The following is a 72,089-nucleotide window of genomic DNA, read 5'->3' as shown; positions in this document are numbered from 1 at the left end:
CCTTTGTAGTAAGTATAATGAAATGGATTAACAATACTCATATTTATTGGAGAATAATAACATGATGTGTTTAGAACTATGGATGAAAAAGGCATCTGTTATGGCAGATAAGGATATGCGAGAGAAGACTAATCAAACAATAATACAAAAAAATGATACAAGTAATAAAAATGTTTTTAGCCCCTTTAGTTTTATATACAGTTCAGGTATGTTTTTATCAAAAAGAGTAGAAGTTTGGGACAATATTTAATGAACAGCAGTTATTTAATTTTGTGACACAAATTGTCATTTCTCTGTTTCTTGGCTTTTTCTAGTTCTGTCTCCAGATTTCCTTGCAGAAGATTGAATAAGCCAGGGGCTTAGTTGTTTGGTAGTTGTTTATTATTTAATCCTCACTTTACACTTACTTTTGTTCTGCTTTTATATTAAGAAATTCCAGGATCATATATCTTGTGGCAGAAGTTGTTTACCTGGTCTCTCTGTGCTGGGAAGCACTCCAGGGAGATCAAACTGTGATCATTTTTTTTTTTGGCTAGAGGGCATAGGAGTCAGGTTTCATGTTTTTTTCTCTCTGTTGTAAATCAAGAGAATTTGTAAGGTCCTGGGCACATTTAAGCAGAGTTCTATAATGCTTTTCAAGTGTTTCAGCTGCATCCAGAGTTATCCTGGCTAAGATAAAAATATTTTCTTGATTTACTGCACTTGTATTGCTACTGTTTTTGAGCATTTTTAAACCATTTATTTAATTTTGTTGCAAAAATTAAGAAATTCCAGGATCATCCATCTTGTAGCAGAAGGCGTTTACATGGTTTCTCTGAGTTGGGAAGCACTCCAGGGAGCTCAAAGTATAGACATTTATTTGCTAGTTGGCATAGGAGTCAGTTTTCAAGTTTTTGCTCTCTGATTTAAATCTGGCAAGACTGCACAGAGCTGCTCACCTTGTAGTAGAGGTTAGCAGTGCCCTGTATAATAGCAAATGCCTGGTTAATAAAATTTTATTAGAAAGCTAGAATTTGGTCAGAAATCTGTTAATAGCATAGCATGGCATGGAATTAAACTTAGAGCAGCTAGCTTACATACTGAATAGCACTACCATATCCTAGCACTATATAACATCTTGCCCTTAACCCTAGAAACTAGTTTGGATATAGAATATCACTACCACATCCTAGCACTATGTAACATTTTGCCCTTAACCCCAGAAACTACCCTTGAAATCCCATTAAAACCCAATCCTTAACCATAAAGAGTATATCATATTACAGGACTGGACAACATAGATATGGAATTTCATAAAGTTTCTATGGCCACCTTGGTGGAATTTGGCATCCTAAGGCAGTGCAACAATTGCCTCATGTTCTCAGAGAACCAGTTAATCATTAAAGAAAATAATGTAGTATATGGGAGATATAAATACACAACTTCCTTGGAGGGAAAAATTTCACATACAGATGAGGGTGGCAAGAATACCCACACTATATCCCTCACACTTACCACTACCACCCACACAGAATATTTTGTACCAAGGGCTTAACTCCAAAGCTGCCTAACGGCAACACTGCTTTTCAGCAATCACTAATACACCAAAAGAAACACCAAACACCTCACATAAGCCTATACCCACTGCTTATAAAGAGAAAGCCCATAAGACAAGCATATACAGCACCTAAAACAAAATAAAACTTCACACCCTTTAAGCCCTTCTCATTCTGCAGAATATAGACATCTGTGTTGTAACAGGGACTTGGTTTAAAGCCATAGAAAGTACTCTGGCCTCACACACATTTAGAACAACAACAGCATAGATTATGGCCAAAGGTGGAGATATGACAATCTGTGTTAGCAACAAATACCTCTAGGTTGGTTAAACAGGATGATAACATGGAGTTCATCCCCATGCGAGTCATCATAGATAAGATCCCACCACCATATCATGGCTAGCTTACAGGCCACCATCTATGCTAACAGAGTCTCAGAACACTTACTTAAACATACTAGAGGCAATCACCATTTAAACCAACACTATATATGGGTGACTACCCCTCTGTAGACTGGGAAACTTACACTACCTCAAGCTCACAGGCATGATGCTTACTGGACTTTATTAATACAAACACCCTGGAACACACAGTACACACTTCAACCAGAGGATCAAACATACTGAATCTGGTACTCAACAAAATGTGAGAGTGTTGCCCCTTCCCGAGCGTCACATCCTCATTAGTGAGATAGGATCACAAAGCTGTCTCCTTTGAAGTAAAACTCAGTCTGGAAAACCCAGCTAAACCAGTAAGAAGTAGGAACTATATTAAAGCAAACTACATCCCATTAAGTAACAGTGTGGCAAAATTCAGGCCTTCTTCTAACCCCAAGACCAAAGCTAAGCAGAATTATTCATAGATTCCCTCTACAAACGTGAATAGCTGCACAGAGGCTGCCCTATGTACCAGACATAAACCCAAAAGAAACACTAAAAAAAAAAAAACACTGGTGAAATCCTCACCTAAACAGGGTATATACAAAAGAAAAAAAACCTAGCAAACATCAGGAAGAACAACTCCCTTAAACATATGTGCTCACTTATACAACTAAAAAATAAGCTAACAGGTCTAAATAAGTCAAACAAGGCTAACTATGATGTCAGGGTAGCCTTACAGGCTAAGGGCAATTGCAGGACATTCTTCAGCCATGTCCAATACCTTAAAGGTAGCACAGCAGTTTGCTGAACTGGTGGTGAATGGTACCACCTTCACCTATCAATTACTGGTTGATAAATTCAGCTCAGACTTCACCTTATTCCCCCAGTCCACCCTGCTCTTCCGGGTGAAGTCTTGTCCAAAATACTTCCAACAACTATTACCAAGGAACAAGTGCTGACAGCACTCACTAAAGCCAAGAACACTGTCTCTATGGGTCTTTACAGCCTCCCCAATTGCCTTCTGAACAGTCTAAAACATGACCTATCAGGACCACTAAAGACACTGTTCAGCTATAGCCATGAAACAGACAAAATTCCAAGTGAATTGAGGAACACAAGTAACAGCCATTCCATTCCACAAGGGCAGACCATCAACTGATCCAGGGAAATACAGACCCATCAGTCCAATGAGTTCAACATGCAAAGCCAGGAAACTGATTATCATGGAAATGATAAACAAGGACATTGACAACCTGCAGACACTGGACTGATCTGAAATTGGCTTTGTTAATGGAAGGTCATGTCTACTTAACTTGGTAGTCTTCTTTAAGAAGGTCACCAAGGTAGTGGATGAGAGTAATACAGTGCGAGCTGTGTATCTTGATCTGACTTAAGGCCTTTGATACAATGCCCCACTCAGGTATTTTAGACAAACTCTCTGAGGTAGGCATAAATCCTACATAACTCATTGGATTGTTGGCTAGCTTTTACACAGGACCCAAGAAGTCCGGATTGGCGAGACCACCTCAAGCAACAAGTCCCCAGCTGAGTACCCCAGGGGTCTGTGCTGGGCCCGCTCCTGTCTGACAGCTACTTCTCAGACGTCAAGGCAAACGTTCAAGGCCTCAGGCTCACCAAGTTCACAGATGACTGCAAATTGGAAGCAAAAAGTATATGCAAGAAAGAAATATTAACCATTAAGATGAGAACACCTAACATCATGCACCTATATATTGCATGGAAAAAACTGGGTGATTTACTTGAAAAATACTAATGATATTTGTATTAATTTTTAACAAAAACCTTGATATGGACAATTGTAAATAGTTTCTATTTTGTTATGATTTAATAATATTTTTGTTTTGAAATATTGTGATTGTTGATAAAAACTGAATTTTTTTAAAGAAAATACAATTTATTTTCCTCATGAAGAGGAATTTTCTTTTAATCAAACCATAGCCCAGATGAATGAGGTCCTTATACAGGAAAAAACAGAGGTTACCCTGAACTGAGGAGATAATATTTTACAAGTAGAAATTCTGCATTCCTCACCCATCTCCCTCCTATCCTGCCGGCATTGCAGGATATATTAACTGCTGCCTATAATCATCCTGATAACCAACTATTAATCCCTAAAAAAGCAGATAAAATGACAGACTATTACAGTTCTATTCATAGGATCATAGGAACATAGGAAGTTACTAGGCGAATGGCCCTAGGGCACATACAAGTCTAGCCAAGTTCTACCCTTATTTCCACCAACTGCTCCTGTCCAAGAGGAACACCGGTGGACCCTCCGGAGTGAATATACAGTTACCCAACCAATCATCCAGATTGCTTTTAAAGAAGGTGCTCTGTTTGACATGAATTGGGAGTCCATTCCAAAGGTGTGGTAACTTCTGGGAGACAAATCTGTCCCTCCAGTAGGTTCTATTAATTTCACATACAAGGTCAAGGTCCTTAGAGTGATTAACCCATGTATCATTTGAATTGTGGATATGCAGCATTTCCAATAAAGCAGGGTTAAAGATTGCCTTATATGCAAGTCATAGATTGCCTGAGTAGTTTGTATGAAACAGAATAAAGTAACAGTGATTTCAGATGATCCACATAGGACAGATGCTGAAGACCGTGAATTTTCCTTATGAGTAGCCCTTGTGGTCTCTCCAATTGCTGTAGGTGCTTGGAAAGGTACATACCAAAATGGGCGTTGTGCTCACTTATTGGCTTGATGATGGAAGAGTACAGAGAGGTTATAACTTCTTTTTTTCTGGATGCATTGTCCTTACTTATGAGATGAGCAATATAGAGTGCCCTTCTTACCACTGTGCAGACATGGTGATCAAAGGTAAGGTTGCAGTCAACCTGTGTGTCCAGGTCTGTCACCACTGAATGCATACTTAGGGTGTGGTTATTGATGTATTAGTTAGCAAGAACATTGCACTTACTGAAAGGGATGATAATACATTTTTTGCATTGAGTTTAAGGCCATGACTTTGGCAGCAATCATTTGTTTGTATAAGACCCTCTTGTAGGATGTTGACATAGTTTGGAGATTCTATGACTGCTCTCAGTTTGGAGTCATCAGCAAACATTGTCAGCCACAGACCTTTAGTTTTAGCTTGTACCTCAGATAAATAGATTCCAAACAGTAGAGGTCCCAGGACTGATCCCTGTGGAACACCACTGGTTACAGGTCTGCTGTTGGAGGTGGATTCCCCTATTTTGACTCTATGGGTTTTATCAGTGTACCAGTTAGTGACTCATCTAATGATATAAGGGTTGATACCTAGCTGGTTGAGTTTGTCAATGATGCCTGAGTGGGGGATAGTGTCAAAAGCCTTGGCTAAGTCTAGCTAGGTCGTATGCACAGATTTCCCCTCAACCAGGGCCTTGGTGACTGTCTCTAAGAAGTCCACCAGGTTTAACAGGCATGATCTCACTTTGACAAATCCAAACTGAGTAGGGTCAAGTGTTTGACATTACCTATATCCATGGCCTTGCAGATAAGGCTAGTCAGGCTAATAGGTCTATACTTTTCGGGGTCACTAGAAGCACCACCTTTGTGCAAGGAGATAATGGTGGTTGTATTCCATTCAGCTGGGACAAAGCTGGTGCTTAGACTATGATTGAAAAGAGTACACAATGATGTTGCTAATTCATGTTGCAGCCCACGTAGGATGCAGCCTGGGATGTTATCAAGTCCCATAGATGCTGTGTTTTGGCCTTAGAGAGGGTGTTTATGACCTGCTCTTTAGAGATAAAAGGTAAATGACAGGTGTTAGGGAAGTCATGGAGTGTGTGTGGTGGGGGTAGGGGACTGAAGTTTTCACAGAACCTGTCAGCTAACAGGTTAGCTATGTCCACAGGATCAGTATATGCGGTATCATTAACTGCCAATTTGGCACAAATCTGGGCCTTTCCTTTTAGGTTACGGATGTAACTAAAGAACACCTTATGGTTGTCCTTAGTTGAGGAAGCTAATATGGATTCATAGTTCGCTTTGGAGGACTTCACAAGAAGTCTTATTTGCTTGTTTAAGTTGAGGAAGGACTGTTTCCAGTTTAGGGCTGACTCCATCTTATTCTTAGACAATAATTTCTTCCTCTTATTGTAAAGCCTGTTAATGGCAGTTGTCCACCAGGCAGGTTTGCTCTTCTTTGGTGAGCTTGTTTTGGTGCTATCAGGTATGGCCGAGTCAATGCAGTTATACAGGTGTTTCTTAAAGCATTGGTGTAGAACTCAGCATAGCTGCCAATTTCATCTGAGGAGGGAGGTGCAGTAAAGCTATTTCTACCATCTTGTAAGAGGTTATAGTCTGCTTTGGAGAAGTTTTTTAGTTTAGTTGCTGCTTGGGGGGAGGTCATGTGTGATAGTTACTTCAAATGAGACTGATGTATGGTCAAACCTCACTAGGAAAGAGTGGGAGTGCTACAGCAGTCCCCCATATTAGTAAGCACCACATCCAGGATGTTGGCACCCCTTGTAGGGGTGTCAACCAGCTGATTCAGGGCATTGGAGTTAACAAAATCAAGGAACCTATGGACAAGTGAATTAGAGCATGAATAATTTACCCAGTCAATGGATGGGCCACAAAAGTCACCCAAAATCATGGTGTTTGGATGTATCTTGATAGACTCAAGATGATCCAAGTAGGCAGAGTGTGTGTCCTGATTCATGGAGAGGGTCCTGTAGCTGGCAATAACTTGAATAGGTGTCCTACCAATAGTTAACTGCACCTGAAGTATCTCCAGGTAATCATACTGTTTGACCAATCTGGAGGTATATATATCTTTAATGAATATTGATGCACAGCCTCCTTTAGTTTTCATGACTTCAATTTGTGTTCTGAATGTGTGGAAGGAGGTGTAACCCAGTATGGCTGGGGTGCTCTCCACAGTCTTGAACCAGGTATCCGTAACTGCACAAATGTCTATGTCTTCCAAGGTGAGGACTGCTTCCAATGAGTGCTGTTTCATGTTAAGACTCCTAGCATTTAGCAGCATAACCTTGAGGGTGTTTTTAGATGAAGTTTTTCTCTCACCTCATCTCTGTGAAAAGATTTATTTGAACACCAAACCTTCACCAGGTTAATGGGAAGGCAAGGTTTTAGACTGTCTAGATAAGGTAACATTCTCTTTGGCTTTGGCTTCCAGAGTTCTCAATTACCTGGCATACATATGAGTGTTTATGCTTTTTATATGGATAGTCTGAAACAACTTACTACTTCTCTGCCTATAAAGGAATGTCCTTTTCTGATTCAGACTATTTCTGCCTTGTCCCAGGTATCCAAACATGCTTTGAAGAGTGTGTATGATTATGCAAATGCTGTGCTTAGTGTCACTGCTACTGCTACAGTGTTGAGAAGGTATGCTGAGGTACATAATCAAGTTTGCTGATAAGGTAACGTCTGGAATCTTAAATTGTTCTTTAGGTAAGCAGTTATTTTCTGGCTGATCTGCTAACTAGATTCAAAAATTTGATTAAAGAATGAAATTGATTCAAGGACTTTCTAAGATTTTCCTTGCCCTACAATACAGATCTTATATGTCTCTTCCTTCACAAATAAGTAAAACCAACTACTTTCTGGCAAACAGTATGCTAAAAAGAGATGACTAGAGGAAAAAAAGAAGCAGGGGTTATTTCAGAATAAAGGATAAAAGTGCTACCCCTAGCCATCATCTTTTCAAATTAGTCCCACAAACTGGTTCTCAACATTGATCTTTGACAAAGATTATATCAGACTCTTGGGTATCAAAAGGAGTGTGGGATAGTTACAGATTGCACCAGATGCATAAAACTCTTTTCAGTGGAATTTCTTCCTATCCTCTGAACCAGTCAGATTTTTTTCTTCAGGTTCCACAGTCTTTATTCACCCAAGGAGTCATCACACCACTGTTTGGAAGTCAAAGAGGCAAATGCTTTTAATCCAGAATGTTTCTCATACCAAAGAAAGAGGTGTCTTGGGGACCAGTACTAGATCTTTCATTTCTAAAGCTGGATGTGTGAAAGTACCAAAATTCAAAATGTTGACCTTTCAGAACTTGTTACCTCTCATTCCTCCCATGAGTTACATTGTAGCACTATACTTGAAAGATACTTATTACTGCATTCCTGTAGTCACAGGCTTGAGAAAATATCTAAGGATCTTTGCTTCTTGGTCACATTATCATTTTTTTGCATTACCCTTTTAATTCTCTACTGCTTTAAGGGTGCTTATGAAATGCCTAACTATAGTCATAGGTTTTTGCACACTAAATGACATAAACATTTTCCCTTATGTAGATGGTTTCCTTATCTATGCAGAGACTTTATCCAGATGTTGAGTCATTAACATGGGTTATGTCTCTTCTGACCATCTGGGTTTCCAGATGTTTCCAGATAAATATTATAAAATCCTCCTTGACTCCATCTCACAGGACTGTATTTCTCGGTTGGCTTCCAGATACTTTTCTTCGAAAGGCCATTATGAGACAAGAGAAGGTGGGTTCTTATCTGGAATCTTTCCTTAATTTCCCTAGTCAGTCTCAGACTTCTGCAAGAGAATTTCCCAAGATTGTAGAGTTTATGGCTTTGGGGATTCTTAAAATTCCCATATCTAGCTTGCATATGAGTAAGATGTAATGGTCTCTATAACCCACGTGGCTCCAACATTTACACCCTGCGGAACATCATATTCCAGGTTTTGGCTTTCTAAAAATAAAAGTGCATTGGTGGAGACAGCAAATTCAGCTGAACCCAGGTCTCCATTTCTCTCCTCAGATCTCAAACCAATCACTCACTACTGATGCTTCAGATTTTGCTTGGGAAGCAGTTTTAATGGGGATAAAGGTACAAGGTCTGTCAAGTTATTCAGACAGACTAAAGTATATCAACATAAAGGAGATGGCTGTGATCCATGTCTTGAAATCATTTTGCCATCTTTGCTCACCAGGACTACTTCAAGTGATTACAGGCAACACCCCATTCATATAGTACATAAGTAAACAGAGAGGTACAAGGTCCTACCCCTATGCATGCTGGCTATGGCACACTGAGAGCTTCAGCTTTCCTTAACTCTCCAAGCATCTTATATTCTTTCAGAGAAAACATAGTGGCAGACAAGCTGAGCATGACCAGGACAGATGATCATCATGAATGGAAACTGTATGAACAGGTCTTCCTAGAACTGATCTGTTTATGGGAAACACCTCAAATACATCTGTTCCACTGCCTTTCAAAATAGGTGACTAAATAAATTTTGCACCAGGAAGCCTTGTAAGCAAGTCTGGAAAACAGATGCATTTTCATTCCTTTGGAAGGGAATGCTTTCTTATGCTTTTCCACCCTTTTCACTGACATACAGGGCAATCTGAAGATTCAGAAGGATTCCCAAAAATCTTTGTGGTTACCCTCTTTTGACCCAGGCAATATTAGTTCTCCCTTCTAATAGAATTGGCCTGGGGCATTTACAACAAGCTTCCTCACAGACACACATATTTTCAGCAAATACAAAAGAAGAAAGGTCTGTTACTAGAAAATCACATATTGCCAACCAGAAGTTATTTTCTAGTTAGTGACAAACCAATCAGCATGGGCCCATTGTGTATTCTGCACCACTTGTGCTCTAATATTTGTATGAACTACTTTGCTCTGGCTTCTCTTATTCCTCTATAAAGGTTCATCCTGTGGCCATTTGTGCATGTCTGCCCATGGATCCTCCTCTTTCTTCTCTGTGTTTGTGACAAAGCAGTTGGTTACACTTGAGACCAAAATAGAACAAAATTATCAGTCCAGGAAGACCTCAACCACTTGATTTATTAACGCCAGTAAATACAAGTACAACGTTTTCATCTGGAACACCTTGACTTCCTCAGATACTCAGAGGTTGAACCAAAACCAGCTTAAATACAATCATTCACATCAATTAAATAATTAAGTAATTAAAAAATTTAAAAACATATGAACAAACTAGAATGTATATATATACGTATATGTATAAACTTCCAAGTAGGAATACACTGAAATCTCATAAATACTAGTTTAAAACTCACAAATAATAAAATTATGTAAGAATACGTAAATATGAAAGAATGTTATTTTATAACCTAGTAAATAATAACATAAACTGATATAAACTGTATAAAACAGAATAAATAGAATACAAATTACAAACAAGGGGAATATTTTATAATAAAAATGTCTATAATTTCCCTGCCTTTAATTTAAGATATGGTGCTATAGAGATAGCATCATTCAAGCCAGGACTCTTGTTGGCTTGAAGCAAAATTTGCCAATAAGTTTCCCTATGTGCTAACTGTATCTCCCAGGGGCCACCCCTGTTGTCCCGGGTCCAGGCTTCAATCACAAAAAGCACAAAAGTTGCCCCTCTGCAAACCAAGAAGTATCTATAAAGGGCATTATTATTATTCTGTTTTTCTATTTCATAATGGTGTTCATATATTCTTTTTTTAAGGGGTCTCTCGGTTTTGCTGACATAAAATGCTTGGCAAGATTGACAAACAACCAGATAAACGACCCCTGAGGTGTTGCAATTGGAATATGCAGTAGCCTTAATCCATCTGTTTCTAGAAGGAAGGAATATTGTATCAGTGTGTGAAATATATTTACACTGAGAACAAGAGCCACACCTATATGTACCCTTACGAAAATTAGAGTACATATTAGTCCTGGGCTCATATTGAAGTAAATTCTTGATATTGTTGCCCTTTCTGAACACTGTTTTAATTGTTTTCCCTTGTAAATTATTTAAATCAGTAAAATTCTGAAAGGATTCTCATTCACATTCAACGATATTCCTAATGAGGCCAGCATTTACACTATATTCCATAATGAAAGCTTTATTAAACCCAGAAGAAGGTTGTTCAAGTTCACCATGGAGGTTGAATGTCTCCACCTGGCCAGTGCCCAGAATAGGTCGAAACTTAGTCGGCCTGCCTTCCTGTACTTCATGTTTTACACTAGATATAAAATCATCGGGGTAACCCCTTTCTTGAAACATAGTAGTGAGGTTATCACATTCAATTTGAAACTGTATATCTTCAGAGGTCATACGTGATACCTGGACAAAATGACCCTTGACAATACTCCTTTTCTGATACCTAGGGTGTGAACTCAAAAAATGAATATATAACTATTGGAAAATGTAGGTTTTCTATAAATACAAGATTGAAAACCAGTATCACCCTTGCTCAGTGTTACATCCAGGTAATTGACCCTTTCTGGGTGTATTTGGTGGGTAAAAGTCAAAAATTCAGTAGTAGAATTGAGGTAAATGATAAATTCCTCAATCATACCAATAGGACCCGTCCAAAAAATACAGATATCATCCAGAAACCTGGAATAAGATACCCAATTACTACTGAATCTGCTGTTAATTACAAATTTCTTCTCCCATACAGATAAAACAATGTCAGCATAGGTTGGGGCACAATTGGCACCCATAGCCACACCTGTAATTTGTTTGAAATATTCCCCTGAGAAGAAGATAAAATTATTATACAACACCAATTCAACCAATTCCAAAATAAGACAAATATCATTGTGCCTAGCCTTAGGACATTCTCTAAGGGCTTCCTCCATCCATAGTAATCCAATGTCATGGGGTATAACGGAAAAAAGATCAACCACATCGATAGTAAGAAATGTTAAATTTGGTACATTGAATACAGGTTGAATTTTACGTAGGAACTCCCAGGAATCCTTGAGTAGATGTTGTTCCCTTCCCCACAGATTTTTCAATTTCCAATCCAAATATTTGGATAGGGGATGGGTCTTAGAACCCTGCACTGAAACAATGGGCCTTAATGGCGGGTTCCTTGGATCTTTGTGAATCTTTGGTACCCCAAAAATTGTAGGTACCCTAGGGTTCACATTCTCTAAATAACAGTAAGTATTGAAATCTATAACTTCCTGATCAAATAAATCTTTGATGGCCAAATCAATTTTCTTATATGAAATATTGATTTCGCTGACAGAAACAGGTGAATATCTAGTTACATCATATAAAATGATGTGCATCTTACTTTCATACAACATCTTATCCATGAGCACTGTACCTCCTCCCTTATCTGGTTCCATAACCCTGAGTTACACTTGAGACCACCTTGTACACAGGTTGTTTCTCATTGAGATTGTCACCTTTTCTGCCTGCCCATCAAGATGATTTAAAGTTCTTGACTTAAAACTGAACTAATCATTGCTTCGACGTCTGCAAGAAGAGTATCTGAGCTGCAAGCTCACAACGTAGATGAATCCTAGCTGATTTTTCATAAGTATACTTTCTTTTTAAGGAAAAAAAGACTAATTCTTGTCCAGAGGGATTTCAGAATTTATTTTGAATCAAGCCATCAATCTCCCAGATTTCTACCCAGAACATAAAAAACAGAGATAAAGGATTATGCATATTCTGGATGGACATAAACAGCTCAGGTATTCTCTTGACGAATTAAGCCTTTTAGTAAAGCTGATAAGCTATTTGTTTCTTTTCAAGTTACAAACTAAGAAGATTTTTTTTCCAGGTGGTTATCCTCAGCTTTTGTTTTTTGTTATTTCTACCATAGCAGATCCATTTCACAGTATCAGGGTGATTTCTACAAGAGCCTTGTCTTCTTTGATGGTATACTGGAAAGTGGTGGCCTCGGGAAGTACTATAGAGGGAACTACATGGCCCTCTACATACTTTAACAAAGTATTATAAACAGGATTCCTTTTCAAGATCATGGGCTAGCTATGCTAGGACCATTCGACAGGGGGCTCCTGGGTTTGTATTCTTGCTCCTCCCAGGCTGGGAAGGCTTTGGTAGTCAACTCAATAGCCTAAAAGCTAATGAAGCAGTGAGAATGTTGAACATAGTACAGTTGTGTAAGTTGCACTTGTCTGTAACTGTTGCAGCATCCTCACCCACCCTCCATCCTCCTGCTCTTATATATAGTTGTAGTTGGGATATAAAGTAGGGTTTTCTCTGTTTCTACTTTATATGCTTCTTTGTTATTAATTATTGTTTTTGGTTCAGGATTGTTAGGCTCTTCTTTTTCTTTATAGGTGTAAGAAAGTCCTGAAGATATCCTTACTCTGACTAGTGATTTCCCTCCTTGGGGTTAGCCTTTCTTCAGTCAGTGTGAAGATGTCAGGAGTGTGGAGCCAGAGGTTTGTGAATCTGGCTGGTTGTTGTTTCTAAGGCAGGGAAAGAACTCATATAGACTAAAGGCTGCTGCTGCAGAGAGTAATTCAGACATCTACTGTTATGGGTAAGTGCGACTTACACTTTACTCTTTAGTTGTTTGCATCTGAATATTCCCCATCTTTAGTTAACGAATCTAGAACTAATACATCTCAATCCTTTGAAAAATTCTACATTACAGAGTAATTACCACCCCCTTTTCCTTATTAGAAGCTAAATTGTATGTAGAAATGCTTGCAGCTATGTTTCACACCCTGTGGTTGCATCTTATACATCGAGCATAAGTTGAATTTGTTAAGGGCAAGTCCACTGCTGACCAAATGTGAACTTTTACAATATGAGTCCAAGCACAGTTTAAAGCATTTGCCCCTGCAAAAGCTACCTCCATGGATAGCAAGAAGGCATTCAGGTGTATCCACTGGAAATACCTCTGAAAGTTTCAAAATTCATTGCTGACATTCAGGCATTTGTGATGACGTATTTGTCAGGACTATATGCTGTCAGCCTGTCACAATAAATGGAAAGCATATGGGAGTGCATCTGTGAATGTCAGCATAGAGAGGTACAAGGTATAGGGAACCAAGCTAAACTTCAGTGAGTAATCAGAAATCTGTTCTAAGGAAAGAAAGAATTGTCAGATCCTTAGGAAATGTATGGTGAATAATATGTTATCCTTTTAAAAAAGGGTAGTTATTTAACTTTCTAAATACATTATTCAGAACAGTATAGTTCTCATTTAACAGTAGCTCAGGATGCAACATGCAGCTGTAGCCAATGAATTGTACTTGTGAGGAAGTTTTTGGCAACCTGTACTCTAGTACAGTTTTCATATAATTTTAAGGTTACATAACTGTTATATGTAAATCACACTCTTCTGAGTAGAAAGGCACGATTGATCTTTTTTTAATATGACTCACCTGTCTTCAGGACAAAAGCAAGAACTTTGAATTTTCAAAGAAATACTTGTTATAACTAATTATTAGTTAGCATTTACTAAACGTTGTTGTGTGCTTATAACTTTACTACAGAGTACTCTCTCTTTCACTCATTCTTCCTCCCTCTCTCTCTCATGTCATTTTCTTTCTCTCTCTCTTTATATATATATATATATATATATATATATATATATATATATAAGGTATTTATATCTTCTTATACCTATGCTATATATGCATGCATGTTGTTTTGCTCATTATCCTTCCCATGAATCTCTGCACTTTCATGACATAAGCTAGCACTTTGGTGTGAAAGATGCAGCATACTTGTTTGTATTCAAATATTGAGGAAACAGTTAGTTTTCTATAGTGAGAAGGACTTTTTGTATGAAGTGAGAGGCACAAAAGTGCAAATTCTTGCACTTCAGTAAAATAAATGAGATTCAAGCACAAAAACAATGCACTGAAAAATGTGTTTTTATACCTTTCTAGTGCTTCTGCTGGGGGGAGGGGGGCTTTAGCCCATGCATCCATAGCCTACCACACTCCTTTACTTATGTATACAAAGTCGAAGATCAGTGATCAGCGTGTTTCACTGTATGGGTACTCTATTACAAATAAAATGCACAGATTTTTGAATTTCCTTTTTATGTCACAATTGGTCTAGTGTGTAGTACTTATTTAGTGCAAAAAAGAATCAAAGTCTGCCATAGCTAAAGGAAGGTAAGTGGTAGTGGTTGGTAGTATCAAAACTTTCATTTATACCAAAGTTTTGGCAGTTGTGTGTGTGTATATGTGCCTCTATTTGTGTGTCCATGTGTGTGTGTGTGAATGTTGGAGGAATATGGTTAGCAGAATGGCTAAGGAAGAGGATAACTTTAGAGTTATGTTTGTGTATTGGTAGGTGTGAAGAATGTGTGTGTGTGTGTGTGTGTGTGTGTGTGTGTGTGTGTGTGTGTGTGTGTGTGTGTGTGTGTGTGTGTGTTATTTTAATGTGAAAGGGGGATAGGGACAGAGACAGGGTTAGGTGACGCTACTCTGCATCTCCTTACTGATGTGTAATAACCATAACCTTTACCTTAACCTTGACTCTAATCGAAGCCCAAACCATTAGCATCCTAATCATCCTATTAGCACCACTATGCAAACAGAAAATGTCTGCAAGCTAGTAGTCAGTTTTTGCCCCCACTGGGGAAGGAATGATTTTTGGAATGGATCCTGAATACCCGTGGTTCATTAGCACTCTGCTCAGAATGGTCTTACCCCTATGTGAGGTGCTATCTGTGTGTTCCAGATTAACTCACAGTTACATTTATGAGGTGGGCATACATATTGTTGGTGCAACAATTTATTCAGTCTATTTTATTTTTCCTGTAATCTCCCATTATGGGGTTATTCAAAACAGGTGTTTCAGTGTGATACATGCAATGTGTTACATGAAATAACATGGGGGTCAGTTCAGAGGTAGAGATAATGGGATTGTGTTTCTGAGAAAACAGCATGATCTATATCATATTCAAATGACCTTATAATGATATTCAAATGAGAAACATTATTGAAATGAGAACCATTTCATATGAAAACAACTACATCAGACAAAACTGAGTGAATCCAAAATTGTTAAAATATGTTGTCAAGCCATGGTGATCAGCTAATCTGGTAGATATTTGTGAACTAGATCACTTTCCATGTTAAGATACTAAGAATAGTATTTGCATTATTTAAACACCACTTGTTGGTGACTGCTCTTACAGCCAATGACCACAGCATTGCATGCTAATACCCTTTGTGATGCTGACATGTCTCTCAGTAGCTGACCTACCATCCCCTCCATGACAGTAACTTTGTTGGCTGTCAGTGTATGGACAGAGGTAGCACACATGATCTTGCAGACATATTGTCCTCACACTGAATTACAAGAGATGCATGGAATAGCTATCCTATTGCACTCTACTGTCTGTGTAGCATTCACCATCCTTGTTATTTAGTTGTCTAGCTTTAGTTTAGCAGTCGTTTGGAGCAAATATCCTACACCAGTTCCATGACATGATTTTCCAGCATGTGGAATAACATATACAGTTCCCAATGTCAGCACTGTATATAAACACCACTAGGTAGGTGTTCTGTGACAGACAACATTTCCCGGAGGGTCTGAGGGCCATAGACTGCACCCACATTGTTATCAAGGCCATGACTGTTGCACACAACAACAGCTATATTAAAAGGAATGGCTTCCATTCCATCAATGCACTGGGTATTTTTTTTAAATTAGTCCATGTGCAATCCAGGCAGTTTCCCAAATTCCCACTTTTGGCTCATATTTTACCTATACAAGCAGTTTGGTTTGATTTCCTACAGGGTCATCTCATGTGTAGATGTACACATGACCCCCCCCCCCCCAGTTTGAAAAAACAGCCATAGGTCTGTGGTCCACAGCACACTCCTAATTCTCTTCACTGTTCTGTGTAGCAGGTGATGAGGGATATGCCTTATAGCTGCGACACATAACAATCACAGATGTGGAGTACAACCCTACACTGTCATAGACTCACGACATCATCAGGCATGTTTAAGAGTGCTGAATACCCATTTCTGTTGCCTAGGTACTTTTGGAACTGTGCCACAGTATGCTTCTGTACCAGTCTCTTCCATGCTATAACACATGGCCTTCTGTAAACAACTACAGCAAGGCTACACCACTGGAGTGCCAGACAGGCCAGATCCAGCAGTGGAGCAGGAACTGGGGGAGTCGTTGGAGTAAATGGCTGCAGCAGAGCCCCATGCAAGGCTGAGGCAGGCAGCACTAGCAAAGACGTAGTGATTAGTCAACAACTATGGACAATGACAGAGGCAAAACAGAATGGAAGTCATGCAATAGTATATACTTTCTGTGCAGAACAGTGTATTTTCTCACTATATGAATATTTACTTAACTAGGCTTGGCATGGTACTGTAAACATCATTTGCTCAGTTGGGGTAGGCTAAAGTGGCAGGAAACAGTAACACTTATGTAGGTGGAAGACTAGATCACTTACGGGAAGTAGAAGTGGTGGGCTGTCACATGGTTGGATGTTTGTGGTAGTTAGGTAGCACAGTGTCTACAGATGGTGTTTGAGATTCCTGTGTGGAAGTTTGGCTTGACTGTCTAGATGGCCCTAAAATATCAGGATGGCAGCCCTCATATACATCAGAGGGTGTAGCAATTAGGGAGTGTGGGCATGATACCTGCTGTGGTCCTTCAGGTAGGGATCTATATATATATATATATATATATATATATATATATATATATATATATATAGTACAGTGTTGACAGCCACACCCATGTGGTTGGCCTCATCAAAGAGTCACATAACTGACACTACCAGATGGCATGGGTACCATGGAACTATGTGATCCTTACTTAATAACTCTGTAAAGTGTAGAATTGCCACATCCATGCAGAAAGTCCCATCATGGTGCTGCATACTAGACACAATCAGATGGCATGGATGGTAAATTTTATGACCCTGAATGGCTGTTGCTTTGTGGTGCACCCACAGCAGAGCCAGAGAAGCACCAGCCACGACAATAGTCACATCCATGCATAGGGTGGAAGGTGTCCATAGAAAGTGTGACAGATGACACAGGCCCTGGAGAGATATTTGACAGCTGAAGGAACCTGCTTTGCGACTGTGTACCATGCAGATGGCAACAGGTATGTCCATGGTGGGCAGTGGCCACATACAATTGATGCCAAATGGTGCACTCTTTGCTGCTCCCAGTGACTAATTCTGCACCCAGTCTTTATATGCCATGCCTTATGGATATTACACATAGTGCTAATTACTTTTGGCATGGCATTAGTGGCATATATCGGTAGCTAGATAACTGACCTGTGCAGATGCTGTTTGATGCCCAGGGTGACAGCCAGGTTTGGGAACATATCAGAATCATGGTAGTGATGGTCACCAACATGCCTCTCCCATGTGCTGTTTGTGTGCACTCTTCAGCATCTGCACTGCCCCTTGCCATTGCATGTGAAGATGAGGAATAGACATCCTGTGATGGCTTCCCTGGATGGTCTGGCCATCACTAAACACAAGGGACACCCACTAAAGGCACATCAGCAGATGTAAGTGGTAGTGGACCCTCCACTGTTCTAATTGGTAATAATATAACTGTGTTACTTGACTGTGCTATAGACAGGCTGCTGTCATCATCCAGCACTGATGATGCATTAGCATGAGACATGTCTTGTCCTGTTGCACTGGAGTCCATGCCAGTGACAGCTTTGAGGGCAGAGAGAGAGAAAGAGAGAAAACAATGTGGTTATGGTGAGACATAGGTGACATCTCTACTTTCCTGTGTAACACGCACTGATACATGCTACATATGTACAACATCAAAAGATACATACATACCTGATGATGCAGGTACTGGTTTTTGCATCTTTGATACACCTGGAGGACAGGTATGTCAATGTTGTCCACTGGCATCGCAGCGATAGTGGTGAGGCTTTGTGCTATGGTACTGGCACTTGAATATTCCAACTGGGTGGATCCCTGAGAATAACACAATGTTTCACTACCAGACCAAGCCCCACTTCCTGGCCTCTTCATCATGTAAATGTGTGGCTCCTATTCACAAACCTGGATACCAAGAAATCTTCTGTCTCTGTTAGGGTAATCTTTATAGGATACCATTCTTTTTGGAATTCCTGTCTCTGTTGATAGCATGCTTCCTGCTCTGTGCACACGTAATCACATAGTTCACCCTCCATCACCACTGTTGTGCTATCCTGTTATGACCACCTACAACACTGATTTTATACACCAGACCAGACCAGAGTTGATCTTAGAAGGTCTTGTCACCTTGGACATTGTACAACATCTGCCAGTCATGCATGTATAAGGCCTATATGATCACCTGCATCTGTGCAGTGATGACATTTTCCAGTCTTTGCCACTCATTTGGCCTCATCTATGTACCTGTACACATATGGATAAAACCTATGATTAGTGTGGTCCCTTGTCCCTAGCAATATTGACTGGTCATGCTGCAGCTGCTCAGGTGACACGTGACATGGGTGCCATACAGTGGCAGCACTGGCAAGGTCAAAAGAGCATGTCATTCATTAGCACCATTTAGGAGTATATTATATGTTGTGGATCATGAACCCCTCAGCAGACCTAGACTGAATCCCCCTCCCCATGTACATATTTCAACATCATCAAAGCACAGATGAGACTTAAGGTTTTATATGTTTTGTTCAAGCTCAGAGCTGAGTATTGTGCACATTTCAACATCATCAAAGCACAGATGAGACTTAAGGTTTTATATGTTTTGTTCAAGCTCAGAGCTGAGTATTTTCCTAAACTATTGAAGAGATGTGCAATGTATCAGTAAGAGGCCAAACAACTGAGCTAAACATTTCCTACCAGAATGGCAGGATCTGAACTCCTTAAATATGTTTAAATTCAGAACAAATGACTAAAATACATTGTTTTGTCTCTGCAATGTAGCAAATGTAGTACCATATGAAATAAGAGTATAACTTTAGGTTTACTGTACATTTGAAAATAGTACAGTCCAGCTCTATCCTATTGCACATCCCAGCAGGGCTGAGTACTTTATATTTTAGATGCACATGAACAATAATGTTGTCACACCTGACTAATAACAGTCATTGCAGTATTATGAAATGCACCCAATTTTAAACTTGTGACTGGATATAGTGACTTTCTCTTTGCACTACAAGGTAAATGATGTTGTATGGCATAACCTATTATAAGCATGTTTCTACAGTTTATAAAACAAGATGCATACCTTAGCAGCTTGTATTTTTTTGAATTTTATTTTACTGTTTTCAAGAAAATTTCATCTAAGGGCCCTTCTTTTTTTTTTCCTCTAATATTTTTTTATTTTCAATTAAAATAACATTTACATAATATTTTAAATATCATTTTAAACAACTATATACAATATTTACAATAGCCTGACTTTCAGTTATATACACTGTATGTTATTAAATATAGAATTAACAGATCAGTTATCAGAGATACAATATTGATTATTGCAGAGTGTTCAACAAAGATATAACTTTCTTCCAAGGATTATTTACCACTGGCTTGGGATAGATTTGTAGTTCTTTGATTTTTATTTCCAACGATGCAGTTGTCTTCAGTAAAGTGTAGAATTCTTCCAATGTCGGGGGTGTATTTGAATTCCACCTTCTGGTTACGTATTTCCTAGATATAGCAAGTATTGTCCATAACAAATACTTTGTCTTATTCAGGTAGGAACCTTCATTTACATTTAGTACAATCAATACTTTAGTTAAGGTAAAGGATTCATTAAATAAAGCTTGTAAAAAATGATTGATTCCATTCCAATATGATTTAATTTTATTACATTCATAAAAAAATATGAATCTTGTCTGCTTTATTTGACTTTTTACACCTCCAGCAAAAAACATGTGTAGTAGTACTGATCTTTTTAATTCTATCTGATGTTAAAAATGCTCTATGTAAGTATTTCCAGTTAAATATTTTCCAGTACTGTGTGTTAGAGGTGTAATTAACTGATAGTAAGATGTTAGTTTTAATTTCTTCTGTTAACTGCAATGACTGACCTTTTGTTAAGAACTGCCAGTATGATGGTTTGGGAATTGTATATGTTATTAATGCTTTATATAGATTTGAAATAGAATTTTTCTTTTCACAACTATTATATATAAATTCATACATAAAACTTATTAGAATTGGGATATCTTTAAATGAGGAATTATTAATTAATCTGCATAAATACTGAGTGTACATTAGAATGCTTTGTAAGGTTAACCAGTGCTGTGCTGGAATATTATAAGCAGTTTTTATCATATGTATATCTAAAATATTTAATTTATTTACACATTGAAACCAGCATAAGAATCCATTTTGTTCTCAGGAGGTTATTGTTTCCCTGTATATTTTGTGAGGAAAGTTCTTAGTGATGGTAAATGGGGTTAAAAGGTAAAACCAAAGTTTTAGATCTATGTTTGCACTGATAAATTTCCTAAAGGAACTGATGTAATGATTAATCAGTGTTGTTTTAGAAGGTTTTGTTATATTATATTGTATACTTATGCATAGTATATACCAGGGTTTGTTTGATTTGTCTACTATTAAAAATTTTTTTAACAGATTAAATTCATTTGTTAATATAGCCATTGTTAATTCTTTCCAGTTGGTAAAATAATTTGGGTTTATCCAGTCTATTGTAGTTTTAAGCACAGATGCTTTTATATATGTTTCTATTTCTGGGAAGTTCAATCCTCCTTGTTTCCACAGTCTAATGTGATGAGTTAAAGCTACTCTATTATTTTTGAGATAATATAAAAATTTTATTAAACATGAGTTTATTTCTTTAAGAATGCATCTTTCAGGAATTAACTGTATTGCTAATGCTAGTATCCAAAAGCCTAGATGTCACCAATAAGTGAATAGAAATACTCCGTTATCTTGAGAAGACTTTATTGCATTAAAAACAAAAAACATTAAGCACTTTCACCCAGCACAATGTGGGCTTCATCAGAACGTCATAATTACTAAATGCTGGTGCTTAAATTCAAAACTTGGCGCCAAACATTTTTACCTTAAAAGAATATACACTTACTATGCATACAACCCATATGAAACATTGTATCTACATACAAATGCTACTAAATATTCCGATGTATTACTGTGTACCATAAAATAAAAGTTAATACCACTCTTTTTATTACTTTAGTACATTACTTAAAAATATGCAATTAATTCATCTGATAAGTCTTTATACATTAATTGATCATACTGTTCATTATAAAGTATTCAGTTATAAAATATATAAATGCTATTCAGTCAAAAGACATGTAATATCACTAATACATATATATAAATAAAATACTTGCTAAAAACTCTATGTATTCAAAAATCTGCTTATATAAATAAAAACATTTCAAGAATGTTGGCAATATACCTAAAAAAACAATTTATAAATAAGAAAAATGTTTACAATAACTGTGGTCTTGCTTAAATTACATAAATAACACCTTCTTCTTCTTTCGGCTTTTCCCGGTTGGGGTTGCCACAGTGGATCATCTGTCCAGTCATGATTGGCAGTGGAGTTTTACGGTGTTGAGTTGCCAGCCTGGCACCCAACCTTCCACAGAAGGCACACATACGTACACACTCACACCTAGGGCCAATTTAGAGTGTCCAATCCACCTACTGCATGTCTTTAGGATGTGGGAGGAAACCGGAGCACCCAGAGGAAACCCACGTGACCACAGGGAGGACATGCAGACTCCGCACAGAAGGCAACCCAGCTGGGAATTGAACCAGAGAACCTCTTGCTGTGAGGTGGCAATGCTAACCGCTGCACCACCGAGGCCACCCCTATGGTCATTAAATAATAAAATATAAAGATTTTACTTTCTGTATTGCTCTTTATTTTATCTTTCATCTAGTGTGTAAGTATACAACGTATTTAACAGCCAGAATGGGTTTACTAGAGATAAGGTCATTAAGACCAGGCAGTGTAGAGGCATCCAAAAATAGTTGCCACCACACTTCTTTAAACCCCAGTAGGGTTTTGTAGTCACCTCCCCTGGGATCTATCCTAATAGTTTCTAAAATAGCAAACTTAAATTCATGGGATTCTCCTAGCTTCTCTGTATGTCTGTATAGTTGCTTGTTGGTATCCTTCCTTCTAATGCTATATGTGTGATCATAAATATGTTTCCTAAAGCATCTTTCCATTTTTCCTATATAAAAACATGCGCATCGGGTACACTTAGCCATATATATAACCATTTTAGTATTACAATCACCATGTTTAAACCTAACTGTGATATTTAACTCAGTCTCAATTGTAATGGTTTCCTCTTCTAATATGTATAAACATTGATTGCAAAACCCACATTTCTTAATGTTGTTTGCTGTTCTTATTATTAACACCCATAACTACTGATGCTTGATTGTGATGTTCCAAATAACTCTTCATATTCCTGCCCATCTTATATACAAAACTAGGTTTCTCACCAATTATGTCAGAAAGGGCCTGGTCCACCAACATTAAATTCCAATATTTATTTAGTATACTTTTCACTAGCCCGACCTCTGGACAATACCTCAGAATACATGAACGTTGGTGTTTGTCATTTACTTGATTATCCGATATTTTGGGTGGAATTACCAACAAGCTGTAACCCCAATAAGGGTTTGTACTTCAATCCCCATTCCTGTATGACATACTGCTTCACATTATTCATCATTTCAATTTTATAACCCCTCTCCTTGAACAAAAAGTTATGTATTCTATTTCTTCAATCATATCATCATAATGGGAAGTCATATGTGTTGCATGTATGCATTGCTCTTTAAAAATATTGTATTTTACCTTTTCAGGATGATAGCTAGTATATTCAAGGTAATCATTAGAGAAGGTGTTTTTACGGTAAATGCGAGAATTGAATACCATATCTTGGCTGAAAATATAGGTGTCCAAATAAGCTATACCATCATAACTAAATGAATGTGTAAATTTAAGGTACTCACTGCTCATGTTTAAGAAATTAATAAACTCATCAAATTCTTCAATATTGGTAAAACGAACACAAAGGCAAGCTTACTGTTGTTACTTCACACACAATCCTTTATTGTTAGTGCTTACATTGAGGCTAATACCCCACCTTCTTCAGACAATTCAACAATGCAAATCAGACTTTATATATCATGTCCAGTTAAGCAATTAATTCAAACAATTCTCATTTAAAAGCACCTTGACAAAAAATCACATATAAGTAAGATTTTCTTCTAAAAACACTCCTAATTTATATAATATAAGAACATATAAATGTATATTAAAAATAAACAATATACCTATACTCTTTAAACCATTTTAAGATATTTAAAAATCTCTAAAATGGTTAAAATAATAATAATACCATAAAATTGCCATAAAAATGCTATTAAAATGGTGCAAAACAAATGGACAAAGAATACTGTACATTCATACGCATGTAGGTTTTAAAAAGACTATCACCAGAACTATTATACATATGTATCTATTATCTACCTAATTAATGCCTTTAATTTCAAAATGCATTTTATAGGGACAAATTCATTCAACCCCGCACTAACAATAAAGGATTGTGTGTGAAGTAACAACAGTAAGCTTGCCTTTGTGTTCGTTTTACCAGTTTGTCTAGAAATTCTTCAATACTACCATTCCAAAGAATGTAAATGTCATCAAAAAATCTAGATTAGTGCTTGATACAATTGAAATACACACTGGTAAAAAGGACAGTATCTTCCCAGTCTAACATAACCAAATTCACAAAAATAGGGGCACAAGCTGCCCCCATTGCAACCCCTCTTGTAAGACGGAAGTATTCACCCTCAAAGTATATAAAATTGTTATTAAGCACTATTGATATACATTCCATAATTAGACATGTAAAGTCCCAATCAATTGTAGTATGTTTTCAGATGCTATTACATAATGCATCCAAACCTGTTTGTTTTGGAATGCAGGAAAAGAGGTCTATCACATCAATGGTCACAAATATAAGTCCCTCTTTCCAACCATCAGTAGGATATTTACTTAAGAATTCCCAGGAGTCCTTGACCATATGTGGATCTTGGCATATAAATGCTTTAACCACATATCAATGACCTGTCCTATTGGGAACGTTTTAGAATGACTAAATGGTCGAAAAGGGGGGGGTCGATAACACTCTTATGAATCTTGGGTATACCTACTAGCGTAGCTAACTTGGGGAACTCAACCTTAAAATAAGTATATATATATCCACTGTGATACTTCCATCTATATAAAATTCTTCTATAAAGGAGTCTATCCGCTGATATGCGATATTAATTTCATTAATAAAAATGGTTTCATAATTCCTCGACATATGAAGAATATCATACTTTTTTCAGTATACTCCATAGAATCATAAATTACCACCCCCCCCCCTTTATCCGGCTTCATCACTCATATATTGGTATCTTGTTTGAGAGATTTAAGAGTATTTATTTCAACCTCCTTTAAGTTACCAACTTGTTTACTGGTTCTTACTTTGTTATATAATTTATACACTTCCCTCATGACTGTTTTTTCATACAAATCCACAAAAGGATGCATAGGAGGTACAAAAGTGCTTTTCTTCTTTAATTTGGTAAATGCAGTCTCAATGTGGGGTGTCTTGCGTGTGTCTTTGATCATTATAGCTAAATTGATTTTTCGTGTATTGCTATTGCTACCTATAGTATTTTTGGCAATAAGACCATTTTTATTAATTGCAATCTGTCTTCAGAAGTTAATGTAATTTTATTTCACTTATATATATATATATATATATATATATATATATATATATATATATATATATATATTGTTTTTTTTATTGCTTCTCTAATGTTTTTATAATTTATTAATATTGTTTCATTTATATTTTTGCATAACACAAATAATTTAGTATAAGTTCGTGTTTTCCTATGATGAATTTATCTGTAACTTGTAGTTCTTTTTTCTTATTTAAAAATAGAAATTTTGATTTTGATCCATTAAAGTGTAGACCTGAAATCTTATAAAATGTCTCCATTACTTCTTCTAGCTCTCCTAATGACTCCCTGGAGTTTGATAGGGTTAATAAAATATCATCAGCAAAAAACATTATTTTAGATATGTATTGGTCATAGACTTCTATTCCTTTTATTCTTGGATTATTGCGTATTATTTCTGCAAGTATTTCTACAGCCAAAGCAAATAAAATAGGAGAAAGGGGACATCCTTGTTTAGTACCTTTTGTTATATGGCTAGATTCCGAGGTGAAAGGACCTAATTTAATGTAGACTAAGTTATTAATATATATGTTTTTTAGTAATAAGATGAAGGGAGGAGGAAATTCAAATAATGCTAAAGTTTTAAATAGATATTCCCAGTTGAGGGAATCAAAGGCTTGTTCTATGTCTAATCTGATTACAAGTGTTTCTCTATCTTTTTTATTCACATAATCTATAAGAGTAAGTATCCTTTTAATATTATTATGTGTGTGTCTGTTATATAAAAAATCCAGTTTGATCATTATTAATTGTCTTTGATGGTGGGATTTTCATTCTGTTAGCTATGATTGACATGAATATTTTGTAATCATTATTCAGTAATGATATAAGTCTGTATGAGGTGCAAAGATCTAATGGTTTATTATCTTTTAGAATTGGTGTTATGAGAGAATATTTCCATGAGGGTAGTATTTTGTTTCTGACTGGACTTCTAGCAAAGTTTCATGAAAAAGTGAGATTACTGTTGAAGAGAAGAGTTTGTAAATTTCTATAATTACACCCTCTATACCTGAAGCTTTGTTAGATTTGCTTTCTTTTATCTTGTCAACAATTTCTTTGTAGGATATAGTTTTTTGTAGGTCTAGTTTTAAGTTTTCTGGATTTTTTTTATATTGATAAGGTTTGTATCCAAGTTTATTTGGTTGGTATCTAAATCTTTTTTGAAGTGTTCCATATAATGGAACCAAAATGCTTCAAGGATGTCTCCTATATCTGATACTTTTTTCCCTTTCTTTTCATAATATATACTACCAGTGTTATTTGCTTTAGACTGTATTTTAATTCTTGTAGATAAGTTATGTAGATATCTGGGGGAGGTGGCTAATGAGTTTATTTTTAATTTTTCCAAGGCTAGACAAGTTTTGTGTGTTAGAATTTCATTATATTTTTTATTTAATTCCTCTATTTCTTTTTTGACTTCTGGACAATTCTGATGTTTTTCTTAGATTTTGCGGTCAAGAGTCTGGTTTGCAAGTCTAATGATTCAGTGTCCCACTCTCTAACTTTATTTTTCTACCAGCTAAGGGTCTTACCAAATAAATACGCTTTTAATGAGTCCCAAACCATGACTCTACTGATTTCTGTTGTATTATAAATTTCAAGAAATAATTATAGTTCTGACAACATCCAGGGTCTGAATTCTTTAATTTTCGTGATATATGATGGAATTCTAGTTGAGAGGATTAAAGGTTGAAACTCTATTTGGAGCTTCATTATCAGAGATTCAAGATCTGAGAAGGGGCGTGGAACTATTGAAAGTTGATGATTTTTGTTTGTAAATCTTGCACTACAAATAATTTGTCTATTCTGGTTTGTGTTCCAAATCTATGGTCTTTATGGGAAAATAATAAGGATTTATCATCTTTTACTTTAAAAGTGTCTATTAATTGAAATGAATCAATCCATTTTTTTAAGGATTTTGAAATAGATGCTATGTGAAAAGGCTTCTTGGTGGTTTCAGAAGCTTCTACGGTACATTTTAAGTCTCCTTCCAGCATACGATTTCCTTTATAATCATTGGAAATAAAATCTAGGTGTTTTTTTAACCGTTCCTGCTCCATTTCCTGGGAACCAATATAAATTAGCTAAAGTCCATATTCTGTTATTAAATTTAATTATAACAAATGCTAGTAGACCTTCTTTGTTTTCATATTTATAAATAACTTTTGGAGTGATTATGTTTTTCTTCCAGAGAATTAATACTCCTTTTGTCTTTGTTCTATATGAGGATTGAGCTAAGACTGTATAGTCCTTAGGGTTCCAAATAAAGCTATCATTAGTCTTAAAATGTGTTTCCTGGAGAAATACTACTTGTGTCTTATTTAGTTTTAAATATTTTAGTAAGTTTGATCTTTTATTTGCATTATTTAAGTCATTAGTATTTAATGATAAGAATGTTAAATCCATTTCAAGTTATTGTTGGAAGAAATGTTTTGCTTCTTTTTTTTATTTTGATTATATTAGTTATACCATATTCTCTGACAACAGTTAATGTTATTTTTATGTGTGCAAACTTGGGAGTGTAATTTAATGTTCTTTCTTCTTTAAATACAAGTAGGGTAAAATTCTGGTCAGGCTATAAAAAAGTACCTCTATAAAACATTAATTCTAAAGTATCAAATACAAGTAAATATGAATTTCCCATTAAACATAGAATGAAAGTCATTCCTAATCCAATAGATAAAGATAGATCTATTGGATTATCACTCATACCTTTAACCAACAATATCAACTGAGCTCCATATGTTAAATTATTATATGGATAATTTTCTTAAAAGAGATATGAAATTCTATATTATTCTATTATTGTTCTATAGTATTTTGTATATCAGGATGGAATGTTAGTAGTGTAAACAATTATTATGTTGACTTAGAAAACATCCAATATTTAGTTACCCTTAAGAGATCCCAAACATGTTAGATATGTTATTTTGGATAAATTGAATGCAACAGAGGAGCATACACTAAATAAGCCAACAACAAATAGATTATTACTAAAATAATTTGATTAAAAGGACACTGCAGGAGGCAATGAGTGATTAACAATGAAATATGAATTTACTGTAGGTGTACTGTCTTCCTTTACTTTCCCACTCTTCAGCTCACCAACTTCAACTTACACTTATGGAAAGACATGGCTTATCAGTGGTATCCTGACTCTGAGAAGAGGCACCCTGCATTCTAGTGTGCAGTGCTTTTACATATTTATAGATTTACAAAGCAGAGTCTAAGAATAAACTATGATCACCCTGACAATTCCCATCCTGCATAGGGCACCTCCTTCTTTCAGAATGGGTAATCATATCAGGTCTAGAATGAATGTGAAGTTACCTATATGGTAATCAAGACTTACCTTAGGTAAGTATAAATCAAATAGTATTTAGAGCATCTTAGAGAGTTCTCAGGGCAGTTAGAATACTCTTAAGCCTCTCCTCCCTTGACCAAAAACAGAGATTTCCCTTCCCTTTCTTTCCCTTGTTTTAAATTAGTACTAATAAAAGAAATTCAGCAAACATAGGTAAACAGAAATAACATTCAGTAGTCCGTCTTGCACATGACTCACAATCCATTAAGCAAGTCAGTGACTAACATCACTTTAGTAAACATTATAATGACAAATTAGAAATAATTTCCTAGCCCTTTAAATTTTCTGATAAAGCAAAAAGCTAACAATAAGCTATTTTAACTAAAAGTATAAATCATTTCAGTTTTTCCTTGCATGTATACATTTCTATTTATATTGTAGTGTCAGTAGCTGTCTTTGAAATTTGCACATTACTTTACTTCTTCAAATCATTCCTTTTTCAATTCAGGTTTTGTTTTGTCAAAACGGCAACAATATTTCAAGGGCACAATTAATATTTAGACTGATGTTTCAAATAAATAACTTGTCAGTTGCCAATTGAGTTAGTCAGTGCAAATGTAGCATGTTGCAAAAATAATATGTATTTTTTCGTGTGTTCTAGAGACTATCATATGCAAGTGACATATATAATATAGCATATATAGAGCAGATAGCTTATGGGTTTGGGTTGCTAAAGTAAGTTATGCTTAGTAATCAGGCAGTTTCATTTAAATTCACAAGTAAATTGTGGACATTTCAGTTGAGTTTCCAGGAATGTGCAGACCAATGTGAGTAACTGAGTTCACTTTTCCTCATAAACATATGCCACAATTCATTAAACAAAGTAGAGTCTAACATCTGTCTAATAATCATTATAAAGACAAAGAATAGTAATTTCCTAGCTCTTCAAACTTTCTGATATCGCACAATGTTGACAGTAAGCTATTTTAACTGGAAGACTAAAACATTTCAATACTTCCTTGTGAATATATATTTTTACTTTTACTGTAGTGTCAAGAACTGTCTCTGAAATCCTATGCATTACTTCTTTCAAGTCATTCATTTTACAGTTCAGATTATATTTTGTCAAAATATCAATAGCATTTCGAGGGCACATTTAATATTTAAACTGATATTTTAAATGAATAGCTATCAGTTACCAAGTGCGTTTGTACAGAGTGTGAGGTAACTGCAAAGATAACATGTTGCAAAATGTAATATGTATCTTTTCATATGCACTAGAGACTGACAATTTCAAGTAACATATAAAATGTAATGTTTACAGTGCAGACAGCTTGTGAAATCAGCATGTTAAACTGAGTAATACTTTTTATTATACCATGACCCCCCCCAAAACGTGCACGCTGATTGGCCAGCGTGCACATGTAAATCGAGTTATACTTATGGAAAAAGGTCCGGTCGCCCGGACTTTTTTCCATTAGTATAACTCTACTTTTAAAACACTGTCTCGCTATGTTAAATGGGTTTAACATAGCGAGACAGCTTTAAAATAAGCAACGGAGATCTCTGTTGCTTATTTTAAAGCTGTCTCGCTATGCTGAACCCATTTAACATAGCGAGACAGGTTTAAAAAAAAGCAACGGAGAAAGCAAGATCTCTGTTGCTTTTTACTGTTTCACTATGTTAAATGGGTTTAACATAGCGAGACAGTTTTAAAATAAGCAATGGACATCTCCGTTGCTTATTTTAGAACTGTCTCGCTATGTTAAACCCATTTAACATAGCTTAACAAAAAAAAGCAACGGAGATCTTGCTTTCTCCATTGCTTTTGCCCACAGCTCTGATGTACCGCGCGCAGTACATCAGAACTGCCGGATGCCAGACATCTGCGGAAGGGCAGTAAACAGGCATTATACTATGCCATTATTTAAGAAAAGTAATAGTTTCTTTTCTTAAATAATGTCATGGTATAATAGCAATAACCCACTTCTGGGTGTGGGTAATGCTGTATTTACCCACGGTTGGCTTTGTTTGGTCCCTCGGGCGACCAAACCATGCCAACCGTGGGTAAATCCAGCATTACCCACACCCAGGCATGGGTTATTGCTATAATCAAGCAGCTACATTTAAGTGCACATGTAGTTTTGGAACATTTCAGTTGTGTTTCCAGGAATATGTAATCCTATGAGGATAAATCATAAAATATTACAAATAGCCCTATTATGTATATATTCTAAATTGCTTAGGTTGTTTTTCATTTTTAGAACTAAATAACATTACTTTTTCTTATTATTTGTTATCTGCGAGGCTAAATACACTTTGCAGGTTCACAGTGTCCTTAGAAACTGCAGCAGTTGTTTACTGTTGCTATGGCAATGCAAATAGAATGTGAAGAAAGCTTCACTTCTCTTGACCAACAGTGCATTTTCCCTCCTTTTTTATATATTTGTGAATACTAAAAGGAAATAATTCAAAGGACATATGTACATGAACGGAACATTTCAAAGTTAATCACGAACATGTCCCCAGTCCCAATAAGCATAACAGTGACTATCATTAATCTAATAAATATTGAAATAACAATTAAGTTCACTATTCCAATTAGTCTACCTTAAAACTAGATTATTTTAGACTATTATTTATCTCTGTATAGATAGTGAGTTATTAAATATATACAGACTATATTAGTATAGTAAACAGGAGGGAATTTAGAAAGGGAGACAAGATACAGTTAAAATAATAATGAGAAAAGAGAAAATTAAGAGAAAATACACATATACTATGTATGTTGATTTACAGTATAAATATTTTATGTGCTATATAACCCTCCTTCTGTGAAAGAAAAGTACCCTGTTTTACATACCTGAGGTAATGTGAAAACTCTCATGTGCCATCTATTTTCAAAAAATATAGATAAAGATTCCAGTAGTTAGTTACCTTTGTTTTAAAATTCCAAGCAGTAAAATTACACCTTAAAAGCAATGTTAAAACAATTCATATCATAGTAGATGCTTTGAGAGATTTGGCTGTAACAGTATCAGTCTTTTGCTTTTTCTTTTTGACATCTATCCAGACATTTGTTTCATTTGTTCTCTTGAGAGAAGGTGACATCCAGTCCATATCTTCTGGTAAAGTAATCACATTATTAGTTTTAATAAATGAAGAGGCTTCCTCTAAGTCAATAAAAGTCCTGATCTCGTTGGCATACAGTATTCTTATCTTAGCTGGATATGCAAGTTGTGCCTTGATGTTATTTTGTTTCAGAAACTATCATTGGCCACACTTTTTTCCTTTGTTCCATTATTCTAGATGAATAGCCGTTATCAAATCTTATCAGGCTCTGTTTATATTTTAGAGGTGCCTTCCTCCAAGCAGATCTTAAAATCAGTTCCTTGTCCAAGTATGAAAGAAATTTGCTAGTTATTGACCTAGAGAAGAGTTTGAGTTAGTGGCAGGTTTCCCAAGAGCTCCGTGTTCCCTCTCAATGCCAAAGGAAAGTCCTTCCGGTACTTATGCATTATCGCAACCACATTCTGAAGAGGAGAAGTGATTCTTTTCCAAGCCATAGTTGTAGCGATAAATGTACTCAAACTGTCTTGCACATATCTCTCAATTGTCAAGATTTGGGTGTGATAATTTTGAATTCTTCATCATAACATTTGTGGATTTATGACATATCAGTGAGGATTGAATTTACTGAATAATGACATACATTTCTTCATATCCTTCAGATAATGCTTGTGAACACAAATCTTGTTGTGGTAGTAACTTTCTAAGTTTATAAGAGCCATATGAAAAAATGTATGTCGTTATTCAGTAAAGAGAAGGAAACCAGTCTGGTGGACCCCTGCCATAAACAGGTTATACAACAAAAGGAGGAAACTAGTTCAGAAAAAAAGCAAATCCCAAGAAGGAAAGATATCCCTGATCAGTATCAGTAAGAAACTAAGGTTCCTCATAAAATCATCCAAGGCTAACTTCAAAAGAAAAATAGCCAAGGATTCGAAAGATAACCACAAAGTCTTCTTTAGCTATGTCAAGAATATAAGTGGCAACTCGCAGATATGCTCTGAGCTAGTGCAAAATAGCACAAAATATACTGAACCTACTGATATTGCCAACATCCTGGCAGATAGATTCAGTGCAAACTTCACCTCCCTCTCACCTTCAAAAGGGCCCACAATAATACCGGAAAAGTGTAGTGTCCCAGAAATCACAGAAGCACAGGTGAAAACAGACCTTTCAAAAGCCAAAAACACAGCATCAGTGGGGCCAGATGGTGTCCCAGGCTGCATCTTGCACGAACTACAGAATGAACTAACCCCCCACCTGAACACGCTGTTCAACCTCAGCTTCTCCACAGACTATGTGCCCATAGAATAGCGCACAGCAATGGTTATTCTGCTCCACAAAGGAGGGGCCACAACTGACCCTGGTAACTATCGCCCCATAAGTCTGATTAGACTGGTCTGTAAGGCTATGGAGCACATCATCATGGAAATCATTAACAAAGACATTGGGAACCTCCAAACACTTGACCCAACCCAGTTCAGCTTTGTTAAGGGCAGATCATGCCTACTAAACCTGGTTGACTTCTTCGAGACAGTCACCAAGGCCATAGATGAGGGAAAGGTGGTTCACACAGCCTACCATGGTCTCGCCAAGGGGTTCAGCACCATTCCTCACTCGGGTATTATAGAAAAACTCACCAGCCTGAACTTAAACCCCTACATCACAAGATGGGTTGCCAACTGGCTTACAGACGGAACTCACACGGTAGGAATAGTGGGCTCCAGGTCTGACTCGAAACCAGTCACAAGTGGTGTCCTGCAAGGCTTGGTCCTGAGACCCCTACTGTTCAGCATATACTTCTCAGAAGTACAGGCAAACACAGGAGTACTATGGCTAACCAAGTTTGCAGATGACTGCAAAGTGGGAGCCATAACTGACTCTCCTGCTGACACAGACATCCTTCAAAAAGGCCTTATTGAGACAGACACCTGGTGTCAAAGTCATGGCCTCAAGCCAAATGCCAAAAAATGCATAGACATCCCCTTTGGAAAAAACAAAACACCCACAAATTACTACATAGGTGGCAGCCCCCTTAATACAGAAGAGGTAATAAGAGATCTGGGGACCCAGGTAGATAGTAATCTCTCTTTTGACAATCATATTGCCAAAGTAGTTAGGAAATCCTTCTATGTGGCCCATCTAATTACTAAAGGGTTTGCATCTAAAAATAAAGAGGTTATAGTGCCCCTCTACTCGTCACTCATCAGACCCATCATAGAGTACAATGCCCCATTTGGGATGTACCTCACAAGACACTTCCAACAGCTGAAAAGACCACAAAAGCACCTCACCAAGAGGATTACTGGCCTCAAACATATGTCCTATGCAGCCTGACTGGAAAAACTCCTGCTGTACTCAGTGGCATATTGCTTACTCAGAGGTGATCTCTGCATGACTTACAAAGCCATGTCCAACTCAGAATTGATGGACATGCTGCACCTAGAGAAATCCAAGTCACTGTGAGCCATGCGCTCTAGTGAGCTAAACCTCACCACAACAATAAATAGAACATGCTGGAGGGATAGATTCCTGTCACAGAGACTCCCCATGCTTAGGAACAAAATTCCTAACTTCATTAGGCAGAGACCCTCACTAACAAACTTCAAAAGAAACCTTGACGAATGGGTGGGTAACAAAAATACACCCCTGAGATCACTTCATTGGCTCTGCTTGACAGAGGCTCAGTTGATTAATCAATGGGGTGGCGAAAGCCGACACACTCTGGCTAGGCTTATAAATGCCCTCAGACAGATAGCCTAGTACCTACCTATGAACCTATGAACCTATATTTAAAATCTGCCCCTATTTTGGGCCCTTTGTCCACCCCATTATATTCAGCTTTGTTCAAATACCTTAAACTAACAGGCTGAGATGTATGCTCTTGCAGAACGACTTTGGCTTGATCAAATAGCATGATTCTGTTTTCAGCATTGAAAACAATTTTGAGCCTTGTTTTGGATGTTTAATTTCATATATTTACTTATAATTAATCCCCAGTACCTTAACAACACTCCATTTTGTCCCATACTTCTTCCCATCTGTTTATAAACTTTCTTCCTCCAAAATAATATGTACTCGTTAGCTCACCTCCTTCATTGCATTTCCAAACTTCCAACCCATTTTTTGGCTTTCTGTGGACTTCTTTAAGCAAGTAGGTGAGAAACGTGTCTTAACAATCTTACACCACGACAAGTATTCCACGGAGTGATAATCAAGAAATATAATCACTTTGGCTAAGACAGATTTACAGAGGCCATAGTGACATGGATTATACTTAACAGACATACATGGAATGGTACCTTGTGCTACAATTGGTGAGTCTGGAATGTGATTGCGATAATACGTAAGTACCGTCCTTCTTTTAAATTCAAAGAGTCAGGGATCCAGCTTGATAAAAAGGAAATAATATCCTCACCTTCTGTGTTTTCAGGTAATCCGAAAATCCTGATGTTATTTCTCCTCTTCCTATTTTCAAAGTCATCTACTTTATTAACCAACCAAGTGTTTTGTTTAAGAAGCAGTTCTTTCTGTGTTTCCTCTTCCTTAAATCTGCTTTCTCAGTCACTTAGAGAAACCTCTATTCCTGTTATCCTTGTCTGGTGTTGTTGTAGCATTTCCTTGAGGGTATCAACCTGTTTTTGACTGCTTGTTTTAAGATTGTCTAGGTTCTCTTTAAAATCATCCATCTTCAAAGACAACTCCTGCAGGGTAGATGCCATCTGTTGTAATTCCTTTTTTAAGGCAGCATCCTGGTGAACATTCCTTGAGTTGCTCATTTTAACAAGTGAATATATCTCCAAGCTTTTTGACAGGAAATTATTTGTAAAACTTCATCAAAGTTTCTAATTATGTAAATTAGACCTTTATCTATAAGATTGTATAATTCGAAGGAAAAAAAACATTTTTTCCTGTCTTATTTAACTAGTTATATAGAGCTCTAAAATACTGCTGCTTTCAGTTAGCCATTCAGGCTCCCTCCCCCCAAGGGCCCTTCTTGATGTACTTTAGCTCCACCTTTTGAAGGCAAAAATACTTGAGAAGATGAAGGTCTCATAAATGTGTTAAACATAAATAGGTGCAGCTGTCCACCATAAGAGGATTTAAGAGGTATGTTTGTCAGGGCTTGTATTTAACTATGTGTAACATAATGTATTGGTCAGGAAAGGTCAGTTCTGCAGAGTTTTGTCTGTAATTGTTGAATATATTTTCATCCTTTGCACATTTTGTTTCAGCTATCAAGTAACAGATATTTCCTCATAAGTATCTTGTAGTTCATTCAGTGTTTCAAATATCTCGTATTAATAATGACTTAATATATGAAGTGATGTTAGGCCTGTGTGCTTGATAAACTTAAAGACTCTTCATATAAGATGTTTAAATGTATAGTTAACTGGATATAGTACAATAACTGATGGGGTTTCAAGGTAGGTAGGCTATCTCTTAAGTGTAGTGTGCTAAATAAATATAAGCCTGTGAACTAATCTGTGCTTAGTCATACAGAAGGCACTGCATAGCTGGTTACAGGTATTAAGATCCTTTAATGTCAGCAAGCAATTGTAGATCGCTATAAATAAGCAGAAAACTAAATGGAAACTAGAAATACACATAGAGATAAGTAATAAACATGGGTTAACATTTACACATCTCAATATAGAATGGATAATCTGTTCTATATTTTTATCTCCTCAAATAGATGAAAGTGGTAGCTGGTATCCTTTCTTTGGAGAAAATAAACAGTGCAATAGACACACTGATATAAACACCATAATGTAAAACTTCTTAACTAAATTGCATGTAGCTATACATAAGGCTATGTATGTTTACTAATATTACAATGTCATTAAATTACCTAATAACTGAAAGCAATTCTAAAACAGTTCCATTCAAAGAAAATGATAGTCGATATCTAAGCTATAGAAAATATGTGTGTGTGTGTGTGTGTGTGTGTGTGTGTGTGTGTGTGTGTGTGTGTGTGTGTATATATATATATATATATATATATATATAAAATATTCTATCATTATGAAAAGCAGATATCAGCTCACAAAACTCTATTTTCTTTGATTTGATGCACGGAATGTTGCTGTTTATTTTCTTGCTCAACATAAATGATTGAAAATCAGCCAAAATTGTTGTGTGAATAATTTCATAAATTCCCATCCCCTCGTGCAACTAGACCATGATAGACTTGCCTAGCAGGAAACAAATACTACAGATAAGTGGAAAGCATTCGTCTAAAAAACAATCTACGTTTTCTCTGAAAGAGAAAACAGGTCTTCATGCTACAGATTTCTTCTACATAAAAATTGTAGCAATGTTATAGAACGTTTTCCTTGCTTTGTTTCCCACATAATAAATATTGTTGTCTGCTAATAAGAAAATTTTGTTGTATATGTAGAAAAAATTTTTTTTCTGCAACAAAGATGAAAGAGGAAATGGCTAGCCACCTGGTGGTATAAACATTGGCTTGAGATGATAGTCACTGTTGGAGTGACACCCCGACCCCATGTGCAAAATGGGAAAAAAAGGGATGAAGATGGATAGATGGATGGATGAATGGATAGACTAATACAGCAGAGATTTTTGTAAAAAAGTTCTGTCAACTTTGGTACTTTGAGACGCACTCTCTAAAGCCAAAAACACAGCATCCATGGGACCAGACAACATCGCAGGCTGCATTTTAAATGAACTTCAGAACGAACTGGCTCTCCACCTAAGCACCATTTTCAATCATAGTCTCACATCAGGCTTTGTGCTCACTGAATGGAGCACAGCAACAGTTATCCAACTCCACAAAGGGGGAGCCACCACTGATCCCGGGAACTATCGCTCTATTAGCCTGATGAGCCTGGTCTGTAAGGCCATGGAACGTATCATCATGCAACTCATTAACAAGGACATTGGTAACCTCCAAACTCTGGACCCCACCCAGTTCGGGTTTGTGAAAGGCAGATCATACCTCCTGAACCTGATCGACTTCTTTGAGGCAGATAGCAAAGCTGTAGATGAGGGTAAGGTGGTTCACACAGCCTATCTTGACCTCTCCAAGGCTTTCGACACAATCCCCCATTCTGGAATTATAGCTAAACTCACTAAACTAGGTATAAATACCTACGTCATAAGATGGGTTGCCAATTGGCTCACTGACAGAACCCACACTATAAAAGTTGCAGACTTCAAATCTGACTTCAAACCAGTGACAAGTGGAGTACCACAGGGTTCAGTCCTGGGACCTTTCCTGTTTAGTATCTGCTTCTCTGAAGTACAGACTTTGGCTAACGAAGTTTGCAGATGACTGCAAACTAGGAGCCATAGCTGAGTCCCCAAATGAAGTGGACATCCTACAGAAGGGCCTCACTGAGACAGATGCCTGGTGTCAGAGCCATGGCCTCAAGCTCAATGCCAAAAAGTGCATTGTCATACCCCTTGGTAAAAACTCTGCACCTATGAAATACCACATAAGTGGCAGTCGACTTAATGCCGAATGTTTGATAAGAGACCTGGAGACCCAGGTGGACAGTAGTCTCTCCTGTGATAATCACATCGCCACAGTAGTCAGGAAATCCTTCTATGTGGCACACCTCATCACAAAAGGGTTCTCATCTAGGAAAAAAGAGGTCATTGTTCCCCTCTACTCAACACTCATTAGACCCATTATAGAGTACAATGCCCCTCACAATGTACCTCACAAGACACCTGCAGCAGCTGAAAAGGCCACAGAAGTACCTCACAAAGAGGATTACTGGCCTCAAACAGATGCCCTACATTGACCGTCTCAAAAAACTCCAGCTTTACTCCATAGCATATCGTCTACTCCAAGGTGATCTCTGCCTAACATATAAAGCTATGTCAAACCCAGAGCTGTTGGACATACTACATCTAAAGAAATCCCAATCCCTCCGAGCTACATGCTCTAGGGACCTAAACCTTGTCACCACAATAAACAGGATATGCTGGAGGGATAGATTCTGGTCCCAGAGACTTCCCATACTCTGGAACAAGCTACCCATCTATGTCAAGCAAAGTTCCCCATTAGCACTCTTCAAGAAAAATCTTGATAAGTGGATAGAAAATAGGAATAGGAAATACACCCTCACACATCACTTCTGTGGCTCTGCTCAACAGGGGCACAGGAAAATAACTTTCTAGGGCGGTGTAAGCCAGGGAACCTTGTTGGCTAGGTTTACTTAAGCCCTTGGGCCAATAGCCTAGTACCTACCTATGAACCTATGAAATAATGAAAGTTGAGCCTATGATTAATGTGTGGTACACTACATTAAAGAATGAAAGTGAATTAACATTCATTAGAGGATGGGCGAACTGTAGATCGTATCCTGATGGCAGAATGATATTCTCCAGTAGGGTATTAATATGCAAGTAATACCCACTGAAAAATGAGTCCACCACTTCACAGCAGCATATCAAGCTGCCATTGACCTCGGACAGAAAAAATGGTCACCATTATTTCACACTAGCTAAGCAGCACTTCTGCTGCTTAGAGAGTGTAAAATGTAACAAAAAAAGAAAGAAAAGAAAAAGTGTGTGGATGTGTTTTTGTCTGTTAGTGAGTAAGTGTATGTCTGCATATGAGTGAAAGCAAGATCGATCTAACCGTTATTTTTCACTCGCTAAGCAGTGCTTTTGCCGTTTAAGTAGTGTTAAAAAAAAAAAACAGGAAAAAAAAGTGTATGTGCGTTTATGTATATGTATGTGTGTTTATGTTTCTGACTGCATCTGGAATGTGTGCATGAAAGCAGAAGAGACTGTGTGTGTATATATATATATGTGTGTGTGTGTAAAAGCAGAAGAGACTGTGTATGTGTATATGAGAAACAGATTGAACAGTGAGATCAATCGAGCAGTTATTTTACACCACTTGCTAAGCAGCGATTTTGCTGCTTAGTGAGTGTAAAGTTAAAAGAAAAGAAACAAAATAAAGTGTGTGTGTGTGTGTGTGTGTGTGTGTGTGTGTGTGTGTGTGTGTGTGTGTGTGTGTGTATGTGTGTCTGTGAGTGAGAATGTAGGTGTATGAAAGCAGAAGAGTGTGTGTATGTGAGAGAGAGAGAGAGAGAAAGAGAAAGAGCGATCTCTGGCAGCAGCAGTTAAGCATGTTGTTGACATAAACATTGAATAACAGGGGCCAAGTGCATTATCTTGGGGTACGATGCTCATCTTTATTACATTATTACCTAATAAACACAGCTGTTTTCAATGATTAAAAGTCTACAAGTCTGATGTGAAAAGATGAAAACTTAAGCAGAGTGTTCCAATGTCTTACTCCACAGAGATTTCCCTTTATTTCAGATTTGTTTCATCCATAAAGGATTTGGCTGTCTTAGGCAGACTTAAATCCTTACCTCACTGAATCTTTGACTAATAATACTTTAGTTGCCAAGTGCATGAAATCAGGAACTGTATGTGAATCAGTAAAGTAATATGCTCTTCCTACACAATAATAAGCATATTTGTCAGTATGCATCATCCTGCCCATAGGTTGTGTGCTTGACTGAATGCATGCATTAATGCAGAAGAGACTATGTGTCTGCATGCATATGTGTGTGTGAAAGCAGAAGAGACTGTGCATGTGTGTATGAGAGAGAGAGAAAGAGAGAGAGAAAGTGAACAGCGAGATTGTTCTAGCCGTTATTTTATACTTGCTAAGCAGCACTTTTGCTGTTACTGAGTGTAAAGGAAAAAAGAAGAGAAACTTAAAATAACGTAGTGTGTGTGTGTGTGTGTGTGTGTGTGTGTGTGTGTGTGTGTGTGTGTGTGTGTGTGTGTGAAAGAGAGAGACAGAGTGAAGAGTGAGAGCGATCCCTGGCAATAAAAGATCTGCATACCTCTTGACCTCTTACTTCAGCATATCTTCATAAGCATAAAATAAATGAGGGACGGAGGCTCACCATAGCAATATATTTTTGCATGATCCTGTTATAAAAATCACAACAACACTTCAACATTAGGATTTGTGTCAGCTAGCATTTTCTGAAGCAGAAGTGTGTGTTGATGTGTGCCTGCATGAGAGAGGTCCACCATTGGCAATAGTAGTAAAGAGGTTTACATACATTTTGACCTTTCAGCTAAAGAAATATGGATAAATAAAATGAAAGGAGAACAAAGTCTCAAAAACAGTAACATACTTTAATTATTGTTCTTATAAAAGTTACTTAACAAGATTTATGTTAGAATGAATTTTCTAAATAAAATTTGAAACTCAAAGTTATGCCATCATTTAGAGACATCAATCTCTAACACATGGCAATAAACCAAACATTTTAGGAGAAAGGAACCAAAAAAATAAATAAAGTAAATACCTGCACATTTCTAAAGTGTTATATTTTGGATATAAAATGCTTCCTTCAACACCATTAACATGTACTACAGCAAATTTGAAACATTAGACGGAGGAACTATTTTACATCAGAAATATATATATAAAATATATAGTACTTAACAAAATAAATAAGTAAAACACAACAATTTTACAGAAAGCCCATACTCTAAGTGCAATAACGCCCTCCAGAGTGTGTGTTAATGTGTAATTAATGCCCTTCTAGGGGTGTAGAGCCCCTCTGCCTTTGATGTTGGGCCTCATAACATACTTGGGCAGTCATTAATTACACATTAACACACAATTTGTTAGGCATTATTGCTTGCATAACATGAATATCTGTTGGCTGCTCACCAATTCATGCTTATTTTAAATTGAGCATTGTCCATGAGAGCAAATCCAACACCAGAATAAAAAAAAAAAAAAAAACTGTCATGATTAAACGTACATAAAATACTCTAGGTTATTTATTTATTATACAATGGCCCCCCCATTAATATTCCAAAACATGCACGCTGATTGGCCAGCGTGCATGTTGTAAATCAAAGACTTATACTAATGGAAAAAGGTCCGGTCGCCCGGACTTTTTCCATTAGTATGTCTTTTTTTTTTTTTTTTTTTGGACAGCAACGGAGAACAGAAGAGCTCTGTTGCTCTTATCTCACTATGTTAAATGAGTTTAACATAACGAGATATCTTAAAGAAGAGCAACGGAGATCTTCCTTTCTCTGTTGCTTTTTCAAACTCGTTTAACTTAGTGAAAGAGCTTTAAACAAAGCAACGGAGAAAGGAAAATATCCATTGCTTTTTTTTAAAGCTATCTCGCTATGTTAAACTCTTTTAACATAGTGAGACAAGTTTTTAAAAGCAAATGAGATCTTCCTTTCTCCGCTGCTTCCACACACACAGTTCTGATGTACTGCGTAAACATACGCATGAGCATTACATCAGAACTGCCGCAGAATACTGGACAGTTGCGGAAGGGCAGCAAGGAGGCATTATACAATGCCATTATTTAACAAAGGTAAGTATTTTTTTTTTAAATAATGTCATTGTATAATAGCAATAACCCACTTCTGGGTGTGGGTAATGCTGGATTTACCCACGGGTTTCTTTTTTTGGCCACTCAGGCTTCGCCCTCGTGACCAAACCACACCAACCATGGGTAAATCCAGCATTACCCACACCCAGGCATGGGTTATTGCTTAATTAATCTATTTATTTATTTTTGTGCCATTCACCAGAGAAACTGAACTTACAGATCTGTGTACTGTGTTTCATGTCCTACTCCCACATTTATGCTTCTAAGCAAAGCAATATTAAAAATAAATAAATAAGTATTCCCACTAATTTACATTGCATGGGAATCCAAACATAAATAACATTGCATGTACATTTTTGCCTCCTTAAAGCTAACTAACTAAATAAAAATAGAATCAGATTAGCTGCACTGGTGCATTTTGCAAGAGTCGTAATGTAGATGGGAGTTTGTGTGCAGAGTTCATATCAAAGCATCACAGTAAGCAGAGCTGCAAAAAAATGAATTTCCTGAATAAATTGTCATTATGTTAAAAAAAAATCTATTTTTTTTGTTTTGTTTTGTTTAATAACAATGCTGCACAGCTTTGTGTGGTTAATACAAGTTTCCTTATGGCTAGCTCTGCTTTAATGCTTTACACTAATGACCAAAACAATAGCAACTGTGGGTAAACCCTTTATTACCCACAAATTAACAGCAATGTGCATGATGTAGCCCTGATGCTCTTTTATTTAAAAAAGAAAATTTATATATATATATATATATATATATATATATATATATATATATATATATATATATATATATATATATATATATATATATATAAATACATTAGGATTTGTACAGCAGTGTATAGCTCAGTTCCATCAGATGAATAACTGCACAGATGTCTGCGTTTTCCTTTATGTTCATTCCCTGGTACACTTTTAAATCTGCATTTGAATCCATCTTCACTTTAAGTAACAGCTGCATGACCAGATTTTCACTAATATACTGCATGGAAAATCTGTCTATCACAATTGAACTAATTCATGGTGTAATGCCATACTGACATTATCTTAAAAGTTGTACTTAATCTTTGTAACATGCAATTTAATTTGAATTCTGTTATCTTTGCACTACTGTCTTTTTTTGTTTCTGTTCTTCTGTTCCCATTTGTAGCTAATTGCCCTGATCCACTTCAATAAACACACAACACCAAATGACATTTGACAATCTTTATTACACTTCCATGAAAGAAAACATAAAATAACTAACCATAAGGGCAGCATAACCACTCTCCCTTGAATAAGCAGCGTCCCCCACTTGCTCACTTTTATTTGCACTAACAATGCAGCGTTACACCACTCACCTTTAATTTATTGAATTCCACAACCAACCATATAAGCAGCTCTGCTTGCTTATTAACTTTATTCAACAGAGCAACTACTCATTTTCCTTCCCAACTTATTGAATTGCACATCCAACACCAGAGGGGGACCAGAAGAGGGCAAACCTGCCCCTCTTCTCTGCCCACTAGCCTGACCAGGCTGTTCTCCATATCTCTGACCAAATTTCCAGCAAGCTAACCACCTGCAAGGCAGTAGGCCAAACATCATTCAGTGTACCCATCCTCCACAACCAAACTGGATCAAAGACATTACCTCCATCCCTATACATAACTAATGGAACAGCCAAGTACCTAACAACTGAAAATAAACCACTGACCCCTTTCCTATTCTAAGGCAGCAAACCATAACCTCATCACATATCATTAGTACTGCCACGATCAATTAAACCATACCACCTGACCGCAGAAAGCCACGCAATGATACCAAAAGCCTTACCAGCCACTGGACTCACTACTAAGCTTGCTGTCTCTGAAGCAATTACAAGGCAAATCCATACCACCATATCCCATTACAACCCCATTTACCGACGAATAAAAAAAAAAAAAAATTAACCAATTAACATAATACCCCTCCTATATCTCGCTTTTAAATTCCATTCAAAAAAATGCTGTCATCACACCAAATACCCATTACAACCACCCTCATGGCCAGTAGCAGTATGACTTCAAAAACACCACCATCATAGCTGGCATCAGTACAACCCCAAAAACATCCCAAAAATAGACCAAACCAGGCAAAACTAACCAACCTAATATACTAACAAACTAGAGATTGCCCAATGCCACCAGGTCACACAATGTCCGTGACACACTTTATATCTGGAATATAGTGAATCAACCTAGCCCAATCTATTCTGACACTACAGTAACTCAAGGTTAAATCTTCCCATCAAAACCCCCATCTAGCTAACAAGCTTAGTTTATGCAAAGCAACCCACTAACCCCCAACCCCTGATGCCTGCAATAATATCTGCTCCATTCCAAAGAAGACACCCACTACCCATAAAACAGTGCAAAATTCATTGAAGCAAATCAAAATACCAATACTTGTAAGCAAAAATTCCAGTAAACCGTGGATCCTGGTAAAACAATTTATTATAGATTAAAACAAGAACACACTTGACCATCAAAGAAGACTCCTTTGTAGTACTAAGCGCTTTCTCCCTCAAAATAAACGGGCATCTTCAGAGTACAAAAAACAACACTCAGTCCATCCCTTAAATACTGAATGTGTAAGTGAATAATTACATCAGTTAAAATTAATTGACATCAAGAGGAAGTAATCAAAAGTAATTAATGATAGTAGAATCAAAAAACTTAGAAAAAGGCTACCTGACGAAAGAAGTACATGTAAATGTAAACAGTGTTGAAATAATTACATACTCAAAAAGCTATTTAAAAACCATGAATACAAAATGTTGAACCTATTGGAGATAACTATTAATATATAAATATATAAATATCAAAAAGTTAATCTAAATACATAAATAACTTATTAAATATAAATATATATTTAAATAAATGAATAAATAGTAGATTGATTAAATTGAATAGTTATGCTGTGTGAATATTGTTCAGTAATCCATCCATAATAATTTATGAAATTAATTAAAATTCACTTTATTTAAAACTTTAAATATTAAAAACTAATGTATTGTGATAAAAACTCTGAAGATGCCCATTTATTTTGAGGGAGAAAGCGCATAGTACTACAAAGGAGTCTTCTTTGATGGTCAAGTGCGTTCTTGTTTTAATCTACAATAAATTGTTTTATTAGGATCCAAGGTTTGCTGGAATTTTTGCTTACAAGTGTAAAATTCATCCTTGATGCTTCCCATACAAGATCAGACCAAGACAAGACATTACTTTGTGACTGCAGGGAAGAAAAACACAACAAAGCAACAACTCCATATTCAGCTGCACTGCTGGGAACCCGTGACCTCCTTTCATACCACTCCATCGGTCAAAACCCTCCTCAGATTCTTCTCTTGACTGTCAAGCCCACCTTTCTTCAGTCCCCAAAATACCAACTCTGCATGTCCCAGTCAGCACTCAGAGTGATCTGAAAAGAAAAGACTGTAAATACTCCACACATGCATAAACCAATTCTCGTAATGACCACTATACCCAACGAGGGCATATCCCATTTATCAACTGCATACAATGCAGACACTACCAGATACCAAACACAGATACCCTTGTGAAATAAAACAAGTTTATTTTATAGCTAAAATTATCACTCTTTTACCAACACAGGAGGCCCCAATGAAAACCACCCACAACCCTGCTGCACAGCCATTTACAAAACCAGAGATACAAAGTCCCCCTACTGCGCCACCTATGTGCCCTTATGCAAGGACAACAATCACCCTTATCCATCTTAACAATGAGCAAAATGCACTGCACTCTGGATTGTGAAATCTCACTTACCTGAATATGACTAGGATATGAAAAACCTGAGAAACATTAGTCTGGAAACCACCGTAGGTACGAAATAACTTAAATTTATCATCATGTTGTTTACCACACCTCAACCCAGCATCTCCCCCAACATACCCTATCTTCCAAATAAAATTGTGCAATAGACATAACTAAACATTGATAAATAACTGAATTAAAGACTCTAACCAATTAACTTAGTAACTTCCTATGCTTATGATGGCTGAGCGTCCATCCCTCCTGCAAAAACCCCCAGATCCCTTGTAAACTTCCCCAACCCTGCTTAACCCAGCCCTAAGATACACCCTCTTCTCTTGCCGACACATTACCCAAACTGCACCAGAACAACATACATATCCTAGAGAACCACAAGTAAAAGCTTCCATGTGGCCTCCTTCTACACCACTCCAACTCCATACATCTAACACCTTCCAGCAGGCCCGCAACTGTTACTTACCTCATGCTACCCAATTGAGCACTTTTGTGCACCATTCTATCAGTGGGGACCACCACTGGTACCTGTGCACTTCCACGGCTGACCCTCGTCCTTCAGGTCACCACCTAATGTCCAAACTGATCTTTCCCCACCTGCAAAGAAAACCAATTAAACACCCTGCTGACATGAAATTCCAAATTTCTAAGCATCCATCTCAAACCACCCAATTAAGGAGCTACTAGTCAGATACTCAGCCCCAAAATAACAAGAAGATTCACAGCTCCACGCACATTCGATCGGACAAGCTGCAACACAAATGCCCTTCAAATCCCCACATTCTACAATAGTGTTAGGCACAATACAAATTAATGCTGAGAATCAAACCCCCTACCCTGTGTGTACACAGCAAATCAGATACTATGCCCACCCTTTCTGACTGCATTAACTAGCAGTCCAATCTGGGAAATATATTCAAATATTATGGTCATCCATAATAACTGAATTTGTTTTCCTTCCATGGATACCCTTGGTATATTTTCATTGTACTCTTTCCCATCTAATCATGTTTATTTTGTTATATCGTTTCCATATTGCTATTCCAAACTCAAGTCTGGGTTTAACGTAGCTAACAACAATGGCATCATTATTTGATTACCTAACTTTATACATCTTCTATACCACCTATAGTTCTATAGCTATCATTACCCACTTGTTTGATATGATTAGAAAAACTCATAGCTGAATCTACCCATACCCAGGTCCTGTGTGCTGTATTAACTAATCACCTTTCAGTTTATGCCGACCAAACCTCATATGCTTAGTTTTGGTGTATTTATCAGCGTGTTATTCTCCTGTGCCCAAAAGTTCAGTTTAGTCAAGTTAATTTGCAGACATACCTTTTCTGCAAAACATGTAATCAGTTTACCCAATTTCAGGTCATCTGCATATAGCCTGTAGAATACCTCAGATGAAAACTAGGTCTGACAGATAAAATCTAAACAAATAAGAGGCTAGAGCAAAGCCCTGTGGGGCATCCTGACTGAAACCAAGGATTTCTCCTATCCAGTTTCTGTATGCTACTTGCCATGTCCTATATGTCAGCCATGCAGCTATCCACCTTATCAAGTGTACATCCATACCTAGTTGTACTATTTATTGATCAATGTTATGAATATGAGTCCATCAAAATGGGGATAATTATATTGCTTTTACAAATTCAAGTCAATAGCATGACAAATGTTTGCATTAACCTGCCTTCCAGTGGGGTATGACGTCTCAAACTCAAATGTCTGTCACTTCCTAAAATTCAGTCTGGAATGGTTGCCACTAATCTACCAGAAACACAATGTATACGAAACTGTCCAAATATGAGCCATATCTGGCCTTCGGTGAAATCTGTACCATTGAAGTATGGTCAATATCCTTCTAGATAACCCAAATGATTTACCAAATAGTTCCAAATATAGCTGCCCCCCAGGCATAACTTATTGTAATTCACCCTAGTGCTTACCTGATAAGATAAGGGCAACAATAAACTACTCTGTGCCATTTAAAATGAATGAAGCAGAATATATCACCATGCTTACAGAACACAGTTCCCAAGGATAACTGTACATGAGACGCCTGCTTTAGTACTTAATTGTACAAGCACGCATCCTTGCCTCACATGTAAAATGGCTGTAGTTAGAAATACTTTGTTGTGTTTCCAAGCAGTCAGTACAAATACTAGAAATTATAGTCAAGCTTGTGTTATCTGAATCAGTCTACTGTTCCTGACTTAAGTCTTTTCTGTACTGGGAGGGCTGGATTACACTCCTTAAAATAAGAAACCTAACCAATATTTACTTAGAGTAAACTCTTAATTGCTGTATGATTGACCACTATCTTAAACAAAATACACTTTATGTACTAAAAAGCTGTTCGGCTTTTTGACAGACATATTTGATGCTTTGAAAGATGCATTTAATTCTTAGCCTATTTTTGATTGTTCCTTGCTGATATGGTATGCGTAATAACTTATGAATTATATTTACAATTCCTGCAAGCTCTTGTCCAGGCATGGACCCTTTAAGTCAAGGTGTCTGTTTCACAAGCAGTGTGATAAATATCAATAAACATGTCTTTCTCTAACACCTCAAATGGGAAATGTAGGATTCTGATGCAAAAAAGCCATGCTCTCAATGAAATAATAAATAACAATAAAATGAAAGCTGCCTAGATACTGCCAACAGTAACAGGACTACTGCCAACCTGCATAGCCAAAAGGATACAAAGTGTGGAACTCAACATCCATTTTTAATAATGACATTCTCAGCGACCTGACAGCAAACCAGTTCTAAGCTGAACAGATGAAATTAAGGAAGAATCTGACCAATCTAAAAAAGTGAAAATTGACTTTATTTTTTTTTAACCCTACCCTCCCCTCATAACAGTTAAGTAACAATTCGCATGCTCAATGAGCAACTATGCTGTTAGCCTGCAGAACACCACAAAGTGTCACCCGTGATGCTAGCAGACACAGACCGATTATAACAAGCAACATACAGAATTATTTCTAAGCTATCATGACTGCTCTCTAAGGTTTCTGCAAAGAGCACATTATTGCTTTGTAACAGAAAAGGGGGCGTTTCCTGTTTTAATTATTTTTCTGATCTGTTTTCCAGGAGTTTTAAAGCCTGAATCTTTTTGTTTTATTGTGGAGCCAGAAGATCGTTGGGAAATACATATAAAACTATAAAACTATGCTGGGCACATACTGTTACAGATTGGTAACTACACGCATATGCGATCTACTAGCAACCCCAAACAATACATGCTACGCATGAACGACTTTATAATACAGTTCATAGCATTATCATGTCCTGAAAACTAATGCTTACTACATTATTTAACAAGATACCGGTAGCCAGATAGTCCGCATTCCTAGCACAGCTGTACTGATGACCAGTTATGTGTGTGCCTTGTGACCCGCTTGAAACCGTAAGCTTCACTTTTTTTTTTTTTTTTTGGTATATTCCAGTCTAAATAACCTAACACAGTTGTACAGTGAGTCCACAATTCTTCCCCTAATAGGAAGGCAGGGATCCACCACACAAGTGAAATGCAAAAGCACCCCACCAGTGAAATAACTATGAAACTCCACCAACAAACTTGCCACCTTCCTTTGTTCACGACTGATTTCTGCACTCAGGCCCTGCAACCTATCGACCATGTTCACCATGTGCTCAGTTCTTTTTCAATTTAACAAAACAGCAACCCAATTCAAACACAAAGGAACTGCAGATTAGAAGGACACGCTGGGAAAATGTTAAGAAAACCTTCAGAAAGTATTCCACTTCTCCTTTCCTCGCTAATGTCAGTTTTCAATATTTGGCTCTGCCCCTTCAAATGCATGCTCAGAAACAGAATGGCCAAATCAGAGGTCCATAGGCCAATGATGTGCCTATATTGAGTGCTCATCCCAGTACTGGCCGTATTCTTACCTAACGTACTAAAAGCAATGGAAAAACTTCCTCGCTCCCTCCTAAAGGATTAATGAAAGGGAAATAAAATGATCTGGCAGATATATGTCCCTAACTTTGCAAGTGACATAGAGAGAGAGAGAGAGAAGAAAAACAAAGAAAACACTAATCTGGCTCCACCATACCTCACCACTGTAATCCATGGCCTACCTGTACACTTAAGTACCTACAGGTCATCACGGATGTAGTACTTGCTATAGCAAGTTCACACCAAAAATGTGACTCCTACCTCAGTTACACTTGACAAAACCCTCTAAGCCCCTCCCTATCTTATTTCCTCCTAAACATCTCTCCATCCCATTTAACCCTATCCTCCCCTTATTCACTTAATTCCTGCTACTCTCTGTATCTGTCCCCACTTGAAGATGTCCCAGGACAAAATGGTCTGTGCCAAACCTCATTTATCCCTTTTAGAAAGGCATGTAAAAAAAGAACAAAAAGAAAGGTGCTTGCCTGAAAGTAGCCATAGGGGTTAGAAGCCAGTATTTCTGAATTTTATTGCAGGACTAAACTGTCATCTGCTAAGAGAACCTGGTGGTTATATATATTTTTTCTTTTTTTCTGTTTCCTTTTTTCTTTTTCTTTTTTTCTTTTTTTTTGTGCAAATTCTAACATCATTGAAATAATTCTTCATGGTATCTGTGGGCTTTTCCACAGACTTGTGAAAAATAATTACTCCTCTGAACTAGGTTAGACTGTATGTAGTGAATGTTAAAGGTGTCCTCTCGGCACTCTATATACTGGTGTTAATTAGTTCAACTCAGTGAATTACATTTGACATTACAATACAATATAAGACAGAAACATAACAAACAAGGAATGTTTTAACATGATCAGAAGGTTAGAGTTGATGTTTTGCTGATGTGGGTATGTGTCAGAATGCTGAATGACCATAACACTGATATATATATCATTGATCCAGAAACATAAAAATGCCACAATATCAAAGTGTCAGAATATTAAGTCCTAAACTATTGAAAACACACATTTTGCAGGGAACAAGTCCTTTTGCACTCCCTGATAGTTTTATGTACCAACTCTAAGATTGCACTATAGCTGAGAATGGACAAAACCCCAATCCCAGCTGTACAGCGACATCACACAAATGTCCACTTATGATGTTGGATATTTAGGAGTTGATGTTCTTGCATTTCAGTATTGTGCTGTTTCAATGTTTTTGATGTTATGGTCATTCAGCATTATAGAATAGATCCGCTGATGTTGGCTCAGTGGCGAGACATTTAAAATGATTAAAGCATTGTGTACAGTCTATTTGTGGTGTGCATTGAAAACCATGTTGACACAATGATTTTATGCCCTATTCTTTTCTCACTATTATCCTCCAATTGCCATTCCAGCATGACACATTGATGGGACTGGACTGGACTGGCCTCAATATCATACTTGTTAATTGACATTTCGAAGGTTGCATTTAATTTCAGGAGGTCATAGGTAGCTTAACTATTTCCAGAACATAGTAAGCTTCCTGTAAATGTTATATAAGCTGTAGGCTGTGGTCACTCCATTAATACTTCTTATAGGTTCATAGCAGGTACTAGGCTATTGGCCGTAGGGCCTATATAAGCCCAGCCAAAAAGGTACCCTGGCTTTCGCCACCCAAGAAAATTATTTTCCTGTGACCCTGTTGAGCAGAGCCACAGACGTGATCCCCAGGGTGAATTTCCTATCCCCATCCAATCATCAAGATTTTTCTTGAATAGTGCTAATGAGGAGCTTTGTTTGATACAGATAGGTAGTTTGTTCCAGAGTATGGGAAGTATCTGGGACAGGAATCTATCCCTCCAGCATGTTCTGTTTATTGTTATGACAAGGTTTAGGTCCCTAGAGCATGTAGCTAGGGATTGGGATTTCTTTAAGTAGAGCATGTCCAACAGCTCTGGGTTTGACATAGCTTTGCATGTTAGGCAGAGATCACCTCTGAGTAGGCGATGTGTGATGGAGTAAAGCTGGAGTTTTTTGAGACGGTCTGCGTAGGGCATCTGTTTGAGGCTGGTAATCCTCTTTGTGAGGTATTTCTGTGGCCTTTCAAGTTGCTGTACATGTCTTGTGAGGTACATACCAAAAGGGGTGCTGTATTCTATAATGTGTCTAATGAGTGATGAGTAGAGGGGAACAATGACCTCTTTTTTCCTGGATGAGAAACCTTTTGTGATGAGGTGTGCCACGTAGAAAGATTTCCTGACTACTGTGGCGATGTGATTATCAAAGGAGAGACTACTGTCCACCTGTATCCCAAGGTCTCTTATCACACTTTTGGTGTTAAGTAGACTACCACCAATGTGGTAGTTCGTGGGTATAGAGTTCTTACCAAAAGGGATGACAATGCACTTTTTGGCATTGAGCTTGATGTCATGACTTTGACATCAGGCCTCTATCTCAGTGAGGCTCTTTTGTAGGATGTCCACATCATTAGGAGTTTTGATTATAGCTCTTAGTTTGCATTCATCTGCAAACTTCATTAGCCAAAGACCTTCTGTGTTAGCCTGCACTTCAGAGAAGTAGATATCAAACAGGAGAGGACCCAGGACTAAACCCTGTGGTACTCCACTTGGCACTGGTCTGAAGTTGGATTTGGAGTCTGCTACTTTCACAGTGTGGGCTCTGTCAGTGAGACAGTTGGCAACCCATCTTGTAACATAGGGATTTATACCTAGTTTAGTGAGTTTATCTGTAATTCCAGAGTGGGGGATGGTGTTGAAAGCCTTGGCGAGATCTAGATAAGCTGTGTGAACCACCTTACCCTCATCTACAGTTTGGTGACCGCTTCAAAGAAGTCTATCAGGTTTAGGAGACGTGATCTGCCTTTTACAAACCCAAACTGGGTGGGGTCCAGAGTTTGGAGATTACCAGTGTCATTGTTTATAAGTTCCATGATGATACGCTCCGTAGCCTTGCAGACCAGGCTCATCAGGCTAATGGGGCAGTAGTTCCCGAGGTCCATGGTGGCTCCCCCTTTGTGGAGTGGGATGACCATTGCTGTGTGCCATTCAGTGGGCACAAAGCCTGAGGTAAGGCTATGATTGAACATGGTACTTAGGTGGGGGTGACAGTTCGTTCTATAGTTCATGTAGAACGCAGCCTGGGATGTTGTCAGGTCCATGGATGCTGTGTTCTTGGCTTTGGAGAGTGTGGTTTTTACCTGTGCAGCTGTGATTACAGAAGTTTGCATTCTTCCAGAATAGAGATGGGTTCTTTAGGGGGTGAGTGGGGGGTAAAGTTAGAACTGAACCTATCTGCCAGGATGTTGGCAATATCAGTTGGTCCTCTATATTTAGTAAACTGGATAACTCTATATTTAGTGCCATTGTGCTGTAACTTAGAGCAGATCTGAGTGTTGCCATTGAGATTCTTGACATCGCTATAGAATGCTTTGTGATTGTCTTTAGAATCAGTGATGATTTTGTTTTCGTAACTAGCTTTGGAGAATTTTATAAGGGATCTCAGCTTCTTACTGAGGCTGACCAGAGAGCTCCTCCAATCATGGGATTTTACTCTTTTTTGTAACAGTTTCTTTCTTCTGTTGTAGAGTTTGTTTATGGCACAGAACCACCAGATTGGCTTTCTTTTTTTGGAGGATAGCATCTTTGTTCTGTTATCTTTGCCAGAACAAGGCTTTCAACACTATCACCCATGCTGGTGTTCTAAAAAATTAGACAAACTTAATGGAGACACCTACATTGTCCACTAGAGTACAAATTAGCTTTCCAGCAGATTTCAAATTCTGAAAGTTGCTGGTACATTCTCTGAACAGAAAACTATAACTAGTTGAGTACCACCAGGATAAGTGGTTGGCCCTCTTCTTCTTTCGGCTTTTCCTGGTTAGGGGTCACCACAGTGGATCACCTGCCCGGTCATGATTGGCAGTGGAGTTTTATGGTGTTGAGTTGCTAGCCCAGTGCCCAACCTTCCACAGAAAGCACGGTTGGCCCTCTTCTGTTTTGTGTTTATTTTGCAGGCATCAAAGCTACTATCCCAAAAGTATGGTTGACCAAGTTTGATAATGTCTGCACACAGAGCCCTGTTATCCACTCATCCATTGATACGAAGTACACCAGCAAATGTTGGAATATGCACATACCCGGAGTAGTCAACATGGTCTCATGTGAAGTGCAAAGAGGTGAAGCATATTCCTGTTTGAAATAAAAGCTGCATCAGTCTCCTGTGTTATAAATGGTACTCCACTTCAGACACAGTCATAGGATCTGGTTACTTATGTAGACATGTGTCTCTTATTTGACCATCATATTTCCACATTAGTCTAGAAATCATTCTAGCTGGGACAGTGACTTTAGAAGACAATATATTTAAAATCCAAATAGGTCACCCTACCACTATTCTTCCCTTATCAGACCCATCACTGAATACAGTGTTACATTTGGTATGTACAGATGCAAAGATATCACTTATAGGAAATGTCACAATGATTTTATCTAAGAAAATTAAAGGCCTTAAATCTTTCAACTATGCTGGACAATTAAGACAATGCTTATTATACTCTGTAGCTTACTGGTTGCTTTAAGGTGACATGTATCTCCCATTTTGAGTCATGAAAGACCCAGTCCTATTTCACCTCATGCTTCTGCTCACAAGTCATTCTATAAGAACTCACACTAAGGAACTAAATCTACATCTACAAATAAACAAGACACATTGGAGAGATGGGATTCGTACTCAATGTATTCCCAGATTACAGAATGTTACCACTTCAGGTTAAACTAATACTACGTTGTTTATATTTGATGCTAGTTTTGAGGACTGTATGGGGGGGGACACAAATTTAGTTTACACCAGGGTTGTCATGGGTGGCTCTTCTTGATTTAGGAGGGGAGCACTACTAACTGCATGAAAAGTATGGCGAGATCATAAAACTGATGCTACTTAAACAGTATTTTTGTGGTCCTTGTGAGTTGTAATTGTTTATCTAATATTGTTACTACACTTCTACTTTTCCTATGTTGCACACATAAAGAATGACATAAGGAAGAAACCTAATCAAAAACAATAATTTTCCTGTGTGGTATACTTTTATACAACTTGTGTCAATGTATTACTTGTTAATTTATAACTTATCAGGCTGCAATGTTGGACATCCAAAAGAAGTATAAAAAATGAACAAGCAGAGGAATGTCTAGTTCTAACCTCATCACCATGAGTGTTGAGGAAAAAAAATAAAAAAACAAGGAAAACTAATGGTCTTAAAACATTGTTGATGAGCTGAGTCACAATAACTTCCAAACATCATGAAACCCAGGTAGTGTTCCAAAGCAATAAGCCTTGATTCGTCACAGACAATCGATCCTCAGTAAAAAAATCAGAAATATTTTAACACTGTTAAACATATCAGCTTTTATACACTTAAAAGCAGGTGTGGAAACTGTACATATTGTTTAATTTTAAACCAGCCTATTCAAGGTGAGCAGTATAAACAGGGCCATAAAATTGCATTTTAGAACAACAAGTACCCACCCCCACACACTACTACTGATTAGATCAAACTAAATCCTAGTTAAGGAAAGCACTATTTATACTGCATCAGACACAAAGCTTATGTAGGGATACGGCACAGTTATCATCACTTACACAGGGTGCTGTGTGGGGGTCAGGAAGCCTAGGCTGACACAAAAGGTCAGCGGGTGTGTGTGAGTAAGGAAGAGAAGCAGACAGACAGTTGCACACACCAACAAATGGCCAGTGAGACAAAATGAGTAACTGTTGTGTGTGTGTGTCTATAGGAGTCCTCCAAGAGAAACTGGTGTGTGAGAAACTGCATGAACACAGCCAAGCACTGTGCTGGCTCTACGTCTTGGTATGTCAGACAGGTGTGAGCTGTGCATGCTAGAGGTGGCAGTTCATTGCTGTCATCACCAATCATGAGAACTGGCTCTTACAGGAGTTGCACTGGCACATCCACACCCATTGTCAGATGGAGTACTGCTGCCTGAATGTGACTGATGTCTGCTGGACAAGCTCTCTTCATAGGAATGACTAGGACCATAACCCCATGGCCTGCCATCTCTGAGTGTGGACAGAACACTTACTCATAGAGCAGGGGAAGTGCTGCCACTATCAGAGCATGATCGGGCACAGCTACTTTGGCTGACAGCAGAGGATGTGGCTAACCTATGCTCATGTGGATGCCATTACCCATCCAGTAGATGTTCCATCACAGACACCGCTATTCCAACATGTGGCATTCATTCAGTCCATTGAATCAGCAGTCATGCATGTCAGACTGTGCCACATATACAACCCTGATCATTTGTCTGGATCACCTATGTGAACATGCCTGCGCCTCCATGATGGCCCTAAACATATGTTGAGTAGCAGAGGAAGAGACACCTGCACTATGTGGAGGAGGGACAGCAGGCCCCGTACAAGTATTCCTATCAACCCTCCTGCATGGCACCTCACCAACACTTTGGCTATGGCCAGACTCAACAGGCACTGAGGTTCCAGTAGTCATACTTCCCTGATCAATGGCCTCACCCTCCATCTGTCTAATATCTGTGCCCTCACTGGAATCGGTAGCCATAGACCTACTAGCTGTGTCTGATGGAATTGCATGGGATGGCTGTATGTCAACATCAGTGTCAGTTTCAACCTCTGCACCCTTTACTGTGCCCCTGTTTCACCACTATCATCATCAGAGTTTGCTGATACACTGACATCAGGTGGCAGAGGGCCCACACTCCCACTGTCATGATCACCTGTGATAAAGAAACAACAAATACAGGGATAAATTAATACACACATACTACTATACTGCAATATATGTTAACAAAGTAACAGTGCTGCCACTATTGCAGACAGTACAGTAATACACACAACAGGCCTGACATCAACAGCACACACTAAAATATTTCTTTAAATTTTTCAGCAGTATTGACATGAAAATGTTTGGCTTACCATCTGCAGAAGAGGTTTTTCTCTGTAATCCAGATGGTCATGAAAAAGTTAAGCTGGATGTAAGAGCAACATCCTAACAATTAACAATATCACAGGGGGGCAATACTTTTACCCCTTTATATGTCCATTAATTATACTTTAAACAAGAATGTGGCTGACAACTCCAACCTAAACTAATAACTGTAGCAATCTTCAACACCTCCCCCCAGAAAAGAGATGTGACAGAGAAGTAAATTTCTGATTTTGTTTGTTTTACTATATAACAGCTTTCAACTGTTCAGATACCAAAACCTACATTGAAGCTCCTCATGGGATGTGCTTACTGTCTCTAAAATTGTTGCTCTGACATCCAGCACATGCTGTACTGCACTCTCCTGGGAGCTGTCTGGATCCCTGATATTGGCTGGGAAGTCTTCACTGGGTGTTAGTGGTGGTTTCCTAGCAGGCCCTCCTCTGGTAACCATGTGGTCATGGCCCACTGCAGCTGCTTTCCTCCATGCAGATGTGATCATGTCAGTGGCCATGTAGTGCCCCTGCTCAAATATCCTGCCATGGGCACCCATGGCACTCATGTCAGCTACTATCTGGTGCCATATTTGCAGCCTAAGTGCCATATCTCTTCATCCCTTTTCCAGTAGAAAAGCACCATGTTGCCTAAAGACATTGACAATTAGCTGGTTCTCAGCATTGGTGAGAGGTCTCCATGGATTGACACACCTGGGTGGCATACTGCTAGATGTCCTAAAAGACAACAGAAGGATAATACAGATAAGTATCATATAACTACAAAACATCTGTTTTCAGAACAAACAGAAAAGGTAAGTAGTATTTAGTATTACCACTGGAGAAACATAAAGCAGTCGATGAATGTGAAATAGGAGCAACAGGCAGGATGCAAAATATGGAGAGTAACAAGGGCAATATATCCTTGTTTGTGCCATAAAATTAACTCAGCTTTGTTCCCCTTCCCAAAAGAGCAGGGTACCCTTGTTTTTGCCATAACATTAACTCACCTTTGTTCCCAAAAGAACAGGAAAATGACACATTTTGCTAAAACCATCTTTGAAATACTAAAAGCGCTATCAAAGGAACTGTTCCTGAAACATTTGTACATATTTATCACACAGCATTCAATTTTCATATATTGGCAATTGTGTATACCTCTGAAATGGCTTGGCAAACATGCCCATGCCATCAGTATACTTCTAACTAACGCATACAGATAAAAGTGTAAAAGCCTTTCCTTCAGATTTTTCTAATATATTCCAGCATATACAGTATGTAGCTGGCCAAATGGAAGCATACCTTCTGAAGTTCAGTACTCCTCTGTACAGATATATCGTGAAGAAATAGCATTAACCGCAGTCTTCCCAACATAAACAAGTTTCCTCACAATTAGTTTGCTTAGCTACATGGTTGCTTTTTTTATATGGTGTAGATTCAGGGATATTAGCACAGTGAATATGCAAATGAGGTGTGAACTCATTAGAATTGCTGAATCACAAAAAAATGGATCCATTTAGGAGATGTAAACCTAGTGCAGGCACTCCCTCAATATTTTTATTTAACGGATTGCAACTGTGAATGATTAGTGGTTGGAAGAAGGAAAACACAACAACACTGCAGGCTGCCTTTCTTCCACTGGATGTGTCAGTTAGATCTACAAAGTGTTAGATGTAAGGTTGGAAATGGAGGTAAGCAGCACACAAGTCACAGGTTGTATTCCTTAACATCCAATCTGCCCTTCATTTGTTGGCAACTGCATATGATATTATTTCGACTTAATAACCTCACACATTTTAAGGTCAGTGATATAGAATGGCTTACATGCTGCATGTTTCAGATTACTGCTCAGATAAATTAATAATGGCCAAGAAACACATAAATGTAAGACAGGGATGTACCTTTGCAAGCGAAAACCATGACAGGTTGTGTGATCACTAGGTGCACTACATCCAAAGCTAATAAATGTACAGATAACACTTGTATGGTTTGATATCCCTATAGATGCTGTTGTTGTTGGGTGTGTGCAGACTGAGTTCAGTTTTTTTGCTGCAAAGCTGTTTGTGTGACAAAGAGGGATAAGGCATCCATCCTGTGTTCTGAAGGAGCATTGGAGTGACAGTTTAAATCCAGACCTATGCAGAAATATCTCATGTGTACTAATATTTTCTAGTGTGTATATCACAGATTGCTTTTCCTTATTTCAACTACATCTCACATCTCCCTTAATTTTTTTTCCTTTTCTTTTTTTTTTCTTTTTATATTTTTTGGGACCACTGTTTGTGCAATGCTTCAATTAAATCATCCATCTCTGGGCATCTATATTTCATGATGAAGCTCTGAGAAACATCCCAGTCATCAGTACTGTGGCAACACTGATCTAAATGAAGAAATTCAAGATCCATGTTTGTATGATCAAATATCTTCTGGAAATGATGTCAGTATCATATGACATCTATGTTAGCCAGTTGAAGCTGTTGACAGTTCATAAACTCTCCTTTATCAGATATGTGGGGACTGTATTTTTAGTCTCCTTATGATGTGGTTTAGTCTTTTCTTGGCTATTTTCCTTAAAGTTCACTTGACTGAGGAGGATACATTTTTTTTTCTGAAAAAAACTTCATTCTGGAAGAAAAAGACATTCCCCATGAAGATAATATTCTCCCTGCATCCATCTAAGTTATGCACCTTCTTGTAAGTTATTTAGAACTTACATAAATGTTATAAAAACAGCATCAAAGTCCATTTGATGTGTAACTGTCAGTGAAATGGGCTTCAGTAAGGTAACTTGCAGTGAATGAAATGAAAGTGGACTTTCACAACCCATCTTGTTTATTTAAGAAATGCATTTTTATCAGAATTAGCAGCAGTTAATAGTTCAGGCAAAACAGTCAAGTGTTTTATTCACTTTTCAGGAAAAGGTCTGCATAAGAATCTTTAAAAATTAGTCAGTAAGTAGGTAGTCTGATAGCTTGTACCTTAAATGGTTATTGGATCATTTTAATCAGCCTAGCATCCCTGCCAAATTAAGAAAGTAACCTAATCTCACATCTCTTTTTCCTGCCCCCTCTTTTTTCTATCATCTCCTCAGAGCTTTTTAATTGCTGTCGTGTATGCTAACCTGTTTCTCCTCTTACCCCTTCTTTCTTTTCTCACCATTCCTCTACATTCCCTTTTCTTTAAAAATAATTGATTATATGCAATACACTTTCCTGTCATTGTTAATCATTTGCATTTTTTTTTAAATGCCACTAAAACCATTCTTTTTTGACAGTGTTCTAAAATAGGAAATTAACAACAAGAAGAGCTCTCAACAAAGATGCAGATACTTCCTTTAATAATCAAAATACAACTTATAGGGTCATAAGTACTACGCTAGCTACCTTTGTGGGCCATTTTAAGGCTAGTAAGTTTCCCTTTTTGTGCTTGAAATAACCTACACATTTGGTTATAGAATGGAATTACCCATCACATGGTCAGTAACTATATATTATCCCTAATGAGAATAAGTGGTACCATATCATAGATAATTCCTGAGGGGATCCATGGATGGGATAAAGCATTTGGGAGCTGCCTGTCTCCATGAGTAGCACAGGAGCAGTACTGGGGTACATTTTCTGTCTCGCATGCATAGATCTAAGTTGTGTTTGAAAAGTGGAACTCAGTTCAGATTGCAGGGAGCCTATGCTACTACACAAACTGTTTTATTCTGTACTTTCTACATTTGTCTGGCCAGTAGTTCCTCATTCCCCTTATATGTGTGCCTTTGTTCTTCCCTGCTTCAGTTCCTGGCTTTGTCCACAGTTGCTGCTCTATGTAGTTATAGGTATGCTGTGACTGGGGTAAGAGATGTAACACCACACACAGGGTTATGAACTTCACACCTCTGACTGTCCCTGTTTTGCAGGTTGTCCAGCACTGTGCCCTATACATCTGCTCTGGTCCTCAGATGATTTGTGCTGCACTGTTATTATAAGGCTACATGTTGCCCATACCTCTCAAACTCTTACAGCCATTAATCTGGACAGGGCCATATATAACAGTGGGACATGGGCCCAAACATGGGGACAAAATTTTAATATTGCTCTTACAAACCTTGACAGTTGGTAGAATGTTTTTGTATTAGCATGCATTTTCCAATGGGTATGAAGTCTGCATCTCAACTGTCTGCCATTAGTTTCTCACAGCAACCTTTATTGATTTGCCAATAGTTTTCAAGAAAACTGCAATGTTATGACAAACAGAACCGATATATGAGCCATAAATGTGGACATTCTGCTAAACTCTGTACATTTGTGAGGCATGAATGGTGCCGACTGACTTGTTATAAGTACTGACACAGTTATGTGACAGCATTAATATCCTGGTGCTACACTGACTTATTACAACATGCTGTTCTACTAGCCAACATCTACGTTACTCAGGGCTGTGTACAGTCCATATCTGTGGCCCCCGTCCCTCCATTGTCTCTGTCTTTGTCCATTTTTCTTGCAGTAACAAATACTGACATATGGACAGTTTGTAGAACTCCTGCCATAGGTGTAGCTCACATGCAAAACAGTAGGTGCAGCCAGTCACGAACCATGTATCCCATCAACCATGGTAATGTACTTACCCACTAAGCCATGACAGCCACCAAACAGTGCAGTTTACTTCCTGACACTATCAACCACAAACATAGCACTTTGACCCCTGCATATTGGGGACATGGTACATGTCAACAGGTTGATTGAGACAGCCCAGGGATTGTGTGATCTGCTGCTATTACCTTGCAAACATACTGTGACTTCAGTTGCATGGGGACATGGGTGTGTTGAGGGTAGGGGACTCTATCATTGACAGTCAAGCATCTGTCCTGTGACACTGCTGTATGTCATTCCCTTGCATAGTGCAATGGGTTTTGCTGGCTTGGGGGCTACTGCATATTATGGATCAGCCAGTATTGGACAGAGACTTCCTGTTCTCCCACACAGTTGTCAGTTGTCTGCAGCTATCCTGGTAGCCCTCTATACTCCCTTGCATACATGCAGAAGGTCCATACATATGCTACCACAGTCTTCTATCCCATTCATTTGTTGTAAAGAAGAGTGACTTACCTTGTGGCTAGTAGCAGTTAAGATAACAGTGTTTCAGGGCTGTCTCTGTCTGATGCATGTAGTACACAGCCAGCACAAGGTAAGGTGCAAGTTGTGTGGTGTGACTGGCATCCTTTTTACTATGTATGTGAGTTGGAGTGAGGTGTCAGTCCCTAGGACACTAGGTTGTCAGTGCATGTTTATAGGTTCATAGGTGTGTACTAGGCTAATGGCCCTGAAGCCTTTACAAGCCTAGACCATAGGATTACCCTGGCATTGTGCTACCCAACCTTATTTCCCAGTGCCTCTGTTGAGTAAAGCCACTGGAATGATCCCTGGGGTGAAGTTTCTATTTCCTATCCACTCATCAAGATTTCTCTTGAAGAGGGCCAGTATAGTGCTCTGCTTGACTTGTATAGGAAATCTATTCCATAGCATGGGCAGTATCTGGGTTATGAACCTGTCCCTCCAGCATGTTCTGTTGAGTGCGGTAATGAGGTTGAGCTCTCTGGAGCATGTGTTGCAGAAGGATTGGGATTTCTTTTGATGTAGCATTTCTAACAGAGCTGGGTCAGACATGGCTTTGTAAGTCAAGCAGAGATTGTCTCTAAGTAGGCGATATGAGACAGAGAATAGTTGGAGTTTTTGAGTCTGTACATATAGGACAAATGTTTAAGGCCTAGGATCCTCTTTCTGAGGTCCTTTTGCAGCCTCTCCAGTTGTTGCAGGTGTTTAGTGAGGTACATGCCAAATAGGGCAGTGTACTCAATGACTCACCTAATGAGGGAAGAGTAGAGGGAGACAATGATCTCTTTCTTCCTGGATGCAAAACCCTTAGTAATGAGATGTGTCACATAGAAGGACTTTCTGACCACAGTGGCAATGTGGTGGTCAAAAGAGAGGTTGCTGTCAACCTGTGTTTCTAGATCTCTTATAACATCTTCTGTGTTCAGTGGACTACCATTGATGTGATAATTCATGGAAACCAGTTTTTTTCCAAAGGGGATGATGACACATTTGTTGGCACTGAGCTTAAGGCCATGGTTCTGACACCAGTCGTTGGGGTCTCAGTGAGGCCTTTCTGCAGGATGTCAACATCACTTGGTGAGTTAATAATAGCTCCCAACTTGTAATCGTCTCTGAACTTTGTCAGCCATAGTCCCTTTGTGTTGGCCTGGACTTCAGAGAAATAGATACCAAACAGAAAAGGACCCAGGGCCGAACCCTGTGGGACACCACTCGTGAGTGATCAGCAGTCTGACTTAGAGTCAGCTACTTTCACACTGTCAGTTCTACCTGTGAGCAAGTTTGCAGCCCACCTAGTGATATAGGGGTTGATGCTTAGCTTAGATGTTTTTCTATGATTCCTGAGTGGGGAATGGTATCAAAGACCTTGGCCAAAACAAGGTAGGCTATATGAACCACCTTGCCTTCATCCACAGCTCTGGTGACTGACTCAAATAAGTTGACCAAGTTGAGCAGGCATGATCTATCCTTCAGAAAACCAAACTGTGTGGGATCCAGAGTTTGGAGATTCCCTATATCTTTGTTTATTATGTCCATGATCATGATTTCCATAGCTTTGCATATCAGACATGTCAGGCTAATGGGACGATAGTTCCCAGGGTCTGTAGTCACTCTTCCTTTGTGGAGAAGGATAACTGTAGCAGTGAGCCATTTGGTAGGGACAAAGCCTGAGGTGAGGCTGTGATTGAACAGGGCACACAGATGAGGTGCCAGTTCACTCTATAGTTCATGTAGAACACAGCCAGGGATATTGTCAGGTCCCATAGGAGCTGTATTCTTGGCCTTGGACAATGCTGTTTTAACCTATCCAACAGTAATACTGGGTGCCTGGCAATCTACTGGTATTGTGACTGGTCCTTTTGGGGGGAGAGAGAGGTAAAGTTGGCACTGAATCTGTCGGCCACTATACTGGCAATATTTGTTGGCTTGGTATAGGAGGCACCATTGTGTATAGCTCAGAGCAAATCTGGGTATTGCTGTGGAGATTCGTTACATAACTATATAAGGCCTTGTGGTTGTCTTTACCATCTGTTGCAATTCTGTTTTCATAGGTAGCTTTAGAGGATTTGATGAGGGATTTCAACATTTTGTTGAGGCTGATATGGGAGTTTTTCCAGTCTTGAGACTTCACCTTATACCGCATCAGTTTCCTCATTCTGTTGTAGAGTTTGTTTATGGCAGGGGACCACCAGATTGGCTTCCTTTTTTTTGGAGGAGAGCATCTAGGTTCTACTGGGTATGGCAAGATCCATGCATTTGTGTAGGTGTTTGTAAGGTGCATTGGTGTATGATCCGGCGGTCATGTAACTATTCTCCATTTGCATGGGTGCCGTGAAGTTAGCCACCTCTGTTTTTAGGAGCCCAAAGTTAGCTTTGTAGAAGCTTTTCATAGTGGTTACCTTTGTGGGGAGGTGGGAGGGATGTGGATTTCCAAGGTGATTAGTTTGTGGTCAGATCTAATCAGGGAGGAGCTGACTACTGGTGTAGAGCAATGGTCACCCATGTTTGTAATGACCAGGTCAAGGATGTTGCTACCTCTAGTGGAGTAAGAATGAACTGGTCCAGGGCATTGGAATTAATGAATTCCAGAAAACGTTGGGTAAGTGCATTGGTACATGATTAGTTTTCCCAGTTAATGGAGGGGTAGTTGAAGTCACCCAGTATGAGAGTGTTAGGTTGGACCCTAATATTCTCCAGGGTGCTTAGGAACATGGAGTGTGAGTCTTGGGGCATGGTTGGGGACCTATAGCAGGCTATGAGCTGAATCACTGTCTTACCTAATGTTGGCTGCACCTGAAGCATCTCTGATGCGTTATGTTGGGCTATCAGTCTGGAGGTGTGCGCATCCTTTATGAATATGGAAACACCACTGCCTTTGGAGCTTCAGTCCATGTTCTGGGGCTGAAAGGTATGGAATGAGTTATAGCCTGGTAGTGCAAGGGTGTTGTCTGCTGCATTGAACCAGGTCTCTGTTACCACACAAATGTTGATGTTCTCCATTTTAAGGAGTGCTTCAAATGAGTGCATTTTGAGATTTAGACATCTAGCATTGAGCAGCATGACCCTCAGATTGCATTTGTAACTGTTACGGTGGTAATTTGGTCTTTGGAAAACCACCTAAAAAAGGCACTATAGGGGTGGCAAGAGCCTTGGCCAGTATCTGGAAGCCTAAGGGTGACAGATGCAGGCCATCTCTGGCAAAGCATCGAGATCTGTCAATCATGTCATCCCAGGCAAACAGATAATGGATCCCCTTAGAATGACACCAGGAACTTAGCCAATTGCTGAAATCAATAATTTTCTGCTTGTACTGTAGTATCATTCTGGGTGATGGTAGGATGATGCTCAGGGCTAGGATCATACCCGCCTGGGCTACATAATCTGAGAGCTACTCCATGTCTCTTTTCATGTAGTCCAGGGAGGTATGTCTCAGGTCATTCACACCCACATGTACAATGACAGAGCTATATTTGTACCTGCTGTTGAGAGACCTGAGTGCATGCATTATGTGGCCAATCCTGACACCTGACAGGCAGCTGTCACTTTCTCCTTATTCAACCTAGTGAATGGGACATCAATGTGCCTCACTATCGAGTCACCTATAACTAGTGTGTTGGGCATGCTGTTTTGCCTTAGGGACTTTGGTTGAGTGGCACACTGTTCAAGAGAGTTATGTGTCTCGTGATTAGTGTTGTGTTGCAGTGGTTGAGTGTGTTTCTGCCTTGGAGGTCTCTGCTGTTTGGGTAAAGTTTTATGGAGGTTTTATGGAGACCCTTTCTATACATCATGATGGATACCCACTCTATGCCTAAGGCATGGGGTATAGATGTATAGAGATCCTTGATGTCAACTGTCAGGAAATTATAATCGTTAAACTCTAATGAATTTATTTTCTCTAAAAAAGACCATGAATCCTTACATATTTCAATTTCGGTAATTACATATTTTTTCTAGATATTATCTACTACTTTGGAGCAAGCGTACATTATGGAATTTCTTCCATCCATTATTGGTCTAAGTGGGGGGGGGTCATTTAAATATTTCTTGATTTTTGGAACCCCAAAAATCACTGGTGTTAAAGGTGCTAGAATGTTTATGTAATTATAAAGGTCTAAATCTATCTTAGCCTCAATAAGTAAGTCATTAATGTATATTCTAATGCACTGGTTTGCTATGTTAAATTGGTTTAGTGACACTTCCTCATAAGTTTACATTTGTAGTATTTTCTCTGCTCTATTTTCATAGTTGTTAATGTTCATGAAGATTAGACCACCGCCTTTGTCAGGCTTCATCACTTTTACTTGGGCTGTTTTCAATACATTTAGTATTTCCCATTCTTCTTTACTCATATTCTTTTTATGGTGCCCGTCTTTGCCAGTTTTGGTTCTAAAATCTAGTTCGCATACTTTCTCAAAAATCTCTAACACAGGATGTAAAGGGGGGTTATACATACTGGATATAGCATAAGGTCTTACATCTAAGGCATTGCTATTACCCATGATTAAATTTAGATTATGTTTTCTCACAAACAATTTTAAGTCCAATACTGTTTTAGCCAAATCCATGCTTTAGTCAGGGGACAAAAGTCAGTCCTTTAGCAAGGAGTTCAACCAGTTCTGTGGGAACTTCAAAGGAAGAATAGTTATAAATTGCGAAGTCCCCTTCCACATTCCTAACTAGAACACATTTATGTCCATCTAGAAGGTACTGTGAGAAATTTACTTCCTCCTCTTGTTGTGGGCTTTCCTGTGGTTGTTCTTCCTTTGCTGCTTGCCTCTGGTAAAATCCTGCTTCGCCCCATTTGAACTATTCGACCTTTGCTCATCATTATGTTGCCGTTCTGATAATAATCAACATTATCATGTTGATTCCAATTCGAACTGTCGTTATTAGCTTGCCCCTGATGTTGATTATGAATCCGCTTGCTTCTCTGAATTTTGTTATTGCGCCATCCTGTATTATTTCCACTTCGTATTTCCTCATTTGTGATGCCATCACTTGGGTCATTACAGGTGATTGCTGTGTCATTTCCTCCGTTTACATCTTGCATATTCATAGGGTGGGTGTTGGTGCATTCCACACTTGCGCTGATGATGAGCAAGTGTAGGCAGTGCCTTTCTTGCATTGGAGGCGGTCCAGGTTCAGCTTTTTTATCTTGATCACCTTCAGTTTATTTAGGTGTTGCCCTATGCTCTGAAAAATTCAAAGATATTCGAATTTATACCTTCAAAAGTCAACATGGTTTTTAATTGACTCATCAAGAATTTGTACATCATGGGCTATATCTTTAGCCGTCTTATGCTAATAAATCAAGTTTTTGCTGGTTAAAATGATTTATAAGTTCTTTATGAAACTCTGAGTCTGATGTCAGTCCTGTCAGATACTGACAAAGTCTAAGTCCCTTAGGGACTATTTTTAAATGAATACATTCATTGAAAGATTCTATTTCGAGACATAATTTTTTGTATTTCGACAGATTATTGTCCAGTGCTGTTAGATTATCTCTCATGGAGTTATCTCCGGCTGGTGGATCCATTAGTGTAGTAAATATTTGTTCTTTAAAATTCAAAGGTACTGCAAGCAAAACTTGCAGATTTGGCTCCCCAATAAGCCTCAGAGGTATATTACTCCCTTCATTATAATACAAATTACGATCTTCCCTTTGCTTGGCGTTCAAATGTCTTGAATAAATTCTATTGGTACCTTCCCTTGCAGAATTTTGAATGGGAGGTTATGAAATGCACAAGAAAAACAAAGTAGTTGTTATAACATTTGCTGTGAGGCATTCTCTTTCTGTATACAGTTCATGCCAAGCTGAGGTTGTATAAAGCCTCTACCTTCTTTGTGAGGGTAGATGTCATCGCAGACACATTATTCAGTGTCTCCCTCTCATTCTCTGCTTCTGTGAACAATGGTGGTGAACTATCCAGTCCATTAGCTGTCATGAACATAGTACAAAACAAATAAACCAACTAGATAAACAACCGGAAAAAGCAGACTTGTAGAATCCAAATGAGTTCCAGGCATGCAGGTAGACTGGACTCCAGGTACAACTTAAAACCAAAATAAATTTATTTGTATATAGTGCTTTTCATCCAATTCTATACATGATCTTTTTCAGATACACTGTTACTAAAGAAAAGGGTGTTTGAAATACCATCCCCTACTAGTCATGTGATCAAAAAAACAATCAAGGATTTAAAGTACCCTCTACATAAGAACACATATTACTCAAACTTTTCTCATACAAAAGCAGTATGAGTATGTCAGGGGCATGAAATTGAAGAACAATAATAGATGCAGTTGTCAATCTAAAATGGTTGTGTACCTGGCTAGATGTCAAGAATGCCCTTCAATCTATATAGGAAAAACACAACGAAAATTACTTGAAAGGATTTATGAACACCTATATAGTATTACCATGAATATGGGTGAAAATGCCCTAGCAAAACATGTTAGTCTGAACGCAGGGCACACTTTTAAATTTTGGATAATACAGCAGAAGTGGTCTAACCTGAGAAGTGGTCCAATGACAGTAATTTTGGAATTATCTGAATTGTTCTGTCAAATATGCCTGGATGCATATACACTACCAGGTCTAAATGACATGTGTTCAAATCACAGCATCTTAAAATTTAAAAGTTTGAAAAGATAATATGAGTAGTTGAATAGGAATTTAGATTTTCATATTATGTTTTTACTCATGTATAATATTCCTTTGTTTTTTTTAAAAAAAAGTTTTAGTATATGCTTTTGTATGAGAAAAGTCTGAGTAATATAAATGTTCTTATGTAGCGGGTACTTTAAATCTTTGATTGTTTTTTTGATCACATGACTAGTAAGGAAGGGTATTTTAAACACCATTTTCTTTAGTAACAGTGTATCTGAAGAAGTTCATGTATAAAATTGGATGAAAAGCGCTTTATACAAATAAATTTATTTTTGGTTTTAAGTTTTACCTGGAGTCTTGTCTACCTTCCTGCCTGGAACTTATTTGGATTTTGTTTACCAAAGAACACTGTTGATTCATTCCAGTGAATTTATGCACCCAGTCTGCATCTTTCCATGTTGTATGACATCCTCCGAAAAAATGTTTTTATGGTGTTTGGCTGTTCCACGAGCTATCAAGTACAAAAAGCTGACAGAAATTATGTGAATATCAAACTTTAATGCCAGCAAGAGATGGAAATAACAGAAAACTAGTTCTGTCTACTGTGCAGACTACTTCATTACATATAAATCACTATAATTTCCAAATTACATTAATACATAAAAACAAGTCATGTGACAAATTTCTTAAAGCAATAAAACATAGCATCAGTGCATGGAAAACAGAAATACAAAAAAATGCACTGTCAATATCAGTATGACTCATTTATCCCAGGAATAAGCAAAACTGCATATATAGTTAATATTAGTCTGACTCATTTAATCCAAGAAAAGTAAAATCCTCATGTTTACATCCTGCAGTCTTTCCTTCATGTCATGCATACGCTGAAACCCTGGCTGACCTGCATGTAAATTAATTACTTTATCAAGACCAATAAATGAAAAAAATAGACTGTATATAGGCCAAAGACTGTTTAAATAAAGCATTACCATGTCTTCTGAAAACAGTTTATGTGAGAAGATAAGCAGGATGTTTAAATAAAGAAATACTGACCATTTGAGTAATATTAGAAGTAATAAACATAGTAACACTATAATAATAAAAAATGTATTTATACAGTCTATAAAACATATAGGCAGAAACCTTTTCAGGCTGAACTACAGTTTTGCTGTTCAAAACCATCACAAACATACAGGAAATCCTACCCAGTGTGAAATCTCAATCGTATATCGTTTTAGAGAAAAATGCAAGAAGATATCTGTTACCAGTGTTAGAATTCTCAGTGGCATAATAAAAGAATCTTAAGAAAAAATGGTCCATGGTGGCCATTTCAGACTGCAACATTCTGAATTTCATGAAGAATCTCCTCTTTAAACACCATTCAGTTTCTGTCGCATACTTTTACTTTCTCTCTCTTCTCATCTGCATGAAAATAGTCTTTGAAAAGAACAGTAAAATGTTTCAGCTTTATTATTACTTGCACAACTAATAATGGCAAGACTTCATTTATGAATGGAATGGTGACCTTAACACCTAATGTCAAATTGATTTTTTCCGCATTCTTTTCCTGTTCTCTTTTCTACATCATTACATGCACAGGTTTAGTAGCCCCAACTGTACAAGAGGTAGACATAAAGAAACTTCGACCTGTGCATCACTATTTTTTTCACTTGTGAATTCTTACCACAAAAGGAAACCAATGATAATGTCACTGTTTATCAACCCCATGCAATTAAATGTACCACATAACTGTGGTACCACCAAGCTTCACACCTCAACACCATTATCCAATACACAGATGACACTACCATAATTTCCTCCTCCAGTAACATACAACTCCAGCAACTCACCCAAGCCTACCTTCACCTCAATAGCGACATGGCTGAAAGAAGCCCAGCCACTTTTAAATCGTTAAAAAAAAAAAAAAAAAAAACCTCCTGCTTTTCTCAACAAAACCAATCTCATTTGACTTTAAAATATTCTCGCAGGATAACACAAAAATTGAAACTGTTGCCACAGCTAAGCTTCTAGGTATAACCATAGATAACAAACTAACTTTCAAACACCACATCTGCAATAACATTAAAAAGCACACATCAAACTAGGAAAACTCTACAGACAAAAAACTTTATTGGATAGCTCCACCAGAAAAACCCTTGCCAACACTTATTTGCTTCCCTCACTCTTATATGCAGCTCCCTTATACACCAATTTACAATCATCTCTTAAAAACAAGCTCCCATCCTGATAGCTGTCCAGTCGTCCTCTCTGAAAACAAACAATTCCTAACCATCTATATTCCAAACAAAAGAGTTGGACAGTGCCTATACTCTCATGCCACCACCAAGCTCTGGAACTCTCTGCCAAACAAACATTACTACCATTGAGAGCTTTAGCACCTTCAAAAACACCCTAAAAAACATTTTCTATGTCATTAGACCTGGCCCTGCTCTTTCCCTAACAGGTAAACTCCATTCACTCTCTAAGAGCTTTCCTTTCTATCCCTAAAACAGGAATTTCATCTATAAACCACTAGCATATTGGACTAGCAGACTTTCCATATTTCTACACCTTTAACTTTCCCATCCTTCTAATCATCTATTTGCATCTAATGTTGTGATCCTAATTATTTACCTTATTCCTACCTGACGTATATAAAAAAGAGTTTGCAATCTACCACTTTAATTTAGTACATTTTATTATTGTATCCACCTCTCTGTACTTATTTTGTATTTATTATTGTATCTACCTCTCTGTACTTATTTAGTATTCAGTTATTTTTAATGTGTTATTTAACACCTGTGTTTATCTTGTTCATGTAAACTGTCTTAACTTTTATGTATCATTTGGAGCTTTTCTTCTCAAGCCTGTGCTGAAAATGGGTTACTGACCCAGTCAGACTTTCCTGGTAAACAAATGTTAAATAAATAAGTAAATAAAAAATATTCAGAACTGCCTGCTAAAATAATATAACAAACTTGCCAGGCTTTTGGAAGGCAGTGAGCTGATTGCTTTTCTTGTATGACTAAATATACCCGTGGGGTGAAGCCCTGGTCCATTCACCCTCACTCTTCTTAGGCTCAGTTTGCTTTCCTACCGTACCCCCCAATTCCCACCCACACTAGTAATACACTTATACTGCACCAACCAATAAAACAAGAAGTGTGCCAAAAGGAGAAGTAGCCCAACTGTTCAAAAGATTTTATTCGCCAACAAGATAAAAATGAATAAATGAACGCTGTTAACAATCCATGCATTTTCGTCCTCCACGGACTTCATCAGATACAATTTCATTAACATATTTGCCCTATTATATACCTATTAACTTCAGTACCCTAACCAATCATTAAATTTATCCAATTAAACAAACCTTTTAAAATATGAACTCCTTCTTTAAAAACTGATAATTCGTTTTTATTTATAAATATGTTAAAATTCTTTTAAAACATATTAAATTTATTGTATACAAGGTAATTACCTATGTTAAAATCAAATTGTACTATAATTACTTAAAATGTCTTATAGAATG

This window comes from Protopterus annectens, chromosome 8.part0, assembly GCF_019279795.1.
Source record: "Protopterus annectens isolate FY-2018-M chromosome 8.part0, PAN1.0, whole genome shotgun sequence".
In the NCBI taxonomy this organism is placed as follows: Eukaryota; Metazoa; Chordata; order Ceratodontiformes; family Protopteridae; genus Protopterus; species Protopterus annectens.
This window is presented reverse-complemented; position numbering follows the sequence as displayed.